At 58.6% G+C, this 65,617-nt stretch overlaps 1 protein-coding gene across 1 annotated transcript; it reads right to left on the reverse strand.

Annotated features, from left to right (window-relative positions):
- Positions 1 to 18,794: 18,794 nt before the first annotated feature.
- KCNJ12 (potassium voltage-gated channel subfamily J member 12) lies at positions 18,795 to 52,516 on the reverse strand. Its single transcript, XM_029212825.1, has 3 exons — positions 52,388 to 52,516; positions 27,073 to 27,194; positions 18,795 to 20,565 (listed from the first exon to the last, which is right to left on the reverse strand). Exon 3 carries the CDS (start codon positions 20,501 to 20,503, stop codon positions 19,220 to 19,222), a length of 1,284 nt encoding a protein of 427 aa, XP_029068658.1. The 5' UTR covers positions 20,504 to 20,565; positions 27,073 to 27,194; positions 52,388 to 52,516; the 3' UTR covers positions 18,795 to 19,219.
- Between the last annotated feature and the right edge of the window lie 13,101 nt (positions 52,517 to 65,617).

Consider the following 65,617-nt stretch of genomic DNA (forward strand, 5'->3'; position numbering starts at 1 on the left):
TGATCTTCGGGTTTTAACACACAATACGAAAAGGAAATCCACGAAAAAAGAGCAAGTAATATCATGGACTTTATAAACTTAAAGATTTCTACTCTGTGAAAGACCTTATTCAGAAAATCAAAAGACAAGCCAGAAGCTGGGAGAAAAATATTTGAAAACACATATCTAATAAAGGATTTGTCTCAAATATACAAAGACCTCTAACACAAGCAACCCCACTAAAAACAGGTAAAGATATGAACAGACGCCTGGACAAAGAAGATATACAGACAGTATTTAAAAATGCTCAGTATCATACACCATTAGGGAATTACGAATTAATACAAAACCTAGATATCACCGTACATCTATTAGAACTGCTGAACCCCAAGAAAATGACAATGCCAGTTACTGCAAGGTGAGGAACAACAGGAACTCTCCCCGCTGACCGGTGGAATGCACGTTCAGCTAATTTGTAAGACAGTTTGGCAGGTTTTTCCCTCCCCTTTGCCTTGTAGCTGGTCTTTCCTTTCTCAGACATGACTTGGAGTCTTGGAAAGAAATGCTGATTCTGTGAGGTTGGCTTTTTCAAGTGGTTTCCTTCCCTCTGGTCCTGAAGCAGAAGGTTGGGGCCAAAGATGACTTGATGTTGCCAGGGATGGGCCAGAGTGGGGAGAAGTCGGACCTGGGACAGTTTGCTGCCGTCCACCTCCCGGGCTTAATACCCCCTCACTCACCTAGAACTGGAATTCCTAGTCATCCGTTTATGACAGGAGGAGATGGGGTAGCGGGAGGCCAAGGGGGTCATTTCAGCACCACGGATGTCTCCTTGTGTCAGAGCCACACACCCAGGTAGCTCTGCTCTGCGGGCTGGAACCCCTTAGAAATTACATCTAGGCTCAGAGATTGTTAGTTCTCCATTCCAGCTTCCATGCCAGCAACCCATCTGGTTGTGCTCACGCCGTGTACGTGCCATGGACGGAGGCCAGCCCTAGGAGTTGATCGCCACCCGGCAGCAGCAGCAGGAAGTGTGACCCGAGCCATGGAGGGGAGTTTATAGGAGGTTCTCAGCTACAAGCCAAGTCACTGGGCTGTGAGTTGCTGCTCCATAAGTCGTGGCTTTATTTTCTGGAAAACTTACTTGTGGGGGCAGCCTTCTCTGTCAACTCAGATTTTCAAAAATATCTACTTTGATTTGCTGCCAACTAATGTAATATGATAGAACCCAATTTGATCTTATTAACGTTGATGAGGTTGAATTAGCTAACGTCAGGCCCATTTCCAAAGTGCACACAGGTTGCCGAGGAGGGGACCCCGTGAAAGCGCTGCACTGGGGGCCTCGTCTCTCTTGCAGCCCCCAGAGGCCTGGAGGCCTGGGGTGCAGTTTGCAGAGATCACTGATACTCTTGTCCCTCGGGCAGTGACAAGGGCACCAGCTGAGTCACGGCTGCCAGGTACCTGGCACAGGGCCTGGGAAATCCCTTGCCCACCGGGGGCCATGGCACGCATGTCTGCAAGATCAGGCCACAGCTCACTGAACAATAGTGCAAGGACGGCTCTTGGACCCAAGGAAGCAGCCCTGACACCACCTGCCCTGTGTGCTGGGCTTTTTGATTTCTCAGATCCCCTGCTCAGTCTCCCGGTCTCTTCCTCTGGTCACCGCTGCCAGCATGCCTCTCCTACAACAGCAAATGCCTCCTGCCTTCCACCCTCTGTGCTCCAGCCGTGCTGCAGCTGAACTTTTTATAACAGAGCACAGAGAACAAGTGCCTTGCGAGCACACCGTGAGCGAAGCGGTGGCCTTACTGTGACCGTTGAGATGTGGTGTGGCTCCTTAGGGCTTCCTGGATGTCTGGGTCAGCTGCACATGGGTGTCACCTGGTCACGTGCACGTACCCGAGTGCCTGCTGTTCCTTGCCCTTGTTTGTCTCATTAGACAAAACGTCCGATCTCAGGGAGGCTGCACACCTGTACGCCAGGTGACCATCTCCTGAGGTCCACAACCGTGAGGGACAGATGCCACTGGGGCCTTGTGTCTGAGTCAGAGAGGGAGCCCAGGGCTTCCCTGGTGGCGCAGTGGTTGAGAGTCCGCCTGCCGATACAGGGGACACGGGTTCGTGCCCCGGTCAGGGAAGATCCCACATGCCGCGGAGTGGCTGGGCCCGTGAGCCATGACCGCTGAGCCTGCGCGTCCGGAGCCTGTGCTCCGCAACGGGAGAGGCCACAACAGTGAGAGGTCCGCGTACCGCAAAAAAAAAAAAAAAAAAGAGAGAGGAGGGCAGGGCATCCCGCCTCCCTGCCTGGACTGGGCGTGTGCTCTTCTACAAGAAGATTGTATTTGGAAAAGATAAGCAAAATCAGGTGAAGCAACTGGATACCTATTGAGATGATATCTTCATCCCGAATACTACTCGAATGTATTTTTTAGAAGGTTAATGTTATTTATTATAGCTTTAAAAATGGAATATCCCGCAGCATGGCACTAATAAAGGTACGCTCTGGAACCTTTGCACACCAAGGGAAGATGCTCACGTAACAGTGCTACTGAGAGGAGAGCACAAAGACTGTAGAATAGATGTGAACAGGTGCCTGGTTCTGCACGTGCAAGACAAGTTATGTGACAATTGTGGACCAAGCCTGGGGAAAGGCCAGGGGTTCTGATGTCAGGCAACAGTGACCTAAGGTAGGGGCCAGGTTTCCATGAGGAACGCCCATCTCCCCCCAAACCTAGATGTGCTTCCTGAAAGCAGTGAACACAGCAAGGTAGTGTAGGAGACGAAAGAACTCATTCATGGGCTCAACAGCCCCAAGACCACTTGGCCTTTGTCCTCCAGCCGCAGATCTAAGCGTCTATTAAACAGGAGCTAACCAGGGCCACAGACAAACACAGAAGCTGCCACACAGTAGGTGCTCAATAAAGAACCGTTGAATTAATGGAGCTGCTCCTAAGTGGGGTCCGAGTAAGGGATCTGACACATCTCACCACTCTTTTTTTTTTTTTTTTTTTTTTTTTTGCGGTACGCGGGCCTCTCGCTGTTGCGGCCTCTCCCGCTGCGGAACACAGGCTCCGGACGCGCAGGCTCAGCGGCCATGGCTCACGGGCCCAGCCACTCCGCGGCATGTGGGATCTTCCCGGACCGGGGCACGAACCCGTGTCCCCTGCATCGGCAGGCAGACTCTCAACCACTGTGCCACCAGGGAAGACCTTACTGCTCTTTATTGACTGAAAATGTCAGCCCGCTAACGGGGTCTAGGTAAATTAATTATAGAATTTAACACATTTATTTTAAAAGGCATTGCAAAGTGCCTTGATAAAGAACATATAACACCTGTCACGTTCATTATCCTAAAGATCGACTTACGTGCATTGTAGCCACTTAATAAAAAGCTAGCATTTACAAGATGTCAATTATTAGCAGGTGACAGCCGGAAGCAATGTTCTACGCATGCGTATCTACTCACGTGCTAGAGCATGGATACAACCATCTCTCTGGATGCAGCAAAAGACACACAACATGAGTTGTCAACTTATTTCCAGAAGTTCATGATCACATGGTGGGGGCACGGAAAGAAGAGGAAAAAACTTTCAGCTATGGTCCTTTATTCTTAGAGACCTCAGTCCCCCAGCCACAAGGGACATGCTTCGTTGAAATAATGGCTAACGTAGGTAAAAATGAAAGAGGAACTTTGACTTACCCAGGAAAGTCCAAATCAGATGTTTTCCAGTCTGAAAGCATGTGAAGCAGGTGTTTTCAGGGTAGGTGTGCATCTGGGACCAGGGTGGGTGTCCACCAGCATGGAGGAGACAGGCCCAGGGCAGGGGGGACATGGGGCTGCTCTCCCAGCGGCCTGCGAAGGACGCCAGTGCCCCCAAGACTTCACTGAGACCCCAGCCACCCGCATGGAGTAAAGCCCTCAAGGCAGACTCTTCAGATGTGGCCCTCAAGACAGCACCAGGCCGTGTCTGCACCCTCCAGGGCCCTTCGAGGAGCAGCAGCTGAGGGCGGTGGTGATGCCTCCCTGCCCCTCCCCACACGGGTCCTGCATCTCATCCCCACAGCCTTTGCTTCTCTCTGCAGAACAAGCTCCCTCTGGACCACAGGTCTCTTCCAAGGCAGCGGTGCTGGGAAGTCTGGTGCTCAGACCCAGAAGGAACCAGCAGGGAGGTTCTGTGGAGGTATCACTGATGATCTCCCCAGATTGAAAACGCTCACTTGGGAGAATAGGGAACTCCTGTGCACTGCTGGTGGAAGTGTAAATTGGTGAAGCCACTGTGGAAAACAGTAGGAAGGTACCTTAAAAAATTAGAAATAGACCTACCATATGACCCAGCAATCCCACTTCCGGGTATATATCCAAAGGAAATGAAATCAGTATCTCAAAGAGATATCTGTGCCCCATGTTCACGGCCGCGTTACTCGCAAAAGCCAAGATATGGAAACAACCCGTGTCCATCGATGGATGAGTGGATAAAGAAAACGTGAGACATGTATATATACATCTATATATATAAATATAATGAAATAGCTGTCCAGGAGGAAGATTTTCTTTTACGCTTCTAGATTCTTCTGGTTGGTATAAGAATTAAGTTGACATGAGGCAGATTAACAAGAGAAAATCAAACGAAGTTTAATAACATGTATATATGGGAGAGACCCAGGGAAACTGAGTAACTCGCCAATGGCCAAACCTTCACCTTAAATACCATCTTCAGCTAAAGACCATAGAGGATGTCGGGTAGGGATTTGGGGCTTCAAAGGGAATGCAGACAGTTCACCTGGTGACAGAAAAGCAGATGTTCGGTAAATCACCGTTTCCTGGGCCCTGCTGAGACAGTGGGACGCAGACTGGACTCTGGTATCCAGGCTCTGCTGAGCTGCCCCACCACACATAACCCACGTTCTTTGCAGATTTCTCTGGTGACAGCTCTGTTCCAGGAACAGACCCTTTATCTAAATTCTACAGGCAGCTAAGAGGGAGGTAAAAAAAAAAAAAAAAAAAAACACTTCCTGAGTCTTCTGTTTCTTAAAATAATCAGCCTAAATGAATCCTCATGCCAGAGAGATACATTTTGGGATGACAGACTTTGCTCCCCTACGCAGTCAAGGACTCAGGCCCCCTGGCTGGCACTGCTCTTCACAGATGTACATTTCTAGCCCCAGCACTTCCATTCCCAGGTCCCTTTATCTGAAGCCTTGGACAGGGGTCTTCTCCAGGCGCCTCTATGAGGCCTCCTTCGGGGAGGAGGGGAAACCTTGAAGGCACTTTCCCCACTCTGGCTTGGCACCCAGAACGTTTCCACTCCAAGCCCACCCCCTCACACCCACCCTCATCCTTGGGTCCATAGAACCGACAGAGCCTTTTGCTGGGCCTCCCCCTGCAGTAAGACGACCCCTACGAGGCTCTGCTCTGCATAGCCCTCAACAGGCGCACCATTTCCTGGGGGAAAATGGAACAGCTGTAGATGCTTGCATCGTTCATCACAGTAAGTGATTAAAGCTTTAGCGCTTCCATTTGTGGCTTGTGGCTTTAATTGCTTACACCTAACAGCTCAGCTCCCTCTCAGCTGAGCTCCTGGCGCTCCAGACTTGCCCTTGTGCCTGTAGCCAGAGACAGCAGTCAGTTTGCAAGGGCTCGTGTGATTAGATTAGGCCCACCAGGGTCTTATCCCTCCAAAGGTCATTGATTAGGAACTTTAGTTACATCCGCAAAATCCCTTTGCTCTGTGAAATGACATAATCACAGGAGCAGCAGCAGGGGCAGCCACCCTGGGAGGCAAACTTCTCCGTGTCGCCAGCTGTCCACGGACGCCGCTGTGCATTGCCTGCTGGGCCTTCAGCAGGCTCCTTATATCCTGTGTCCCAGCCCTCAGACTACCCGGGGACATACTTGCTCACGGCATGATCAGGGTGACCAGAACAACCAAGTAAAGATTTTGAGCAGTGTTGAATTTATGGGCTTGGCCAGCGGCCGTGCTGCAGGGGCCACACAGCTGGGTGGTCCCCTGGCCCAGCAGCATCCCCACGAGAGCCCCGGTCCCCTCCAAACATCAGATGACCTAGGGCACCACTCATCTACTGAGCTGAGTGGTTAGTGCCTGGAACTCTCAGCAGGACAAGATAATGCGTGGGCCATCATTTTATACAATTATACCAGATGCTTCTCTGTACAGATCAACACCTTCATACCCTATCTGTCCTGTTCGGTCTGTACAGATTCACCTCATGTTGTACATCGGAGGTGCCAGTTTGACAACTGTCCCGTTATGATGATTTACATCCAAACCACGTGTAGGTGATCATGCCAGTAAGAGTCTTCCTACTCAGGTGAGCGTCTTTCTCTAGAGGCAGGGGTGGCATGAAGGAAAATTTACCGGTCAAATCCATACACATTGTAATATGACCATGTACCGCCGAATGGCTCCTCAAAAACTAGCGCTCATATGTACTGAAAATAGTGTAGAAGTATATATATTTACCCATGGTTTGACCACCCCTAGATATTGCTGATCTTCTCAGTTGTTACCCATCAGACAGGTAACAAGAACTGCAAGTAGCTTCTGTTTACATTTTCCAGGTTAGTAATGGTTTCTTCATTGTCCAGTGCACGTAGGGAGCTGGAGGAGCTCGCAGGGGGGACCCGAGACAAGAAACACCCCACTCGGGGAGCTGGCGCCACCCGTGAGGTCGCAGGAACAAAGGACAGGGCTCGGGCTCCAGAGCCCATGCCCTTGGGGAAGGGCCGTCACCTGGCTGCGCTGAGACCTCTGTGGCTGGGCAGGCAGAGGGCTACTCAGAGCCGGGAGGCAGACCTTGGAGAAGGTCCTGCCCAGGGGAAAGGTGGGATTACAGAGGTTCTCGAAGAAAACACAGAGTGCGTCTTCTTTCTGTTACAGCATCTGTGAATTTGGTGTCAGAAAAGCGTTCTCAAATGGGACCCAAAGAATGCAATAACCATAAAGTGAAAGATTGCTAAATTGGACTTTGTTAAGATTAAGAACTTTAGGTAAAAACCATAGACACAAACGGGAACGATGTATTTGCGATGCATTTATCCCATAGAGGATTCATACCCAGAACGTCTAAAGAACTGCTACAAATCAATTTTCTTTTTAAAGAGAGACCAATTAAAAAAAATCAAAAGTTTGAACAAGCCCTTCAGAAAAGATGATATCCAAATGGCTAAGAAGCCTCGGACAGCCAATTCTACAGCATTACTGTTCAGGAAATTCAAATGAATATGTCATATACAGCACACACATCAGAATGACTAAAATTAAACAGACTAAATAAAATATTTTAAAACTGGCAAGATAAGCATTGCTGATGGGAGTGTAAATTAGTACAACAACTTTGGAAAACTGCTTGGCAGTATCTATACAGCTGAGCATACATACATACCCCCTCTGACACAGCCTAACAGAGATTATGGCTTATGTCCACAAAAAGACGTTCAAGTATGCAAAAGCTAGAAAAATTAGACAATTAAAAATTTTACGCCAGTAATCGAACAGATACATATATTTTGATATATTCAAACAATAGTGCATAGCAATGATGAAATGAATGATTGCTGCATGAAATAATACGGATGAGTTTCACAGCCGTAACCTTGAGTGGAAAAGCTAGATATAAAAAAGTACCCGGGGGGCTTCCCTGGTGGCGCAGTGGTTGAGAGTCCGCCTGCCGATGCAGGGGACACGGGTTCGTGCCCCGGTCCGGGAAGATCCCACATGCCGCGGAGCAGCTGGGCCCGTGAGCCATGGCCGCTGAGCCTGCGCGTCCGGAGCCTGTGCTCCGTAATGGGAGAGGCCACAATAGTGAGAGGCCCGCGTACCGCAAAAAAAAAAAGTACCTAACGTGTGTTTGCATTGCTTGGAGGTCCAGAAACTGGCAAAGCCCAGTAGAGAATACAAAGCGTGTCTAGCTTTGGGACAGGGTGAGGTTCATTAAGACGGCACAGAGGGCCTTCCTTTACCTGAAGCACCGTATGGTCTGCTCGGTGTTCTAGCCTGAGTCCTCCTGTTTGTTTCTTAACTCTTCACATTCATCAGTATTCCAGCAGACTTTATTGACTCTAAGCTAATTCTAATGGGAATACTTCTGTTTCGTGATTTCCGTGTTCAAAGAGAAACATGCTTGATCTTATTCGTATAAGATCAGCCTATCCCTACTTATTCCAAAGTCGTAAAAACTTAAGGATGCATTTATAATTGCAAATTACATTAGAGATGACGGGGGTGGGGGGGCGGTGGAGGTGCGAGGGGTCACAGAGATGACGGGGGTGGGGGGCGGTGGAGGGGTGAGGGGTCACAGAGATGAGGGGGGGGGGGGGGGGGTGGAGGTGTGAGGGGTCACCTGTAAATACTGACGAGCACATGTCTAATTGTTGCCAGCAATTGGATGAAGAGACCACATTGCTGGGGGTCGTCGATTGTAACGAGCTCAGATACACTTTGATTCCTTACCTTCCAAAAGTCGTTCTTTCTGAACAGCCAGCTTATTTCTGTGAATGCAGAAATTAGTAAATGATGCAATATAAAGGAAAAAGAATAAGCTTAAAGTTGGTAATCTCAGTAGGATATTCATTCTGGGTTGTTATTTATTCTATCCAATATAACCCCATTGGACCATCCATTAAGTTAATACTGAGTGGATATTCGTTGATTTTCCACCCTGCTTTGAAGAACAGCTGTGTCCTCTGACATCTCATTGCTAAGAAAGAGCACAAACTCTGAGTGCTATAAATACTAACGACTCGGCACGTTCATTAAGGGTGGATGGGTGTGCGCAGGTCCTGGAGTTAATTAACCAAATGCTCAAGAAGCAAAGACACAAGAAAACCTTGAGTTTACTGTCCACAGGCCAAGCAACACCATCTAGTGACTAATGATTTCCTGCCCTCTGCTGGTTCCAGTAGATATATTCCAGGAAAAAGGCTGCAGGGTAGAATTTTTCTGGATGTTTCCTCTTAAACACACAACAAGCACAAATAAAAATATGACAATCCTTGATGTATATCCTTAGTCAAATATTCAAAGAGCAGAAAGCGTTCTGATCCCACACGAGATGTCAGATCTACATCGTTTTGCCCTTCACATCATTCGAAGTCATCAAAACGTTTCACCCAGAATCCAAGGCTCCCAGTCAACAGCGAGCTCATAATGGCGCCGCCTCTTGTGGGCGTGGCTTTCTCGGGCCCCGTGCCCCACACAGCGCCTCGTCCCCGGAGGCCTCAGTAGAGGAACTCTATTCAAAGGCAGGAAAAAAAAAAAGAGAGAAAAAAATGCCGTCTGCCCCTCCGTTCCACTGGCTGTGCATCTCTCTCTGTATCTACGTCTGTGTGTGTATGACTCTATGTACAGATGTGTGTGTACATGTCTACCTGTCCTGCCTGTCTTTCTCTATGTGCTGTCCATCTGTCTTTCTGTCTGTCTTTTTGTTAATATATCTGTTTATGTGTCCGTCCTTCTGATTCTATCTCTTTGTCCATCTATCAGGCTGTATGTTTTTTGTTCTGTCACTATATCTATCTGTCTCTGTGTCTGCTTTTTCTGTCTGTCTATCTATCTATATACATATATATCTATCTTTTTTCCGCACTGAGTTGTCCCGTGTGTGTGTGTGCGATGCATATATTGATAAAAACCTGCTCTTTGCTGGGCAGGACACATGGACCCAAAACCTCTCCTTGTCGGGCCGTCCCTCCAGATCCAGGTGCTGCCTGTTCTCTGAGCCCAAATCCACCAAGTTCTACCCCCAGCACTCAGTTACTGGCCCACCTGCTCCCACAGGCAACCCTAGCCTGACTTCTATCCCCACAGACTCATGTCTATCCTAGAACTCGAACAAGTCTCCATTTGTGACTGTGAGGCCCCTTCACGTTGGTGCACGCATGAGGGGCTGCTCCTTTGCACTACTGTGTAATACGACGTACACTGTTGTGTGTGTTTAGTGCGTGTATGTGTTTGTGTACATTTTAGGTGTGTGTGCATGTGTATGTGTGGGTCTGTATGTGGTTATGTGTGTGTGTTGGAATGAGGCCGCACCACCCTTTCAAACACTTTCCAGCTAGCCAGTAGGTTCACAAAGAAACATAGTCGGTGTCTGCAGTGGCAGCTCCCATCTGGGCCCCGGGCATCCCAAACCACACTTTTCACACATGCTGTGGATCCCTCCCCACGGAGCCCGCAGGCAGCAAGGAGAGGCAAGAGGCCTCAGCGGTTGCCATTGCTGTGCACAGTTGAGTAGGTTGTGAACGGCACCCTGGGGTTGTACAGTACACAACCTCGGGCCCTGCCCTGGCCCAGGGCTGCGGTCTCCAAGCTCCAGCTCACTTTCTGCACTGGGCCTCCCTAGGGAATAAGGACAGTCCCAGGCCTCAGCACTGAAAGAGCATTGATCCAGGAAGGGGAAGGAAGAGCCCTTCAGCATGCGAGCCTGACTCAGGGCCTCAGAGAGCATCATTCCTCATGTGTCAGAAACTGAGGTTTCAAGGAGGGTCTGGGGCTGGCAGGTCACTCAGAGAGGATGGTGCCAGGATCCAGGCAACTCGTGTGCTCCTTTTGGCCCAGCCAAGCTCTCTGCCTGCTGGAGGAGCCTTCGTGCAGTACCCCAGTGGACCCATCAGGGTCAGGGAGCCCAGGTCACCCAGAACCAAAACCCAGGGGACTCTAAGAGTTTTGTGCAGGTAGAGAAGGGTGAGGGGGCCCAGGGGACCAGAGAGGAGATAACTGCAATCATCCAAGTCAGTGATGACAGTGGCCTGGACCGGGTGGTGGCAGCGGGATGGAGAAACGTATTGGGGCTGAAAGCAAATTTTAAAAATTTAAAAGGTCAGGGTATTGCACTAGAGTGGGAGGTGAGGGAGAGAAAGGGTGCATCAAAAACGAGGTGCAGAGATCTGGCTTGAGCACTGAGAGGCCGGCCCACTCCTTCTTTTCCTTGAACCTCAGTTTCCTCGTCTGCAAAGCACTGTTGAGATTCTAAGTTCTAACCATCCTTGTCCGCCACTCATCACTGAGTTCTCCCATGTGTATGTGTTGTGGCTATGTTGATAACTCCTGCTTGTTCTTCCCTTGTTCATCTGTCTTTTGTCAGTCCACTTTGCAGGGTACCAGCTGAAGGACCCAGGAGGATAGAGGGGAAAACAATCTTTTTCCTCTCCTCCATCAGAGAGGGGCTACCTCAGCTCGACACCTCTGTAGGGAACACCGGCCACCTAAACTCACAACCCGGAATGGGTTATAACCGTGTGAGGGAGCCAGGGCAGGGGGTCAACACACAAACCTCCGGGGCTCCATCCCCCAGGCAGAATTAACAGCAGTTCTCAAGGTGAGGGAACTTGTTAGAAATGCACATCTGGGGACTGCCACCGGCCAGAGTTTAAAGAAGCCCTCGGGGAGGTTCTGGTGTAGCCCACAGCCTGTTTCTGTATGGCCCTTTAGCTAAGAATGGTTTTTGCATTTTTTTAATGATTGTGGGGTGGGGGCAGAATCAAAGGAAGAGTCATAGTTTGCGCCATGTGAAAAATATATGAAATTCGGATGTCATCGTCCATAAATGAGGTTTTATTTGAACACAGTAACTAACGGGTTTGCTTTCATGCCACCACAGAGCCACGCCGCTTCCAGAGGCCTCACGGCCACAAAGCCTACGGTATTTATTCTCGGGCCTCTGCCGGCAAAGTTCCCCTGTCCTGCCTGACAGCAGCAAGCCTGTCTCCAAACCACTGGGCCTGCAGGGCCTGAACCCGGGCCCGCACGCCCACCGGGGCTCAGGGGAAAACCCGGGGGCATGTGTACCAGGATGAGAAACATGCCCGTCTCCGTGCTGCTCACCTCAAATGGAAATTAGCCATCCTCTTCGTTTATGGATGGAGGCGATTCTGCTGCCTGCAGAAGGAGGCGGGGGGGGGGGGCGTTCTTCGTCAGTGACTTTCTGGGACCCCCGACAGTGAGGCTGTGCTCACCACCAGGAAGCTGGCATCAGCGGTTAGTGAGGAAATGTGGTTATTAATATCCCACAAATTTTTTCGTTTGTCTTTTGGTAACTGCTTTGCACAAGGATGGGTTTCCTCTGCAACCATAGGTATTTCATTTTGTGCATTTCAAAATGTTATTCTGAGAAGAAGACCACAGCATAGGAAAATTTTAAAGTCTGCAGGCAGTGGCTCCCCGGCACCTCACAGCCTGGGCTGACATGGATGGACGAGGCCTCCTGGACCCTCCCACCCCGGCCAGCCCTGCGGCAAGGCCCCAGGCCCCTCGCAGGACAGGCCAAGAACAGCTACTGACATCTTACCTCCCGCACTTCTTTCACATCTTGCGGGAGTAGCCAAAGCTGAGCCCCTATAGGGTGCCGGGCACCGGTGTTCTGGGTGCTGGGGCTCCGTCGTGAACAAGATGGAACCGAAGTTCCCGCTCCGGAGAGGCTGACTCTGCAGGAGGAGGAGGGCGATGCAGCAAGGCTGCCAGGGAGGCCTGAGGGAAGCTGAGTGCTGGGGAAGGAGGCCAGGCCCTGCATGGGGTCCACGGGCCCTGGGCGGTCTTCCCTGCCCCAGCCAAGCTGCTCCTTTTGCTTCTCCCTGTGCTCTCCTACCCCAGGGCCTTTGCTGGTGCCGGTCTCTCTCTCTCTGTCTCTGGGAAGCTCCTCCCCACATACCTGGCAAACCTCTACCCACCCTTCAGATCTCAGAGGAAATGTCACTTCCTTGGAGGACCCCCCGCCTTGGTCCCTGCCACAAGGCCTCCCCTTGCCTTACCCATGGCACCCTCTCGTGTCCCTCACTCAGGAACCGCGCTGCATCGCTACCGCTGCAGCAGGCGTGGCTTGTGCACCACCTGGACCCCTTTACCGGGATGAGCCCGGCGCCCAGGTGCTGTGTCATTTGCTAATGGCTCTCAGCTGCCCCTCCCTGGAGAACCATGCTGGGCCAACAGGAGCCACCCTGGCCCGAAATGCCTGAGAGGCTGGACCTCCCCGCTCGGCAGGGTGGCAGTAGCCACAGGCTGGCTGCTGAGGGTACAAAAGCCCAGCCCCCGCTGGCAGGTGGGACAGCTCGCATTCCCGAGCCCAGGGTCAGGCCAGCTGGCCGTCGGCTGGACCCACCTCGGCCCTTCAGCTCCTCCCCTGCTTCTGCTGCTTCCCTGCCCCCAACCCCCCAGTGAACCAGGCGCACACGAATCCCTGTTGCAGGCTCTACTTCTGGGGACCCACACTGTTGAACGCCTGTCCCCTGAGCCCCTAGACTGACGTCAGGGGCTGGGCCTGTCCTGCCTCCTCCCAGAGGGCCAATGCCTGCCTGGCACACAGTGGCAATTCGTAGACACTTGTTGAAGGAATGGGTGGAGCTCCCATTTCTCACGTAGGGAAACTGAGGCCCAGAGCTGGCCGGTCATAAGCATTTAGGAGGCAGAAGGCCTTCGAGACCCCAGTCCAGGCTTGGGTAAGGATGGCCCGCTTCTGTGCTGTCTCGGCAGCACTGAGAGGGAAGAAAGTAGGGCCCGGAGCCCTCGGTGGGCTCAAATCCCCTGTAGCACCAAGCTCTCCACCCTTCCTGCCCCAGGCCGAGCTGCTCTCTCCTCAGCGTGGCTGGTGGCCGGGCTCTGGCCCAGCTGGGTCAGTGGGAAGGTGAAGGGGGGGCTGCAGGTTGGTGAGGCCTGAAGACACTTCTCTGGGTGGTGAAGCCCACAGGGCCTGCCCTCCATCCACCCACCATCCGTCAGATGAATACACAGGGAGCACAGCCTAGCCCTGCTCTTGGCACTGGGCACCCAGGAGTGGACGAGAGACACGGCCATCCCTGCCCTTGGGGAGCCTCTGCAAGGGGGCCGGGAAGGGTGGGAGGCAGGTCTGGGGGAAGAGGGATCCAGGCAGAGGGACCAGCCCTTGCAAAGGTCCTGGGGTCGGGGCAAAAACGTGCTCTCAAGGAGCTAGAGCGAGGCAGGGTGTCTGGAGCAGAGGAGGGGCCAGGATGGACAGGATTCCAGGGCTGGAGAAACAGCGGGGACTTTAGTTCCTGGGTTCAAGGAAGACATGGGGGGTTTCAGGCAGCGGGGTCAAAAGGCCTGATTCTGGTTTTGAGACCCCTCTGGTCCTGGGTGGAGGGTGGGCCGTGGGGGGATGGGGGTGCCCTTTGAGGCCCCACCGCTCTGACCTTGGCCCCTTGACACTGAAGAGAAGCCCACTTCCGACTTCCTCCCAAGTCACAGGAGGTGGACCCAGGGAGGATAAACCGGGGCAGACCCTCTGGCCGGGCTATCCCTGTGGCCCGGGAGGGCAGAGGCATCTGGGTCAAAGGAGCGGATGTGAAGTCCGCAGCGGCGGCTGGGGGCTTGAGGCCTAGCTCTGACCCAGTTCAGATAACTACCCTCCCATTGCCCTTGGGCAAGTCCCTCGCTGACCCTGAACTGACTTCCTCGGGCCCTGGTCCTGATTCCCCGCCCACCCCATGTACCGGTTTTCATGCGGATTCTCTCATCCTCAGGGAGGCAGGAAAGTGCAGAGGGAGCCAGTGGTGACGGCCACGCACACAGGGGACCTGGCTGCGTCGCCCCTACCCGAAGACCTGTGTCCACACAGGAGGGCATGGGTCCAAAGCACTCGCTGCACAAAGGACTTCTCTCCTCCATTCTTTTCACCAAGTCCGCAGGCTGGCCGTCGTTGGGAACACGCTTTTCCACCGAAGGAGAGACTGGGGCCGGGGCGGGGGGGGGGGGGGGGGGGGGGGGGCGGGGAGCCACTTCTCAAGATCACTGAGCAAGTGCGCGGCCTGGCGTCTGACCCGGAGTCCCAGCCAGGACGGGCCCCAAGGGACTCCTGAGCTCCCGCCGGGGCCAGGTCTTCCTGCCCAGAGGCCGGACCTGTCAGTGCTGTGGAAATAGCTCTCCGGGGAGCGGGGGAGGCCACAACTGGCTTAGACTCTGGTATTGGGGTCGCGGGGAAACTTCAGGGCCAGGCAGGGAAAGCCCCGCCCACATAAGGCCGAGCATCTCCAGGCCCGACTCACGGGACATCCGCCCAGAAGTCTTCGCAAACACCCCCGCTCCTCCCGTCACCCGGCTTCTTATCCTGTGGTCTGGGATGTCACCTGGACCCCACGGCGTGAGGGCCCCGGTCCTTCACTGACACAGAGGAGGTCTCCACTCAGGGAACGTTTGGGCAAAGGGAAGGACTCTCTCCCTGGGGGCTACTTCCAGAAGCCACCGAAGCCCTCGGGGCGATGACGTTCTCCTTTGCCCGGAACGGGCTGTGCACGTGCACGCTGCTCTCCCCGACGGCGGCACCTGCCTGCCCTCCGGCGCCATCGCCCCAGCACCCACACGCCACCCGGCTTCCTGTCCGCCGGTGAGAAGCAGGGCTGCCTCGAGCTGGGGGCCCAGACCGCGCCTGCCCTGCCCTCATCAAACCCTTGCAGAAGAAAGGAAAGGGGAGGCACGGGCCCGGGGAGGGCAAGGCAGGGGCGCAAGTCCAGGCAAGGCGGGCGGTCTGGCACACCCGGGCCGTGTGGAGAGGACGGTGGTGGCGGAGGGCGGGAGGGTGAGGGCGTGTGCGATGGCCTGAAAAGCACGCGGGGGTCCTCGAGGAGGCCAGTTCTGTCCTCTCTCCCTTCCCCCGCCGTGCCAGGCGGGGCCTTTCAAACACACGTCTGCACGCAGTGGCACTCCGAGAGATCAAAATGGTTTAATGCGGTCTAGTCTTGTGGCCTACGTCTTTAGATACTGCTGTGTATTGAAAATAACATGAAAATTCTCCAGTTTCACCATTTAAAATAGATTTGACATTGATTTGACCTGTGCAGGGGCCTCCTTCCCACCAGGCCCCCTGCCCCCACCAGGACCCTAGGGCGGCAGGGAGTGGGTGGCACAGCACCCGCAGGTACGGGGCGGGGGGGGTGGGGTGGGGGGCAGGGGGCGCCGTGCTCTGAGGCACTCGCCCATCTGGACACACAACCTCCGGGACCCGGGCGGGTCCGCGAACGCACACACGTCACCCCCAGCAGGCAGGCAGCAGCCCTGCTGACGGAGCCCGGCACACACACGCACGTGCGTTCGTGGACAAGTGCACACAGGCCTCCTACGTGCAACTGCGTGCAAACGCTCGCCTTTGGAGGCCATGTCCTCACATACACGTGTACCTTGTGCCCAGGTACACAGAAGCGTCATCCTGCCACACGTGCTCCACGCCTGCCCACGTGGACAGAATCGGGGCAGAGGGCTGGTGGGACCACGGCCGGTGTCCGTCCTGAGTACTGTGTGCCCAGCCCCACAGCTTGGTAAACATAACCAACGCCTGCGTATACAACGAGCACACAAACAGACCTATGGGTAGATATACACATAACGGTGTGAGCCTGTGTGCATTTACACACATGTATACATCATGTATAGACACCATCAGCCCAGGTTCACACATGTACGGAGATCATCGTGGGCACACATCTGCACAGCACTCCCACGTACACTCGTGCACTTACAGGAAAAGCCACAATTGGACACGTTTCACTGGCACACAGATGAGATGATTCCACCCAGGAATTCACGCCTTGGTGCTCACACACGTATGTTATCCCCAGGCCCCTCCCCACGTAAGCAGCTCAGTGTCTCAGGGCAGAGGGCGCCTCAGCCAGCTCCAGCCTCTGCACCACTGGGTCCAGGCTGTCGAGAAACTTCCTGCAAATACCACTGCCGGGACTGGGTGGCACAGCACCAGTAGGTACGGGGGGGTGGGGGGGCCAGGGGGCGCCGGCGGGGTCAGAAGCAGGTTTGTACACCCACCCGCTCAGCACACAGGCCACACGTAACATACACACGTGCTCGGCGCACACACAACACACGGCACACCGCACACTCGCTGGGTTCACATGTTCCACGCCCCACACACAGGCACACGCGCCCCCGGGGCCACGTGATCCTGCCTCTGCACACACGGCTCCTCCCATCCGCCCTCCCGCTTCAAGGGCACTAAGGAGGGAGGCTATTTTGGTCTTTAGCACAAGCAATAAATAAATAAATAAATAAATAAATACACACAGAGGAGGCAAAAAGAGGGCGGCGGAGTTTGGAAACGCAGCATGTGCCTTTGGTGAGAGATAAAAGGCAGCTCGGGAAGGCCCTCCTGCAGGGTCTGCGGCCTGAGCCGTCCAGCGTGGGCCTGGGAGGGGGACAGGCCTGAGAGGAAGCGCCCCCGGCCACCTGAGACAGCTAGGGCCTTGGGGGACCCAGGGCCCCGGGGCTCTGCCCTGGTGGGGTGTGTGGAGGGCTGGCTCAACGGGACCATGTGCCAGCCCCGAGCGACCAGGGCCACCTGCCACCCCCCTGGCAACCACAGAGACTCCACATCACCGCCCAGGACTAACGCTGAGGCAGAAGGGGCTCAGGCCAGGAAGGAGCAGAGGCCTGCCCAGCGGATCCTGAGAGGAACGAGGCCTCTACCTGCCTCAGGCTGACCCTTCTGACTCCTCCTGACCAGAAGTTAGGGTGGCGTCTGAGGTCAGGGCAGGGCTTTCTGGGTGGGAATACACAGCCGGTGCCCGGACCCTGCACGGCCCCTGACTTTAGGGGCAGGCCTCCCGCTGTTGCAGGGGTTGGAGGAGGGGAGAGGCAGAAGCCCCCACTGCAGCCCCTGGCCTCTCCTTGCCCCTCGCCCATCTGCACTCGGCCTCTGTCTCCTAACTTGGGCCGGAGCCCTGGCGTCTCCCGGTGGTGAGCTGTCCCGCGGCAGCCTGGACAGGCAGGCTGGGGCTCTCTAATGCCTGACCGGCTTGGTCATTTGTGAGGAAAACACTCTCAGCAGCCCTGGGAAGGGCCCAGGCGCCGCCCTGACAGCTGTTCCCTTCGCCAGGAACGAGCCTGCGTTGGGCAGCTCTTGAGCTGGCGGAGGCAAGAGCCAGTGACAAATCAGGGGGCCCGAGCCGCCACCTGACCGAGGTGCCCAGACGTGTGTGCTGACCAGCCCACGGCTCTCCTAGGACGTTCCTGTGCGTTCGGCACCAGGGCACAGCCTGGCTGAGCCCCACCCAGGCTCACCTCTGCTGCCCACCTTGGGGGGATGGGGTGCCGGCCCGGCCTGGCCTCCGCAGACAGAGGGCCATGGTGGAGTCGGGGGCAGCAGGGAGGATGGGTGAGTCCCATAAAAACAGTGACAACTGGAGCCAGCCCCCCCCCCCAGGGTCTCTAAGGCACGACTCATGCTGGGGCCCCGTGGGGACTGGGCTGAAACACTTCCTTGGAGTCGGAGAAGCTGGCCCCCCTTCCCATGGAGCCATCCACCCCTACGTTCCCCAGCTGCCCCTCTCTGGGGAAGGGGATGGAGGCCACAGGGCAGAAAAGGAGGGAGAATCCGGCAGGCTGGGGTCGTGGAGGGTGGGTGGGGCTGGGGGGAGGGGGGGAGCAGACCTTCCACCTCAGGCAGGTCCCATCCCGGCCCTGAGATGCACCTCAAAGGAGGTACAGAGTCAAACTTAAAAAGCTCAGACTGGATTCTTCCCGGCCCTGACTCCCACCCCAGTGACACTGAAAAGCTCTTGTTATGATCATTAACAAGGTCTTGGTTTTGCCATCCCAAAGGAAATCCAGTTCACCCTGTGCGCGTAAAGCACAGCGGGGTGGGGAGGTGGGGTTGACCTCCATGCCTGCCCTCAGGCCGTGGCGTCGGGCACGTGCCCGGCCTTCATGGAAGAGAGGCCAGCCCAGCCTCGGGGACCTTCTGGAAACCCCCCCAGCTACTTGCATCCTGGGAGACTAATGCAATTCTAATTGTCCTTTCCCACCCCCCCCCCTCAAATTATAAAACTTTTTTTCAATCACATGTTAATTTTTTTTTTGTAAACAGTCTTAAACTAAGGTCGAGAAAGCCCAAACCCGGTGTTTCTCCCCAAGTTAAAAACCAGCGAGGTGCACTGCAGCCCGCCGGCCTTCGCCCACAGAGACCGGGCAGCTGGTGAGCCGTTTCCGGACAGGCTGTGGCTCCCCCCTGAGGCAGAAGCCCCCAGCTCCTGTGGCCCGGCCCCCCCCGGGAGGCCACCTCCCCGCCCCCAGGCCTGCTCTGGCCTCAGAGGCCACTCAGGCCACCCACTCTCCCACCAACATTCCCAGGCCGCTGTGAAGAAACGTAAAACATCTAAAACGCTACTGAGTCTGCAACCAGGGCCCAAGCCCATTCCGCTCTGGCCCGGGGCCCTCGCGGGACTCGGGGCCTTTCCCCGGCGGGGCGGATGCTGCACCTTGGCCGCTGGCGGCTCAGATCTCGGACTCCCGTCTGTAGGGCCGCTGATCGAGGGCGGTGCCGGCCTGGGGTCTGTCAAAGTCGCGCCTGGCCTGGGGGCCGTGGCCGTCCTGCTCTCTGTCTGCCTCGTCCTCGTCGTCGCGGCTCAGGAAGGCCAGCTCGTTCTCGTAGCAGAAGGAGTTGGCGCTGGGCAGCAGGAACTTGTTCTCCACCAGGTCCTTGGCGCTGCAGCGGGGCGTGGACGGCACCTCGTACGTCTTGTGGAAGTGCGAGTAGTCGATCTTGTACTGGTTCTTCTCCTCGAAGAGGACAGGCTCGAAGCGGTGGCCCCACAGGATCTCGTTGGCCAGGTAGGAGCTGCGGGCCTGTGTGGTCATGGCCGTAGCCTCCACCATGCCCTCCAGGATGACCACGATCTCAAAGTCGTCCGTCTCCAGGTCCTGCCGGCTGATGCCAAACAGCGGGCTGGCCTCATCGATCTCGTGTAGGATGGTGATGGGCGACACCAGGAAGATGCGGTCCAGGCCCTTGTCGAAGCCAACGTCGATGTCGATCTGGTCCAGCGGGATGTACTCGCCCTCCTCCGTGACCCGGGGCTTGATGAGCTGGGCCCGCACGTGGGCCTCCACGATGTGGCTCTTGCGCAGGTTGCCCACGCGCCACATGAGGCACAGCTTGCCATCGCGCAGCGCCACCACCGCGTTGTGGCTGAACAGCAGCGTCTGCGCGCGCTTCTTGGGCCGCGCCATCTTGGCCATGATGGCGCCGATCATGAAGGAGTCGATGATGCAGCCCACGATGGACTGCGCCACCACCATGAACACGGCCACCGGGCACTCCTCGGTCACGCAGCGCAGCCCGTAGCCAATGGTGGTCTGCGTCTCAATGGAGAAGAGGAAGGCCGCCATGAAGCCGTGCACCTGCAGCACGCAGGGCGTGCGGCCGCGGCCCTCGGCCGGCTCCAGGTCCCCGTGGGCCACGGCGATGACCCAGAAGATGACGCCGAACAGCAGCCAGGAGGCGAGGAAGGCCAGCGAGAAGATGAGCAGCATGTAGCGCCAGCGGATGTCCACGCAAGTGGTGAACATGTCGGCCAGGTAGCGCTGCGACTTCTCGTCCATGTTGGCGAACTCGATGTTGCACTGGCCGTTCTTCTTGACGAAGCGGTTCCGGCACCTGCGCCGAGTGTGCACCTTGCCGTTGCCGAAGCCATTGGCGCCCGACATGGTGACCAGGTGCAGCCCGTCCTCCTCGGACGACACGATGCTGTAGGGGTTGGCACGGCCAGATGCGGTCATCCCGGGGGCGGGGGCGGTGGGACCCCAGCTTGCCCCCGGGCCGGCTCCAGGCGGGGCAGCTCCTGCAACAGAGGGGACAGCAGGCTGGCAGTGAGGTCAGCAGAGCAGCCGCCCGACCTGCGCCTCCGCCCCGACCCGGCCTCACCCCAGCCAGCTCCTCGGCCACCTCCCCTCTCCCGGCTGCTCCGGATGGGAAGCCTGGCTTCTTCCTCAGTTTCCCTTTCCCCCACCAAGGGCTCTGCCTGCAAAGATATTCAGGGTCCAGCCCCTCCTCCCACCTCCCGGCCTGAGTCCCTGGCATCACCCGCCGAGAGCAGCATGACGGCCACCTCGCCAGCCTCCCCACTCCCACACCGGTGCCAGTGCCCACGGCAGCCGCCAGGAGTCAGTGCACCCTCTGCTGGGACCCCTCAGACCTCACCTCCAGTCTCGCCCTTGCTCGCCCCCAGGCCCACCCGAGCACCCTCCTCCCAGGCCCTGGCTTCTAGGCCACAAGAGTGTCTCAGGGCCCCCCTGCACCTGGGCAAACTGTGCACCCCACCCAGGACCCCACGGTAATCCCACTGCACCGGGCTCTGACCTCATAACGGTAGTAATAACGACAACAATGGCTCGCTGGGGCTGCACCCACCGTCCCACCACGAGACCGCGAGTCCCTGAGCGCGGGGGGGTTTGCTGTTTGCTCACTGCTGTCTCACCCCCAGGGCCTAGACCTGGGCATGACAGACGCCTCCAGCCTGGCCCCACCCGTCCTCCTGAGGCTCACACTCTCCCCGCAGGCGCCCACTCTCGCTGCCCATATGCTGTGCTCGTGGCCACCCCATCACCAGGGGGCTCGCTGACCCCGGACCTCAGCCCGGGGGCCTCCGCCACCCCGCCTTCCTCAGCGCTGAACAAGAGCAGGTGGGGAGCCTCAGCCCCCTCGGCGGAGCACCGGGCCGGCACACGTCCTCACACACGGGGCACACCCCACGGCACCGCTCCCCGTTCTCACGGCTGGGGGCAGGCACCCCAGCCCCAGACGCGCAGGCCGGAGGCCACCCCTCCCCCGGTGCCCCGCCAGCTCTGGGCTGGCCTGTCAGTGCCAGGCTGAGGCATCCGCAGTCCGGAGACCCTGACACCACTTGGCCCCGCGGGCACTGAGGCCGTCCGGACATCCCCGTCGGGTGCCCCGCTGGAATGGCGTGGCAGGGCGCTGAAGAGGTGGGCCTGCGCCCCCTACGGATGGACCCCACGCCCCCCAACCCCCACCAGTTGCCCGACGAGGTCAGAGCTAGCTGAGCCTCGGGGTGCTCACGTGTGATGAGACACTGAGGCCCCAGAGAAGGTCCAGGGCGGCCAGGCCAGGAGAGAGGAGGCGGCAGCACTGCGATCCAGCCCTGGTCTGTGGGACGGGGTGACCTCTGACCTCTGTTCCAAACCCACACGGCCAGCCAGGCTGCAGACCCCTCCCAGGGCCTGCCCAGTCGCTGGAGCCACTGGATCCCCAGGTCTGGCAGGTGCAGGGCGCTCCCTGCTGCCCGGACCAGCTCATCCATCCACAGGGACAGCAGGCCAGGCCTGTCAGCAAACGCTCGTGTGTCACCCGTTCGGAAGCCCAAGGAGGTAGCTACCGTGGCTACTTCTACGCTCTGGATGGCGGCTCAGAGAGGTCAAGGGACTTCCTCAAAGCCACACAACCACTAGGCAGGAGAGCTGGGCGCAGAACCACTTCTGTCTAACACAAGGCCTCCCACCGTGGGGACCCCAGGCTCTGCGGCGGCCTCTGCTCAGGCTGCCATCCTTCCCCCATGGCTGCTCCAGCTGACAGCCTCACCCTGGGTCTGAGGAGCTGAGGCCTCAGGCCATAGTGGTGGACACGGCTCCCGCCTGGTCCAGGAGCCGGTGGTGGTGGGAAGCCCATGGACTGTGCCAGGAAGACAGCTCATCCCTAGACTCCTGGGCCTTCCAGGGGGAGGTGGCCAGGTCTGGGGCACGCCGATGCCAGCAGCAGGCCGCCGGATCACCAGGGGCAGGTCTGTGTGGCCAGGAGGCCTTGAGGGACGTCCAGCGGGTCATGGCTGCTCTGAGCAGCTCGAGGCCTGCGAGGGACAGAATCGCAAGACTCGAAGGCCAGAGGAGCCCAGCCTGGCACACTGCTCCCAGCAGCTGGGCAGCCTCCCACCTGGCCAGCTCGCAGTGACCACTGGCATCTCTGCCTGGGCTGGGCGCCTGGGCCGCACCCAGACTGTGCTGCACAGTCCTGGGAACCCCTCTTCTACTGGTCTTCCTCCTAAAGCCACAGCGAAAATCAACAGGTCACATTCACAGCCACTCCCCCACTTCTCAGAGCTGGAAACTGGTACTCGGAGCAAAGTCACCTGTGCAAAGTCCCCCGAAGCCAAGGAGCAGAGACACAGCGGGCGGCTCTGTGTGCACGCGTGTGTGCATACGTATGCGTGCATGAGATGCCAAGGGTGGGGGGAGTACCTCGCGGGCGCTTGGTGAACACACCACCTCAGAGAAAGGCCGAGAAGAGGATCCACAGTAGCAGCCCCGGCACCACAAACTTGCCAAACGTCCAGCGACCCTCTGCACACCCAAGGCAAGAAGGTTACAGGGCTCTGTGGTCTTTAAGGACTCGGTTTAAGAAATGTGGGGGACTTCCCTGGTGGCGCAGTGGTTAGGGCTCTGCGCTTCCACTGCAGGGGGCCCGGGTGTGATCCCTGGTCGGGGAACTAAGATCCCGCAAGCCGTGTAGCATGACCAAAAAAAAAAGAAAGAAAGAAAAAGAAATGAGGGACAAGATTCTCAACCAGCCACGTGCGGCCCTGTGTGGCTCCTGTTCAACGGGTGCACACAGATCAGACAGAAAGGAAGTTAGATTTGCTTTGCTGGAAGAGGCTTTAGCAAGCAAGGAGGCCGGCTCCCCATTTTATAGATGAGAAAACTGAGGCTGAGACTTGTCCCAGGTCACAAAACACCTGTGGACCAGGATGAGATAGATGGTAAAGACAATAATTAAGACTACGTTGGTCGGACGCCCAGGTTGGCCAGTGGGGGTCCCAGGCGTCGCTGGGAGGGAAAGGGGAGAGAGGCACTAGGGTCCCCTACCTGAGCCAGCCTAGGCGACTTCAGCACTGGAGACTGGGAGTGAGGCAGGCCCAGCAGGCTGGACGCAGAGACCCCGAGGGGAGGGGGAACTGTCCCGAGCCCGGCGTCCCTGCCCCGCCGACCACAGCGCTTGTGCACACAGCCTCCTGGCACTCGGCAGGCTTGGCGCACCAGCGGGGCCTGGGCTAGGAGCTTTTAGGGAGGCAGCTAACACATGACCCGAGGGCCAAGAGTCATCGCGAAGTGCCCCCGGATGGAGCGGGACACCCCATGCCAGGTCCCCCGAGGCTCTGGGCCTCAGGTTTCAGCAACGTCCGGAGACCAGGCCAAGGCCAAGAAAGCGCGGACTAGTCGGATCAATGGAGGGGGCACCGAGGAGAAGCTCAGTGACCCCCTCCGTCGGGAGGCCTCCCAGGCGGCAGGACCCCTGCACAGGGATGAGCAGAGTAATCGAGTGCTTGCTACCTGCCAGGCGCTAAGAGCTCCAGTAGCTCACGTAATCCCTTAGCATGACTTTCTGGGTGAGGAAACTGAAGCCCAGAAAGCCTGAGGCACTTACCCAGGGTCACACAGCCTTTCCGGAGTGAGATCCTGGTCGGGGGGGGGGGGGTAGGAGAGAACTCAACCCCCGCATTCCCCTAGGCCGGACTGTGGACATGACACTGTGTTCCAAGCCTCGGTCCTCAGGGTCCCTGCAATGCCACATGGTGATAAGACACAAATAACCCCAATCTGAGCCCGTGAAAGCAGAGGTAAGACCCTCACCAGCGCTCCTGATCTGTGGCCATTCAGGCCCTACTTGGAACATCCCGGGACAGGGCACTCACTACCTCATGGTCAAGTCCTTCCAAGTCCACGGTCTCTCCTTAAAAATCACTTGCTTCAGGGAAAGCCAGCGTGCAGCCACATACACCTCCCCCCGCCCGTGCCCGAGGCAGACGTACTAACCCGTCACACAGCGTTTCCGCACTGCGCCCTGTGGTGGCCGCGACATCCTCACCCAGTTACTGCCCACCAGACCCCGCCCAGGAGCCTGCAAGAGCCAGCCCTTCACCCGCAGGCGGCGAGACGGGGGCTCCAGGAAGGGCGCCCTTGCCCAGCCACACAGGAAGTGAGAGGCGTGGGCCAGGCCCGGAGGGTGCACCGCGGTGAGACGGGGCAGCTCAGGGGCGGCAGGCTCCAAGGACGGGGGCGCAGAGGGGGGGCGGGGGGGCACGCCTGGTGGGGAGGGGAGAACAGGCTGGCACCTCAGGGTCCAGTGAAGAGGCTGAGGCTGGCTGAGGAGAGCCAAGAGCTGGCCTGGACAGGAGGTGGCGGGTTAGGGGGCCGACACTTCTGCTCTCACACTCTGGGGAGACACGGCCATCTCCTGTGCCCGCCCACCTTTCCCAGGCACATTCCCTCCCCTCCCCAAAACATTCAGCCGGCCTCGGTCACCCATGGCCTGCAAACGTTTGGGGTGAACACCGTGCAGGCCTCCTGGGCCAGGCCCCTGTGAGGCCGGAGGAGAGACGCGTCGCCTTGTGCTGGGCATGGGAATGGCCGGTGCTTGGCTGTCCCCGGGCCCTCACCACTTCGAGGCCCACCTGCCCAGCTTCCAACCACCAACACCAGTCTTTCCACCCGAAAGACCAACACCAGTCTTTCCACTCTGCCCGTGCACCGGCATGCCAGGGAGTTAATGCCCCAGGAGCAGCTGCCTACCACGACGGGCATACTCGGGGCACCTGCTCTACTAGGCCTCCCAAGGCCCCTCAGCTCCTGGGCCCCCCTCACAGGCCACGTGGCCAACATGCTCCCCCGCTCCTCCAAAGCTTCCTCCCCTCTTCCCTCCACTCGTCCCCCCTGTGGGGTCACTGGGCAGTCCAACCACTCCCCCAGTTAGCCCAGCCACAAGCCTGGCCTCCTCCCTCTCCTTTAGCCCCCCAGATCCACTGCCTTCCCAGGTCCTGTGTATTTCAGCTCCTGAATGACGGAAGCTGTCCGCCCACTCCTTGCCCACAGACACCTCCTGTCCAGGCCGTTCCTATCTACACAGCGACAGGCTCCTGAGGGTTTTCCTGTGGCGAGCCTTGCCCGCTGTGGTCCAACCCCCCAACCACAGCCAATGGGAATGGTCCAACCCCCCAATCACAGCCAACGGGAATGGTCCAACCCCCCAACCACAGCCAATGGGAATGCTGGAAATCCCCCTATCGGTCGGGAATCAGCAGAAGCCCTCCGCTTCCACGAAGCCCTTTTACATTCTCTGGCCCTGGGCTTCTCCTGTTAGGACCAGAAGCTACTTTCCACCTTGTGTGAGAGTTGGCCTTGCCTGGGCCCCATCTCGGGCCAACCTCAGAGGTCCAGAGAGGCTGGTGCAGGCCTGGCACAGCAGGGGCACCCAGGAAATGCTCAGTGTTCAGACAAAGACGAGGGAATGAGCTGCTGAACAGAGGGATGGATGAGGAGACAGTTACACGTAAGGTGGGGGGTCAAGCGTGTGGATGGATGAACAGGGCTGACGGACGGGGATGGATGGATGCGGGTGACCAGAGGCATGGTTCGTTTAGGTGCGTGAAAACTGCTTAGATGAGTTGGGCGAATGGATTAGTGAATGGATGAATAGATGGATGGACAAGTGGATGGATGGGTGGGTGGGTGGATAGACGGACGGACAGACGGGTGAGTGAATGGACGGATGAGTGGATGGATGGATGGGTGGATGGGTGGATGGATGGACGGACGGACGGACGGACGGACGGGTGAGTGAATGGATGGATGAGTGGATGGAAGGATGGATGGATGGATGGGTGGATGGATGGATGGACGGACGGGTGAGTGAATGGACGGATGAGTGGATGGATGGATGGATTGAGTGGATGGATGGATGGGTGGGTGGGTGGGTGGGTGGATGGATGGATGGATGGGTGGGTGGGTGGGTGGATGGATGGATGGATGGATGGGTGGATGGACGGAGAGACGGACGGGTGAGTGAATGGATGGATGAGTGTATGGAAGGATGGATGGATGGATGGATGGGTGGATGGATGGACGGACGGACGGGTGAGTGAATGGACGGATGAGTGGATGGATGGATGGGTGGGTGGGTGGGTGGATGGATGGATGGATGGGTGGGTGGATGGATGGACGGACGGACGGACGGGTGAGTGAATGGATGGACGAGTGGATGGATGGATGGATGGATGGATAGATTGGGTGGGTGGATGGACACATGAATAGATGGATGGGTAGGTGGGTGGCTGCATGGCTGGGGGGATGAATGCATGGAAAGATGGCTGGCTGGGTTGGGTGCGTGGGTGGACAGTTAGATGGATGGGGGATGTGTGGAACTAATGGATGGAAAATGGGTGAATGAGAGGTCGAACAGGCGGGAGGATGGGTGTGCGGGTAGGTGGACAGAGATGAGTGGGCGGGTGGAGGCACAGATGGGCGTGACTGCGTGGACAGGTGCATATCCATGACCTTAATCTTACCTCTGGAATCCTATCTTCTAAGTAACGGTGCTCACCAGGCAAGCGACTGTCTTCAAGGCTGCACTAGCAGAGGCTGCCATTTCCCAGGCGCCAGCTGGAGAGGACTCAGCGGCTGGAAGACCCTAAAGTTAACAGAGCACAGTTACCACTCTCCTTGGGGGAGCTCAACAGTCATAAACCTCCACACAAACCCCCATTTCTGCTTGCTTTGTCCCCCGGACCCTCCCAGGACCCCAGGGGAGGTAGAGGGGGCCTCCGGCCCATCCCAATGCCCCAAAGCTTCACAGCCCGTGAGCCTGTCCATAACAACCCTTCAGAACCAGAGAAGGGCAGAACAAGGTGGGCTCCCAGAGAAAATGACCGCTGGTAGCTACTGAGTGCCCACTGCATGCCAGACACTTGGTAGTTGCTTCACGGACACCAACTCAGGTAAGCCTCATGACAGCCCCAAGAAGTTGGACCCACTGCTGTTCCCGTTCCAGAGATGTGGGCACTGTGGGAACTCTCCTCAGGCCACAGAGGACCTCGGGGCACAGCCTGTGCGCCTGGCCACCTGCAGAGCCTTCCCCACGCCCCCCACGGGCCCCGCTGTGGGCGGACGGCCCCCGCCTTCCACGGCAGTGTGCTGTGAGGTCAGGGCAGAGAGCAGCGGGAAGGGGCTCGGGAGCCTCGGAGGTGAGCCAGCCCGAGATGCCCCGTCACCTCTGCCCTCCCGGCCACGGCGTCCATGCAGGTCACCCTCTTGCAGCCGACGCCGGCGGGAGTCCACAGTGGCACTGGATTTTCCAGCTGGGATTAAGGGAACTGCTGTGAGTCGGCCCACATCACAAGCCTCCTGGGGCAGCGCCAGCAGTGGGTTTAGAAGCACACGGACCTGGGTTCCAGTCGCAGCTCCGCCCCTCACGAGCTGTGTGACCTTGGGTGCGTCACTTCCCGGCTCAGGGCTTCTGCTCGCTCTGGTAGCAGTGGCCTGGCTGGTCCCTCTTCACTCCAGGCTCCCACCGCAAGACGCCCAGTCCTCAGGCCCTGCTTCCCCACCCTCGTTGCTCCTAGAGCAGCAGCCAGCGGCCCTGCCGTTGGCCGCTCTCAGCCGTTTCCTTCTAAAGCCAATGGAGGCTCCATCCCAGACCCCATCGCGCAGCTGGACTCCCCACGGCGAGGACCCGTTCCCGGGTCACTGACCTTGTCCTTGCCCTGGAGTGGACACCCACTGTGCCCGGCCCTGTGTGCTGGGCTCTCGGCTTCAGTCATTCCAACCTGCGCAGCCCACCCTGAGGGACAGACGGGGAAACTAAGGCTGAGGGAGGTGAGGTCACTCGTGCCGGGTCTCCGAGAGCAGAGGAGGTGTCACAGGGCCGTGGGGAGGGAAGGGGGCGGTAAGCAGGGGAGCACCTGCCCTCCCCGCTTCCCGTGGTCACTCAGCCCGCCCGCCCCAAGCCCTCTCAGCCTCTGACTCCCTGCTTCCTGGAAGGGGCTTTCTCCTAGGAGGGGAGCAAAACCAGCTCCATTCTACACAGCAGGAAATGGAGGCTCAGATCAGAGAAGGGCCTTGCCCAAGGTCACAAAGCCACGGAGTGAGTGGCAGCTTGGAGACAAGAGCCCAGGATCTGACACCCCGTCCAGCGCTCCCCCTGCCCCTGCAGCGGCCATGGCCCACGAGACGTGACCCCCAACCCTCTGAAGTTCACCAAACACTTTCCTGGGTGGCGGTCACAGTCCTGGACAGGGGGGGCCGGAGCAGGGGCAACGTCTGCAGGTGACAGGGGTGACTGGATGTGACAGTGAGACTGTCCCTCTGCCTCCCAGCAAGGGCCGTCCTGTCAGCCAGGGGCGAGGCACTTCCCTTTCCTGCCCGGCGTCCCCAAGGATGTGCCTGTGAAATTCAACCTGGGGGGAGGTGTGCGCTGAGCATGGGCCTGGCACCACGTGGCTCGGTCGCCACCATCACAGCCTCCCCCGGAGCGGCGGGGCCCAGGGTCCAGTGAGCTCCCAGCCCTGCATTCGAGGCCTGATCGCTCCCCAGCTCCCAGTGGGAACTTCCCTGGGTCTCAGGCTTCTCATCTGCAAAGTGGGTAGATCCCACCTGCCTGGGGAGGCTGTGAAGAAGGTAGACCGAGGCCCTGCCGCAGCGTCCGGTGCGCAGCAGACACGCGGTAAGCACCGGCCCTCCCAGCGTTGTCTGAGGGGTCTTCCTGCTCTGACAACCATTGGGGTGCCCGACACGATGGGAAGGTGGGGCACCCCGGACCCTCCCGTGCGGCCTGGTGTGATGCTCTCAGGACGCACCCAACAGGCAACAAAGCAAGAGAGCCTGAGCTCTGCGGGTGCAGGGGCCTGGCTGCCCCGCTCCTCTGTGCCAGGGGTGTCATCGCTGGCAGGGGCGCCCAGTAAACGCTCGCCACAGCAACCACAGTGACCACGGCCCCTCAGATTCCATGGCCTGGAGACAGGCTGCACGCACCGACACAAGGGTAGGCTGCGCCAAGGGGCCAGGAGGGACAGGTGTCCACTCTCCGAGCCCCGAGGTGAAGCCAGGGCAGGAAGTTCTGGCCCCCACGGCGGATGACAGGTCACGCCAGGCACCAGGGAATGTTTCCGAGGGTATTTTTATCTTGAGAACATCCTTCCCTGGGGTGTAGGGGCAGGAGAGAGACAGGGTGTCCTTGGCCCCAGGCCCTTGGAAGCAGCAGAGGACATAGACCCCTGGTGCCCTCTGCCAGAGTGGCCATTACATCACTGCCCCATCCCTGGGCTTCCTTGGGTCCCAGGAGCAAGTGGGACCTGGAGGGTCTTGGGGTTTTCTTGGGGCTCCCAGCTCTGCTCAAACTCACTCTGCGACCTAGGGTAGGCCCCTGTCCCTCTCTGGAACTCCCTCCGGCAGGCAAACTTTCCTGAGGGCACCAGGGACTTGGCGATAGACCAGGAGTGCCCGCCTGCCAGGGGCGTCCCCACCAGGCAGGAAGACAGCGAGTTAAGCAGGACACACAATGGGCAGGATCGGGGCCGCGGTCAGAGCCCTCGGAGCCCAGGGGAGGTGTCTGACCCAGTCGCGGGCAGGGCCTCCCTGGAGAGAGCCCGGCTGAGACCGACCACAGCACAGCGCAGGGCACTCAGGGTCGCCCAGGTCAGGGTGCACATCGGCTCTGCTCTTCACACACTGGGCCTCGGGCAAGTCCCGCCCACCTCGGAGCCTGCCTGTTCCTATCTGCAAACGAGGGGGCTGGCCCTTCCAGTCCCAACATTCAGGATCCTAAGGATTTGGGGCTGAGGCGTGTATAGAGAGACAGGCAGGGGCACCCCTTGTCACCCGAATAACAGTGAGGGCGGAGGTGTGCTGAGTGCCTGTGTGTACAGGCATTGCACTGATGCCTGCAGAAACGGAGGCTCGGAGAGGCCCTGTGAGTCATTTTAATGAGCTCAGACTTGACCCCAAGGGCACTGGGGCGCCAGAGAAAATATAAATTCTGAGGCAATACGGCTTGCGTTCAAATCTTGTCTCTGTCCCTTCCTGGGTGACCCTGGGCAAGTCATATAACCTCTCTGAGCCCAGTTTTCTCACCTGTGAGATGGGATTAATAATGTTATCTGTCGATGGGTTCATGATGGGGTTTCATCAAGTTAGTACAAGGAGCTGGAAATTTCCTGGTCCCCCACGCCCTGCCCTCATCACATCTCTGAGCCCCTGACTCACTCTGAAGAGGGGCCACAGGTCCCTGGAGGGCCTGGACTAGACCTTACCTCCAAGCAGGAAGGAGAGACCAGATGGACAGGATGGGAGGGACCCAGTGCACAAAGGCACCATGGTGTCTATTTTTCTTACGGCTGTAATTTTTCAAGCTTCAACTTAATTCAAGCCTCAGACATTTTCTAAGTGTGCAGAGGAGAGCATGGACCTGAGACAGTGACAAGAAACAGTCTGGGACAAGAAAGACCATGAAAGAAAAGGCTGGAAAATTTGCCAACATAAAAATATTTATGATATTGCTTATCAAAACCCACTATAAGCTAAATAAAAGGGAAATGATAACATGTTTGTTATGAAAAGGATTGATGTACTTAATACATAAAGGGTTCTTATAAATCAACAAGAGAAAAGGACACAGTAGGAATGATCGTGCAATCCTGCGATCCTCAGTGGGTGACGTCTCAGGAATGTCCACACCTCGAGCCTCAGCCTGAGCTGGCCCCTCACCATGGAAAGCCCCTCTCTGCCTTTCATCTTTCAAGCTCAAAGGATGCCTCCTCCAGGAAGCCTTCCGAGGTTTCCCTGGAGCTGCTGCTGCTCCTTGCCAGGTCCCCACAACATCTTTCTTGGACCCCTGGAACCAAATGCCTAGCTTCTGTGAGTGCCTGGCATTGCACCCGAGAATGTTCCAGGTGAGATGGCCCAAGCGTCTCTGACCAAGGAGGAAGCAAGTCACGGAAAAGAGCACTGTGTCCACAGTCACCAGGCTATGAGTCACGGCTCCAAGCCCAGCACCCAGGGGTCCGGCCTCTGTCCCTCTGCATCCAGCCGCCTCCTTCCTAAGGAGCCCTCCCAGCCAGGGGCTGCCTAGCTTCACAGCAGGCTGGGCCCAGCATGAGGCCTGACAGGCAAAGGCCGGCAGAACACGGCCTGACCCCCGGCCGCTTGCTGCGGGAGCACAGGGACAGTTGTTTTCTCAGCTTCCCTCCCCTTCCCCTCCTCACTGTGTAAATCTGGCTTTATTTGGGGAACAGAAGATTCACTGGGAGGGCCTGACAGACCTCTGAGGGCTGGGGTTCACCCTGGCACGGGCTGGAGGCTGTGCTCTGAGATCAGGAGTCTGGGAAAACAGGGTGGGCTTCCGGACGACCCACCACTCCACCCAGGGTCCCCTTGCCAGCTTGGCTCCGGCAGCACTACCAAGGCCTGGGGCCTCCACCCGCACTCGGCGTTCACTCACTCAGCGGACACCTACTGGGCCTCCACTATGTGCAGACACGGTGCTCAGGGCCGAGATCCAAGTGGGACAAGGCAGACAAAAAACATGCCGGGGAGAAAGGAACTCGCGTCATTCCAGAGGCAGGGTGGGCATAGGAAGACCTCTCCAAGGAGGTGACACTTGACTCGAGGCCTCAGGAGGAGAGAACGTGGGAACAGTGTTCCCAGAAGTGGGAACAGCACGGACAAAGGCCCTGAGGCTGGAATGTTGCTCCATGTGTTCAAGGGACTCAAGGGAGGGCAGTGGGGCTGCAGCCGCGTGTGCCAGAAGGGAGAGAAGGTGACGGGGGAGGGAGCGCTCAGAGGGAGAGCCGTCCTGCCTGGGACACACGGCCTGACGCCTGACGGCCGATGGGGGCACCCGAGCCTCCTCTTTCTCATCTGCCAGAGGCAATAACAATCCACATTGCAGAAATGGCTTTCAGAGGAAACGCTTCCACCTCCTGCCTTGCACGAGACCGAGACCAAGGCTCAGCGTGGGAAAGCACCAAGCTGGAGGGCGCCTGACCTTCTGACCCACCGCAGCCTCCCACGCTTGTGGCCTCAATGCCACACATGCTTTTCCAACCCCACAACTTGAACTGTACACGTGAACACTGTGACACGTGCTACCTCAGCTCACACTATGCTTTCTTCGGACAGTCGCAACAGACTGGGGCTCAGAGAGGGTGAGCGCCATGCCCAGGGCCACACAGCTGGTCCACCCAGAGCTGGGTGGGATTCATCTGAACCCAGATTCAGGGCCATGGGAACAGAGGCCCGGGAACTGACCACACATATCTGGCCCTGATGTCTCCAGGAGAAACCACAGTCTCTCCAAGGGGCTCAGGACCACCTCCTACAGGTAGCCTTCTGCCTGGCTGCCTCTCCCTCGTGGCTAACTGGTGCTGTGGGAAGGCAGGGGCTGCTGAGAGCCCAAGACTGGTGGGGCAGGGGCCTGGTGTCTGGATCCTATTAGGCCCTGCTGTGCTGTGTGACCTTGGCTTGAGCCACCAGCCCTCTCTGAGCCTGCGCCCAGGAAGAGAAGGTATATTTGCGGGGGCATGGTTCCTGGTGCAGGGGGTGTGAGCCGCAGGTCTCTGCCCCAAGCGCAGCAAGGGTGGCCACTAAGAGCCCCAGGAAAAGCTTTCTCACACCTGGAGCCTTTATTTAGCACCAACTGTGTGCGCCTCTCACCAATCCTGTGAGCCACTGCCCAAAGAGAAAGCAACAGGGTCAGAGAGAGAATGCAGTGTCCCGAGGCCACCGGCCAGTCAGTGCCTGGGGCTGCGCCACCCTCAGGCAGGGGGTCCTGGGGAGGCTGTGTGTGCTGGGGGCCCGTGGGACACCCCCACACCTGGTCCCGACCTCCGCCAGCTCCAGCTTGCCCTCCTCCACCTCTAAGGCACGTGTTTACATGACTAATGCCTGCCTCAGTTTCCACATCTGTAAAAGGGGCCCAATTCTACTGCCTGCCTAGTACAGCAGTTAGTCTACGCACAGGGTGCAGAGCCGGGACCAGCACACAAACGTGCTCATGGGTGCACGCATCCTGCATGGACACACGGCCGGGGTGTGGGTACGTGTTATTCCAGGAGCGTCGTGGTACGTACACACCTGGCCTCACTTTGTTTCCCCAGAAACAGGTTCTGAGTCAAGGATTTGGGGGCAGGTAGTTTACTTGGGAGGTGGACCCAGAGAGGTGACCAGGGAGGGGCAGCAGCGGAAAGGCGGTGCCATGGGAGGCGGGGCTGCAGTGGCCTGGAGTCTGGATATGCTGTGTTTCACTCCACAGCTGTGCAGCCGCAGGCGGCACTCACACAGAGACCAGGGCGCAAGGTACGAAGCCGGCAGCCCGCTGCTCACACCGGGCAGCGCATGTCTGTGCGTCCCTGCTCCCCCACGGGAACACACCAAAGGCACGTGGGCTGTGTCCTCACGAGAATGCATCTGTGCCTACGTCACGCCAAGGCTGGACACATGGGGTGAGTCTCCGTGCGCCTGCTCTTGCACATGTGTATGCGTATGTGCGAGCTGTGTGTGCGCACACGTGTGCACAAGGTATGGCACAGGCACGCACACATGTTCAGGCTACGTGCGTGTGCACGCACCGAAGCCCCTCACCCAACCCTGGCCGTGGCTGTGTGGTGGTGGAGATGGTCTGGTCACCTTGGTAACGCTGAGCTGGGGCAGCCTTGCTTCAAAAGAAAAAAAAAAAAAATCAAACCACTGAACACAAAGAAGAGAAGGAGCTGGAGGGTTGTGAGGGTGAGGCGCAGCCCCAGGCTCCGCTCACGGCTCCCACCGCAACCCGGCCCACCTGTCCCAACCCAGCGAGGGCTGCCACAGCCGGGACACAGGTCCCAAGACCCAGCGGGCGGACAGCCCCTGGTGTGGGGGGTCCCTTCAGAGTCCCGGGGAGCCCACCAGGGATGGCAGCAGTCAGGGACTGGGTGGGCCCCCCACTCTACAGACTCACCAAGCCCCGGAAGAGGGCACCCTAGACACCAGGCACTTTGCAGACCAGGGGACGCTGGGCCGAGCCGCACACAGTCACCCTCTCTGGACAGTTAACGCACTAACGGCGCGCGCTGCCTCGTGGCCAGTGCATTAGCCCAGATCGTGTGATGATTTATTCACGAGCTCCTGTCCCCTTCCCATCCCCGCGGCCAGCTCGCCAGCCTCGCTGCCTCTGCTGGGTGGGGAGGGAGGGCCCGGCCAGACGCTTCCCTATCTCGCTCGCAAACATTGCACGCTATTTATATCTCATCAGACAGCGTGCACGGGGATGAAACCGCCGGTGCTCTGCACCCCGCGAGCAGCCAGGAGCTGAGACCCCGACACGGGCTGCGTCAGGCAGAAGTGCGAGGTGCTCACACCGGCCTGCGCTCACATCTACAGGGGCTTTGCCCTACCTGCCTCCCTGTGCCCTGAGAAAGCCCTGTAAGGAAGAGTCTGCTGTTGTCCCCATCTGACAGATGAGGAAACTGAGGTTTGGAGAGCTGAAGTGACTCACCCAAGGCCACACAGCCTGTAGGATGCAGAGCTGGGGACTAAACGCAGCCAAGCCGCCCCAAAGCCTGGACCTTTACTGCACAGCATTTGACCTCCCTAACTGAGTCCCAGAGCAGCCCTATGAGGTGGGCATCATTATGATTCCCGTTTTACAGAAGAGGAAACTGAGGCTCAGAGAGGTGAAGTGACTTGCCCAGGGTCACACAGCCAGGAACGGAAGCCAGATGTGTGACCCTGACTGATAATGTGCCCCAATCCATGCCCTGCGCGAACCCCCGACGCGTGCAGGGAACAGCCCCAGGGGGATGAGAATGGCTCAGGGCAGTCAGTCCCCACTGCTACCTGAAGCAGAAGCCACGTGGGGCCCCTTCACGTTGTGAGGCGACCCTGCCTCAAAGCCCAGCCCACCTTCCAGACACCAGGGGAGGGCAGCTTGCCTGGTTCTGGTACCGCCAAGGGCCCAGCTACCAGCACAGTGTGAAGGGCCCTCGAATCCTAGCACTGACCTCCGGTCATCACCCTCACGGAGAAGGTGCCCCTCGCCTGGCCACATCGGCATTAGAGCAGGGAACTCTGGAAAGCCCCTGCCGACCTCCACCCCCTGGGCAACCCCTGACCTTGGCTTCTCCTGAGACCCTGGGAACGGAGCCAGCTAGAGCTCCGGAGGGCAGTGCGGCCGCCTCCCAGCTCCTGTGTCCTCATGCGTACGACAGGCACCAGCAGGCCCTCTGAGGGTGGGGTGGGCACGCAAGACGTGGCACCCAGCACAAGGCCTTCACACAAGAACCCCTCAGCAAGTGGCCATGGCGTTGGCTTTCACGTCGTCTGCAAAGCACGAAGCAGCCCGCCTGCTGAACCACAGAGCTGCACGGGCTTTGCGGGGTGCCAGCTCTGAGTTCCAATTCCAACTCTGACTCCTTGGTTGTGTGTCTCACGCACCTGGCAGCCCCCCTCTGAGCCCTGGTGTCCCTGCCTTGCCCACGGGCCTGTCCAGGTGTGCTCCGGCCTCAGCGAGCACTTGAGAGCCAGACAGCCCCTCACCCCACCCGACTCCAAGGCCAGGGCAGCTGGCACCTCTGAGCGACACCTCGGCCCGGGCCTGGCCGCGGGGGCCCAAAGAGCGACCACGCTACGTATCCCCTCACCCTCAGCCTGGAGTCCTGAGCCTCTAGATCTGACTGTCACCCAGCCCAGGGCCGGGCACGAGCAAGGGCAGATGGCGGTGAGGAGTGCCCGTGCTCTCTGGGCACCTACCACACGCCTACCTGGAACCCGGGGACTTTACCTGGACGCCCTCATTTAAGCCTCACGAGAGCCCTGCTTTGACATCGGAGGAAACTGAGGCACAGGAAGATGGCCTCTGAACATTGGAGACCATGTGGGCTGCAGCCCAGACCCCACCCCCTTCTCTGTTCCGCCTGTGGGGTGGCAGGAGAGGCCAGCACTAGTGACCGGCAATGCCCTGCAGTGGGGACGGCTCCCTTGACTCTTGGTGGGGATGGTCCCCTTGACCCTCGGTGGCACCCCCGGCCCCGAGCTTTGGGAAGCCACGTCCTGGCCCAAACGCAGGGCCCTCAGTGCTCGGCGTGGCAGCTGGAAGGTGGAGCAGTAGGTGCATGGGGGCTGCACTCCCGGCCTCTGAAGCCTCATCTGTATAATGGGTGGTAGGGACCAGCCCGGCACCTGGCCAAGTGGGCACTCAGCCATCCGCTATGGAAGGGAGGGCTGAAGGGGCCCTAACGGCCCAGGGTCCACCAGTCTCCCGCCGCTCAAGCCTCCACCTCCTACTGGCAGGTCAACCCAGACAGGGGTCTGGGGCCCCCAGAGGGGCACTCAAGGTCCCAGCACCAGATTGATGGCCATCGGACAGCGATGGCCCCATAAGCAAGGAAGAAAAGGCACCCCAGGCCTTGCACAAAGGCAGGGAGTCACAGAGACTCTGTGCCCACGAGGAAGGGCGGCACAGGGGCGGGGGTGAGCAGCGACGCGGGGGCAGACCGCGTGGGGCCCTGAAGCTGGCCTTCTGACGGCTTCCCCATCAGCCACAGCCACGCTCCCAGACAGGCTCTGAGGAGCACCTCAGGCCCCAGAAGATCCCTTAACCTTCCTGAGCCTCATGCTTTCCTCTGTAAACGGGGGTAAAGAGAGTACTGGCGCCTTCCGGGGTCACCACAGCAAAGCAATGTGTCGACATCCACCAAAGTCCGAAGCAGCACGAGCTTCCAGGAACGTCCTTTCCTGAGACCCCGGAGCCCACACTCTCCCTCCAGCCAGAGGTGTGGGGGGGATCCTGAGGCGGGGTGACAGGGGAGCCATAGAACCCACGATCCAGGGAGACGCTGGGAACAGAGTGATGGGACAGGAGACAACGAAAGACACGGGGACCTAAAAGTTACCGAGGGTCAAAACACAGAGCACAGGACGGCACGGCCCTTCCCCACCTGTGCCATCGGTCATACCCGCCTCACTGGTCACAGCGCACGCACTCCTCATGCCCGCTTACACACTCAGACACGCGCCCGCCACACAGTCAGGGTCCTGCACGGCCGCAGCACACACAGCCAAGCACCCCGCACTGTCTACACAGCCTGCCATTCAGATGGCCTGACCCCGCCTACACGGCTGGTCCCAGGCCCACCCTCTGAACCCACGTGCTTGGGCTCCACCCCCTGAGGATGCTGTGCTGTAAGGAGGGGCACAGAAAGGAGGGTGGGGGTCCATGAGACCCTCCACTCCTGCAGCACCAGCCCCCAGACCAAGGGGAACCAGGTGGCTGGGACTCCCTCCGAATCCAGCCACCAGCACAGCCCTGATGGGAGCTCCTGCAGGTTCCTCGGCACTGACAGGCTGATTAGGGGGTGGGGGATCAGCTGTGCCCCTGCCTCCCACCCGGAGCAGCTGCAGCCTTTATGGGGTGCAGAGGGAGGGGCTCCTGTCCCCGCCAGCCTTTCTGTCCTCCCAGCAGCAGGCAGACCCCCCCTTCCCTGGGGAGCCCATCAATGCCTGCTGGGCACACACACGTCCACATCTGTGCCCCTCAACTGAGCACACACTGAGCACCTACTGTGTGCCAGGCCTGCGGGACCCCGGGGTCCCACGGCTCCACTGGGACCCTGAGTGGGTGGCGTGACTCCCACGGCACACCCAGGGGCTCAGGGGGCTCAGCCCCTCGACACAGATCACCTTGGTTCACTGCGATCCACTTTTATGAGGAGACAGGTGAAAGAGACATGAGCCCAGCTGCAGCCTGCCAGACCCCGGCCAGCTCCTCCCCAATTCCATGAGGGTCTCTGCTCAGACGGCCCTACCCTCTCAGTGTCCCCTGATCACTAATTCAGCAGTCTATGCTCAGTTGCACATGGACATGTGAGGGCAGGGATTCTCTTTTTTTCTCAAGAGTGGTTTTTAGAGCAGTTTTAGGTTTACAACAAAACTGAGGGGAGGGCACAGAGATTTCCCACATACCCCGACCCCGCACACGCACAGCCTCCCCACTGGCAACACCCGTCCATACAGCGGGACCTTCGCTGCCATCAGTGAACCTGCGTTGACAGGTCAGCATCGCCCGAAGTCCACAGTTTACCTCGAGGCTCACCCTTGGTGCTGTACTTTCTGTGGGTTTGGACAAATGTACAAAGACTTGTATCCACCATGACAGTGTCACACAGAACAGCTCACTGCCCTAAATATCCCGTGCTCTGCCTGTCCGTCTCCCCTTCTCCACCCCGGCAACCACTGACCTGCCTGCTGTCTCCATCGTTCTGCCTTTGCCAGAATATCACATAGCTGGAATCACACAGCATGTAGCCCTTTAGGACCGGCTTCTTTCACTTAGTCATACGCATTTAGGGTTCTTCCATGTGTTTCCATGGCCTGACAGCTCATTTCTTTTTAGTGCTAAAAGATACTGCACTGTCAGGATGGACCACGGTTTATTTATCCATCACCTACTGAAGGACATCTTGGTTGCTTCCAAGTTTTGACAATAACTAATAAAGCTGCTGTAAACACCTGCCTGCAGCGTTTGGTGTGGATGTAAGTTTCAGCTTCCTTGGGTAAATACCAAGGGTTAGAGTTAGGGTTGCTGGGTCATACGGTAAAGTATGCTTAGTCTTGTAAGAAACTGCTGAACTCTTCCAAAGTGACTGGAGCATTTTGCATGCCCATCAGCAGTGACGAGGGTTCCACGTCTTCACCAGCCATTCTGAAGGTGTGTGGTGGTATCTTACTGTTGTTTTAACTTACATTTCCCTGCTGACAAATGATGTGGGGCATCTCTTCTTTTTTTTTTAATATTTATTTATTTGGCCACATGGGGTCTTAGTTGAGGCACAAGGAAGGGATCTTCGTTGAGGCACAAGGGATCTTCGTTGAGGCACGCGGGATCTCTCTTTGTGGCACGTGGGCTTCTCTCTAGTTGTGACGTGCAGGTTTTTGTCTCTCCAGTTGTGGCACGCGGGCTCCAGAGCGCGTAGGCTCTGTAGTTTGAGGTACGTGGGCTCTCTCGTTGATGTGCACGAGCTCAGTAGTTGTGGCATGTGGGATCTTAGTTCCCTGACCAGGGATCAAACCCACGTTCCCTGCACTGGAAGGCGGATTCTTTACCACTGGCCCACCAGGGAAGTCTCTAGAGCATCTTTTCATATGTTTACTTGCCATCTGTATATCTTCTTTGCTGAGGTGTCTGTTCACATCTTCGGCCCATTTTTTCCTATTGTCTGTTTGTCATTTGTTCTCTATTGTTGAGTGTCAAGAGTTCTTTATTTTGGATAACAGCCCTTCATCAGATGTGTCTTTTGCAAATATTTTCTCCCCGTCTGTAGCTTGTCTTCTAATTCTCTCAACGTTGTCTTTCCCAGAGCAGAAGTTTTTAATTTTAATGAAGTCCAGCTTGTCAATTATTTCTCTCATAGATCATGCCTTTGATATTGTATCTAAAAAGGCATATCCATACCCAAGGTCATCGAGGTTTTCTCTTACTCTATCTTCTAGGAATTTCATAGCTTTGTGCTTTACATACATTTATGATCCATTTTGAGTTAATTCGTGTGAAGGGTGTGTGGTCTGTGTTTAGATTAACTTCTTTGCGTGTGGACATCCAGTTCTTCCAGCACCATTTGTTGAAAGACTATCCTTGCTCTACTGTGTTGCCTTTGCTTCTTTATCAGCGATCTGTTGACTGTATTTGTGTGTGTCTATTTCTGGGCTCTCTACTTTGCTCCATTGATCTGTCTGTCCTGTTGCCAACCCCACACGTCTTGATTACTGTAGCTTTACAGTAAGTCTTTTTTTTTAAGTAAATTTATTTATTATTTTAAAAATTTATTTATTTTTGGCTGTGTTGGGTCTTTGTTGCAGTACGCGGGCTTCTCATTGTGGTGGCTTCTCTTGTAGCGGAGCACGGGCTCTAGGCGCACGGGCTTCAGTAGTTGTGGCTCACAGGCTCAGTAGTTGTGGCGCATGGGCTTATTTGCTCCGCGGCATGTGGGATCCTCCCGGACCAGGGCTCGAACCCGTGTCCCCTGTATTGGCAGGCGGATTCTGAAACACTGCACCACCAGGGAAGTCCCTATAGTAAGTCTTTAAGTCAGTTAGTGTCAGCTCTACAATTTTGTTCTTCTCCTTCAGTACTGTGTTGGCTGTTTTGGGTCCTTTGCCTCTCCATATAAACTTTAGAATTAGTTTGTCGATATCCATAAAATAACTTTCTGGGATTTTGATTGGGAATGCATTGAATCTATAGATCAAGTTGGGAAAAACTGATGTCTAACAATATTGAGTCTTCCTATCCATGTACATGGAATATCTCTCCATTTATTTAGTTTTTCTTTGATTTCATTCATCAGGGTTTTGTTGGATTTATACCTCGGTGGTTTATTTGGGGGGGGGGTGCTAATAGAAATGGTATTGTGATTTTAATTTTAGATTTCACTTTTCACTTGTTTACTGCTGGTATATAGGAAACTGATTGACTTTTGTACATTAACCTTGTATCCTGCAACCTTGCTATAACTGCTTATTAGTTCCTGGAGTTTTCTTGTCGATTTTTTCATATTTTCTACATAGATGATCATGTCATTCGTGAATAGAGACAGTTTTGTGTCTTCCTCCCCAATGTGTATACCTTTTATTTCCTTTTCTTGTCTTATCTCATCAGCCAGGATTTCCAGTACAGTGTTGAAAAGCACTGGTGAGAGAGGACTTCCTTGCCTTGTTCCTGATCCTAGTGGGAAAGCCACGTTTCTCATCATTAAGTATGATGTCAGCTCCAGGATTTTTGTAGGTGCCTTTATCAAGTTGAGAACGTTTCCCTCTGTTCCTAGTTTACTGAGAGTTTTTACTGCAAATGGATGCCGGCAGGGCTTTGTTTTGTCCCCTGGTGTGTCCTGGTGCTTGGAGGAAGTGCCAGCCCATGGCAGGCCCTCCGTGATCTCCTTTGGAAGGAACAGGTGCAGGGTGTAGGGAAGGGGCTAGCAGGGAGAGGGAGACACCACAGCAATGGCCTTGGGTAGGTGAAGGCAGAGGGGCCAAGTGGCCGTGGGGGACAACAATCCATCCACAGGAAGGGGATGGAGGCATGGTGAGGGGATGCAGGTGGCGGGAGGTGGGAGCTGCAAGGTTCTCCTTTGACTTTCTCAGTAATGAGGAGGCCACACTGTCGGCTGAGACTCCAGGACCCTGGAGAGTCTCAGGAGGCAGGGCCCCAGGACCAAGAGGCCAGGTTCTGGGTGGAAAGGGGGGAGGTCTGGGGCCAGAGCCCCAAGCTTGGAAGCAAGAGAGGGGTCCATGAGGCCCCAGGGCAGTGCGGGCTGCAACTGGACTCAGGGGCTCACGTCCTTTAAGTCTGGTTTCCTGCATGTCCAGGAGGGATAAGGTGGGCTCAGGAGGCAGATGGCAGGGGACCAGGGCACCAGGGGTGGTTCTGAAGGGCTCTCTAAGGTCCACTGGCTGGACACTCACCCTGGGAGGCCTCCTGCTGGGCCAGGCCAGAGCCCCTCCCCTGGGGCACCTTCTCTGCTCCACAAGCCCCAGCATCCCCACTTCTGCAGAGACTTCGCTCAGGCCACGCGGATGCATTTCCCCCGGGTCCAAAGTCGAGCGGTGAGTGAATCGGCCGCCCTGCTGTCTCCCCAAGCAGCAAAGGTTCACGTGCAGGTCTGTGGAAAGCCCAGCATGCCCACGACGCAGCCACGGGAGTGGGGGGGTCTCCCGGGACATGGGGCTCTCGGACAGATGTGAGCCCCACCGCTGCCTAAGAAATGGACAGAGGGGGCACGACCCGCACGCCGAGAACTTAAATCTTTCCCTTGCATGAGCCTCCCAGTACAGAGTAGGCACTCAAATAATGCTCTGTCTTTCTATCCTAGTCCGGTGGGGGTAAAAACGAGGGAGACTGGACCAGCCCCATGTCCTGTGGCTGAGGTCACAGGGGATGGAGGGCGGCAGGTCATTCAGTCCCTCCCCCCTTGGGGCCTCAGTCTCTCCACCTGTAAAGTGGACAGGACTCTGAGAACCCTCCTCCATCATCTAGACTTCTGAAACAGTTCTAACACCGGGCACACACAATCACAGTTTGAACGGGGCAGACTCGGCCCCATTTCTCAGAGTAGGGAAGTGAGGCTCAGAGAGGTGAAGCTGCTTGCCTGGAGTCACACAGCAGGGGGGCACGGGGGGCTGCCGCATTTAAATCCAGGCTAACCTGGCTCATGCCCAACACTGCACCTCCCAGATCCTCAGCCCAGGTCTCGGCCTGCCCTCAAGGGAGAGCCCTTCTTAAAGGCAGGCCCCTGTGCCTTTGGAGGCGCCGGGGGCCCAGCCGTGGGGCTCCCCGGTCTGGCCACCTGCCTCCCTCAGGACCCCATCTCTCAATCCCTGCTCCACTCCCGGCCAGTACATTTTGAGAATTAAATGAGATGATGTTCGGGAAAGCACTGAGCGCAGCGCCTGGCACCAGAAGACACCAAGTAAACAGTCATTTTCATTGTTTTGGGTGCCAAGTCTCAGTGAAACCTCGTGGCACTTCCTGAGAAATGAAGGCACCCAGTGACACCACAGGCTGCGGGATCCACCACCAAGGCGGGTACTTTGCTGACGCCCCCAAAATATCCTGACGGTTGCCAGGAGCCAAGAGAGGGGGCTGAGGACATCCAGGCCCCCGGGGCACATGGCCTCAGTCCAGGGTATCACAGTGGTTTGTCAGCACACCAGCCATCTCCAGAGGGACTCTGCCTGGTGGCCCAGGGATGGGGCCAGGGCAGGGGGACCAGCAGGGGTGAAACCCAGCCCTCTCCCTCCAGTGAGGAGAGTGCCGGGGGTTTTTTAATAAATTTATTTATTTATTTTTGGCTGCACTGGGTCTTCGTTCCTGTGTGCAGGCTTTCTCTAGTTGCGGTGAGCAGGGGCTACTCTTCGTTGCGGTGCGTGGGCTTCTCACTGCGGTGGCTTCTCTTGTTGCAGAGCACCAGCTCTAGGCGCACGGGCTTCAGCAGTTGTGGCACGTGGGCTCAGTAGCTGTGGCTCGCAGGCTCTAGAGCGCAGGCTCAGTAGTTGTGGCGCATGGGCTTAGTTGCTCCGCGGCATGTGGGATCTTCCCGGACCAGGGGTTGAACCAGTGTCCCCTGCCTTGACAGGCAGATTCTTAACCACTGTGCCACCAGGGAAGCTTGCAGGGAAACCAAGACACCTGAGGGGGCCCCTCGGGCTCCAGGCGCAGACGGACTGCTAGAGATGGGCTGGGCTGCTATGCGATCTCTCTGAGGCTCAGTGTTGGCATCTGGAAATAGGGCAGCTGCTTCCCACCCCTGGGGCTAGCCATGAGGACCCAACGGGATGAGAAAGGGCCTCGCATATGGCAGGGGCACCCACCCAACTCCCAAACACCTCAACCTGGGGGAGGGCAAAGGTCAGGGAAATGACCACTCTGCCAGGAAGGGAACGACAGAAAGGGGTTTCAACAGGAAGAAACGCTCCACTGGCTCTAAAACAGAGGCGGTGGAGGCCACGGTGGGACCCAGGCACGCTCAACTCTCCAAGGGGCGGGGACCACCCCCGGAGGGCGCAGCGGTGGTAGCTCTAAAAGCTACAAAGGCACAAGCCCTCCGACCCAGCAGGGCCGCTTCTGGACTTCTTGCTTGGACAGCGCTGGCACGAGGACCTCAGTACCCAGGTGATCATGGCAGCGTTACATGTGATAAGAGCCGAGGGCTGGAGGGGCCCCGGAACGAAGCAGGCTCACGAAACAGAAATCCAGCCCAGTGCAGGGAATACTGGGCAGACCTTAAAACCGTTCTGCTGGCTGATGTACTAATCAAAGGGGTCATCTACTACACCTCTCCTGTACATATCCTTTCATCGCCCCCAGCAGCCTGACGGGGGGAAGAACCGGTAATGCCTCCATTTTGCAGATGAGCAAACTGAGACACAGAACAGTCAAGCAATCTGCCCAAGGACACACAGCTGGTAAGCGGCACAGACCAAGCATACCGTATCTGCTTGTGTCTCCAAGATATGTTGCTAAAAAATATGTTTTTCTTAAAAAAGAAAAAGTCAAGACACAGGGCAGCACATCCAGGTTGACCACGTGTAATGGGTTGAGTGACGGCTTCCCCAAAATATATGTCCACCCAGTACCTCTGAATGTGAGTTTATTTAGATAAAGGGTCTTTGCAGGTACAACTAAGGATGTGGAGATAAGACCATCCTGGATAAGGATGCCCTGAATCCAATGACAAGTGTCCTCATGAGAGGAGAGAAGACACAGGGAGCAGAAGGCCACGTGAAGACAGAGGTGCAGACTGGAGGGATGCCAAGGAACCCCGAGGGTCACAGCAGCCCCGGGAGCCGGGAGAGGGGCCCGGGGTGGATTCTCGGAGGAAGCAACCCTGCCGACATCTTGATTTCGGACTCTGGCCCCCAGAACTGAGAGACGATAATCTGTTTTGTTTTAAGCCCCCCAGTTTGTGGTGACTTGGTATAAAAGTAGTACAGACCCCACCCGCTCCCGCCGTCATCCCACTTCTGTCTTCTCTTCTGGACCTGGCTGACGGACCACCCCATAGGACGGCTGCCCCTCACAGGGCAGGGCAGACACGTCGGGTGTGTGGGTTTGTTCAACCACCTCCCCTCGTGTCCCCAGTTCCCAGAGGAGGAGACTGAGACCAAGGGCTCGGGTCACAGCCCCCAGGGGCGCTGCTCCCCCTTCACTCCCCATCCACCAGTGCTCGATCTGTGGCAGGGTGACTGGGGGACCCCTGAGGCCCACCAGGAGGGCAGCTGGGTCAGGACAGGACCCAGAGCCTGCTCACCTGGCTCTGGAGCCTCAGGGCTGGGGCATCTGCTGTAGGATTGGGGCCAGAGCCCACAGGTGCCGCAAGGCTCTAGCTGGCAGGGCCGGCAGAGGAAAGGAAGAGGGTGGCTCGGGTCTCCTCTGCTGTGAAGCCCCGAGGGAGGGGCTGGGCCGTTCCGGGGCTGTCCGGGGACTCTTGGAGGCACCGCCTCCAGTGGTTCTGAAGGCTCCTGGGGCCTGGGGTGGGGGTGGGGGCAACTTGGCTGCCCCAGCCGGGCAGGTGCTTCCGACAGCTTGAGGCACAGCAGGCCGAGGCGATGGGCACGGGTGAGCCTCCGGCCTGTGTGGCAGAGGGGCCGGGGACAGGGAGAGCGGAGGCTGCCCTGGCTGCCCTGACCGCAGAGCTGAAGTGGCAAAGGGATGAGAAAGCAGATGCCCAGACGGGGCATGATGCCCACGTCCACTTCACACGCGGGGTCACTGAGGCCCGGGGCCAGCACAGGGGTGACCAACACCCCCTCAAACTTAGCCTCTCAGACCCTTTCCACAGGGGCCCTCAGTGGAGCCAGGCGGGGCGGCCCTTCCGATTCCTCTCAAGCCAGGTGACAGGAATGACGGTGCTGGCACCCGACAGGAAGCTCAGAGGTGGGGGGGCGGGGGGGAGACCGAGTCCCCAGCAGAGGCCTGCCCCAGCCGAGGACCTCGGACGAGCAGCCTGGCCCGCGCCTTCCCTGCGGGGCTCAAGCCCAGCGCTGGCCTCAGCCTCAAATTTGTCCACGCTGGGCCGGGTGGGCCCTGAGGCCAGAGGGGACGGGGCCAGCCCAGGGTCAAGGACTGGCTGCAGCAGGGCGACCTCCCCGTGGTGGCTGCACTGCTGCGGAGACCGAAACGTGCAGGTTCCCAGGCTCCACCCCAGGCTCCACCCCAGGCCCTCGGAACCAGAATTTCTGGGGACGGAGCCAGGAGATCTGCATTCTCCAACCGCTTCCCGAGGGGTCTGAGGAAGGAGGGACCCCAGCAAAGATCCAGCACCTCTCCCGGGAGTAAGACACGCCAATTCTGCAATTCCAGGTTCTCTGTCCCAAAGAGGCCACGACTCCACGACTCAGAGCCCATCGCCCAGGAACTCGGGTGGCTGAGTGCTTTCCTAGACTCCACAGCTAAGATTCTGTGGTCCCAAGACTCTGACTCAGCCCTCAGGTCAATCAAAGGAGAGAGGATGAAGCCCCTGAGTATGGGGCCTGGGGCAGCAGCAGGGACAGCAGGGACGGGAAGACGAGAAAACACGGAAACAGGGAGGGGGAGACAGACAGAGAGAGGGCGCTGCAGCCGCCAGCAGGTGTGCACAACTACATCCACATGTTTGTTGAACACTCAGACAATCTAAAAGGTTCTCTAATGAGTCCCCTCAAAAGCATAAAGCTTTGGGGTGGGGGTGAGGGGGAGACAAGGTTTGAGAAAAAGAAATTCATTTTCTGTCCTTACAATTGTGTGATGCTTTACCGTGAGCACGTTAACACTCTTGTCATCAAAAACTGTGATAATGAGCAAGAGAATATGACAAACTCTGTGCTTCCTTAAGTGTCTGTTCACTGGTTTCTTCACCCTCCCCCAATCCAGACATCAGTTCCCAGCCCCCAGCCCCAGGCACAGGGTAAAAGCGAAGATACCAGCTCCAGGCTCGATAGTCAAAAGCATGAATGCCACTGAATTCAGACCTCCTCAGGGCCTGTCACTAAGATTCACCAGGCAGAGACCTCTAGGGCTCTCTGAGAAGGGAAGGGAGAGGCCAGCAGGGAAAGACATGTCCAGGGGCTGGTCCCCAGGGCGTTGTGTGAGGGGGTCCAGGGCCCTGCCCACACCCTGCTTCCACAAGGCCACGGGCCAGGCCCCTGCGAAGCCCCACCTTTGAGCCCCCTCACCTGCCCCGGATCCCGGTCCCCTCGGGCGTCGCCGGCTTCCATCCACCTCTGCTCGTCGCGCGACCCAGCCAGGCCCCGCGCTCTCTGGGCCTTGCCAACCTCTCATCCTGGGAAGGGGCTGGATGGAGCCAGCTCCCCGCGGGGCCCCCAGTCCTCCTAGGCCCCCCCGGCCCGGCTTGGCCTGGAACCAAGAGCCCACAGGCACAGGGTCGGGGCGGGGGGCGGCGCGGCTGCTACCTCCCAGAACGCCAGCTGCTAGCCCCGATTTATTTTTGCCTTAAGTGCTGGAGAATTGCAGGGCTGGAGCCGCCAGCTCAGGGGGCTTGGGCTGCAGCTGGAAGGAGAGGGAGGTGGGCAGGGTGGGGGGCACACAGCCCCTCCGTGACCTCGGCCGTTCATGCACACGCACACACATGCGTGCGTGCACACACACACAGAGCTCGGTACCTCGCTATCTCCACATGCCCCCCCGCCCCCCCCGCACCAGCCCAGCTCTGCTGGGGAAGCCACCAAGCAGCTGTGAGGAGGCTTCGGGGGCAGAGGGTCCCAACCGCTGTCCCCCACCTTGCTGCCACCTCTGGCTGGGGCTGTCCCTCTTGGGCCGCAGGCTGCCCACTCCCACCCCGGGGACGTCCGTCACAACGTGGGGGCCACAGCCCCAGGCGAGCTGCAGGGGGCCCGGCTCCACCCCAGAGGGGAGCTCAGGAGACAGAGCCTGCCCTGCACCCAAGGGAGACCGACAACAAACAAGAGAAAACATAACGTGGCAGACTGCATTAAGTTCTGTGGAGAAAAAAGCCGAGAAGGCAGCGGGGAAAGGGAGGCTGCTGTGTTGCCCAGGGAGCCAGGAGAGGCGCGGGGAGTAGGCGGCGTTTGGGCAAGAGCTGAGAGCAATGAGGGAGGGCCCCGTGGAGCTCTGGAGAGGGCAGCTGGGGGCACGGGGCAAAGGCCCAGGCCGAGGAGGCCTGGCGCATCGGAGGCACCACGGGAGGGAGGCCGGCGGCCTGGGCGGAAGAGGGGAGTGGAGGCGGCAACAGGGCCAAACCGCGGGCCCGGCGGACCAGGGTGAGGAGGGTCCAGACCCCAAGACCCTAGAGGCCACGCCAAGGGAAACGTGGCTGGCGCTGCAGGGCTGAAGGCTAGTCAGGGGCTGGACCAGGGTCCCCAGGGCACCCACAGCCTCACGCGGCCTTTGCAGCTGCTACTTCAGCAGCTGGGCAGGAAGCCTCGAGATGCAGAACATCGGTGGGGTGAGAGGAGGAAGTGGGTTGGGGAGGGGGTAGAGCTGACACACTAGGAGGGGGAGGCCCTCTTCTCCCATAGAACCCTCGCCTACCCTCTCTGGGCCTCAGTTTCCCCCCTGTCCAAGGGAAGGCTGGACTGGATGGCGGATACCAAGGCTCTGGCATCGCAGAGGCTCACATGCCCTCCTCCATGGAGCCCCGCCTTTCCGCACCCCATTTCTGTTGAGACTCCCCCAAAGGCACACACAGAGGTTCACATTTCCACTCTCCCATCCTGGGCGCTCTCAGAAGCCTCCCCACCTGGCGCTCTGATCCCACTTCACAGATGATAAACTGAGACCCAAGAGAAGTGACTGGGCCACAGTCAGACCCCCGGCCTCGCTCACCCTAGCTGTCTGCCCTAAAGTCTCCCCCGAAGGAATGAGAGAAGGGGCCAGGTCAAGGGCCAGGTCTCCATTTACTCAACACCCAGTTATTAGGCACCTTCTGTATGCCAGACACTGCACCGGGGCCACAGCTGAGCAGCGGGCCACAGGGCCTCCACCCCAGGAGCTCACAGCCCCACCACAGCCCCCAGTGAGGCCTCAGCGGCAGAGAAAACAGCCCAGACACAGACCCGCCAATTATTTACTGAGCACCTACTACATGCCAGGCCTTAACCAGGTCCCGAGGACACAGCAACCTGGGATCTGGGATGGCAGGCAGGCACCAGGGCCCGTAGGGGACCAGCCCTGGGGGGTAGGGGGGCAGCCCCCACAGACAGCCTGGCACACGGATGCATTCTGCGCAGGCTGTCTGTGGGACGCAGGAGGGTGGGCTCTGGGTCCGAGCCGCGTTCCAGTCTCTCCCAGAGCCTCCCTGGGCCTCACGGAGCTACTGCCGTCCCCTGCACTAGTAGACCATTAGGAAATTAAATCAGCCGGCAGAGTGCTGGGCCCTCGGCCAGTGCCCAGCGAGGGCTCCAGCTCTGCCCTCGGCCCCAGATCCTCTGGAAAACCCTCCTGCCTGGCCAGCCCCACCCCCAGCCCCAGCCCCACGGCTCCTCTGAAGCCTCCGGGCCTCCTGCCCTGCCTGCGGCCCAGTTTCAGGCTGGCTTTCTTTCATCTCTGGCCTTCCCCTGGCTGCCTCCCTGCCACACTGCCAACTCCCCTGGAGCAGCCATCCCGTGGACCGAGCCCACACCTCGCACACCTTCCGAGTGGCCAGCCAGCCTCTACCCCCTTGCTGCCCACGAGCTGCCTCTCTCCCAGCCCCTCCTCCATGCCGGCCCGAGACCGGGCTCCAGCTGCAGCCCCAGGGCAGGAGCAGGTGTGCCCAGGCGTCGCTCACAGCAAGAGCCCCGGCAGGGACCCAGCAACAGGCACAAGTTGCACCTGTCGGAGGGACGGCCCAGCCTGAGCTGGGAGCAGTGAGCCCGAGCGTGGACACCAGTGGGCCCCGAGGGGGCTCCAGCAGCCTCCGGCCTGGAGCCAGACGAGGGCCACAGAGGTTGCTGGGAGTGACAATGCAGTTGCTTCCACCCTAGACGCTGTGCCAAGGCCTCCTGGTGCCGGGCCTGGTGCTGCCAGCCGTGGCCCAGGGCACCGGAGGCCTCGCCAGGCCAGAGGACTGCCCACAGGCAGAGCTGGTCCCAGTGCTGCATAACTGCAGGGCGCTGCTGTCACTGTTAGTGTTGTTACTGTTACCACTGCTGTCACTATTATTTCACTGCCTCAGGGCCGCCAGTGCTACCTTGTCCTGCTCTGGGCAGACTTGAGAGGAGGGACACCGTGGCCCTGGGGCAGGAAACCTGGCAGGGCGGCCCTCTGGCCTGGAGAGAGCTAGGTGGAGGTTTCCGCGCAAAGCCCTGGCTTGCTGTGTGGCTTTGGGCAAGGTCCTGCCCTTCCCTGGGCACCTTTTCCTCACAGCACAGCACAGTCCGCTGAACATCCTTCCACCAGGCACACACCTCGAGGAGGGGCCTCCTCCTCAGCAACCTGAAGCCTGACGGGGGTCTGACATGGCAACCGGGCATGGGAGGGGCGTCCAGGGATAGGCCGACAAACTTAGGCTCTGCCCCTTTGCCCAACGGAAGGTCCATCCCCTTCAGGGCTGGGAGGGGGCTCTGCTGTGCCCTCATCTGGAGAGGGGGGCACAAGGAGGGAGTCCGGGATTGGAAATTCAGGTCTGCCGGGTGAGTGCCAACACCCAGCATCTACAGAGTGCCCGATACATGCGCTCAGCGGTACACCCGTAGAGAGGAGGGCCCTCCCCTGTTGTCCAGCACGCTGGAGGCCCCTTCTTGTCCCCAGGGGTGCCCAAGCACCCTGCTCTCCCTCAGGGGTCTGGGGCCCACATGATTGGAGCCCTTCCGAGGCCCCCTCCTGGAGCTGCCGACACCCGGCCCCCTACCTGGAGGGGAGGGGCCGCCAGAAGGCTGAGGGGTGGATCATGCTGAGGAGTTTCTCTGGGGGTCCCAGCGCGCGGTGAGGGCGCTCTTCTCACAACGGGGGGAGGAGCTGGCCGCAAAAAGACCACACGCCCCCACTGCTCCTCGGGCTCTCCCCTCCCCGGCGCTCTCCAGCCACGCGGTGGCGGTCCAGGGCGGAGACCTGCGATGAGGGGCTGCAGAGGAGCCCAGGCAGAGGCTGAGGTCCGGATGGGGCGGCAGCCGGGGCCTGGCCGTCCTCGGCACCTAGGGAGCCGGCGAGGGGTAGGCTGGAGGCTACGCCTTCTGGGTTCGCGCCTTCGAGGGGGCGGCTGCTGATTTCAGCGGCGTGTGGGCGCCTCTGCGCTCCCCGGAGACGGAGCCTGCGAACCCGGGCTCCGCGACGCGGATATGGGGGGCTGGAGGTCCCCAGCACTTTATTCCAGGGTCCGTCCTGGGCACGGGGAGCAGAGAAGGACGGAGCAAAGGTCCCAGGCAGTGCAGGGCTCCCGGATGAAGAGCTGCTGGGGAAACGGGGAGCAGGGTGGACCCGGTCTCAGCAGATCCAGGCCGCGGGGAGGCAGGAGAACCTCCCAGAACCAAAGACCACCTCCAAAGAGACACTTTCCTGTGACCTCCAGTCCTGAACACAGGTTTTAAAATGTTCACATGACATGTGCACACTCCATCGGAACAGGCAGCACAGACACCCACTGGGGCCTCAAATCCCATGTGAAGCCCCGCAGGAACTCCCCACCCAGTTGCCGCTGGTTCCCCCGCCCCGCGCCCCTCCCCGCGCCCCAGGACATCCAGAGCAGTCGTCAGCACTGTGAGGGGACCCCGGCCCTGAAACCCGCGGGGCCTCTCAGCCAAGCGACCACCCCTGAGCGATCAAGGCCGACTTGTACAAGCGAAAAAAGGTGCGGCTGGACTCCTCGTCTGGCTCACTCGAGTGCCAGAGGACCACACCGTTTCCAGAATATCTTTACTCCAACAGAGCGCAGGAGGTGGGAAAGACCGACGGCTCCAAGGACCCGCAGCCCTTGGGCCTGGGGGCATTTGCCGGGCCGCCCGTAGTCCGCGCCCCTCTCGGCACCCCCGCCCCGGTCGGGGGGTCTCCGGGGAAGGTCACTCGTAAGACTGACACCGCCTGCGGAAGAGCCTCCCCACGCTCCCTCCCGAGCCCCCTCGTGCGAGGCGTTCAGAGGGGGGCCGAGGGCGCCTCAAAGTTTCCCGGAGCGCCCCCAAGACGAAGGTTAGCAAAGAGCAAAGTTCCCTGGCGGCGGTGGCTGGAGACATGGCAGAGGAGAAAAGCTCGCAGTCAGCATTTCCTGCTAACGCTCACCAGGGAGGGGGAAGAAAAAAAAAAAAAAAAAAAACAGAAAACGAGAGGTCGAACAGACCCCGCCGCCCCACCTTCCCAATTGCTGCACCTCCTCGTGCTCGCTCGGCCGGGAAGGGGGCCCGCGAGGAGCTGGAGCCGGGTCCCCCGGCGCTTACCTCGGTCAGTGCCCCGGGCGCGGCGCGCTCCGCGTCCTCCGAGCTCCGGGCGGCCGTTCCTGGCCCCGGCAGCCGCCGCGCTGCCTGCATCGCCGCCGCCGCCTCAGGGCAGCCCCCGGGGGCGCTCCATGCTGAGGGGAGCGTCTGTGCGGGGCGCCAATCGCCCCGGTCCGGTCGCGGGGCGGGGGCGCGCGCCTGGACGGCGCCCCCGGTCGCGGGGCGCACGCTCCGGTCGGCGCGGCTGGCGTCCGTCCCTCCGTCCCGCGGCGCGTGCGGCCGACCCACCCCCTCCCCCGCCGGCTGTTATCTGATCCCGGGCTGGGCCGGGCGCGCTCCCCCACGCCCAGGCGCCCCGCGTCTCCACGCCCGCTCCGGCCCCTCCGGCTACTCGCCCTCGCCCTCGGCTGCCGTTCCCGGGAAGGCGGTGGCAGCGGCAAGGCCCGGGGAAGGCGGGGAGAGCGCGATGGAGGGCGAGGAGGCGGCGGGAAGCTGAGGCTCGGCGCGCACCCAGCTCCGCGCCCGGCTGTCACCAGAACCCAGCTCGGCAACAACTCTTAACTCTCCGCGGAGAGAACGCCCGCCCCGCGCCGCGCCGCCGCTGCCCCCGCCCACCCAGCCCAGGCCTGGCCCGGCGTCCCCGGCCCCGGCCCCCCGCCACACACAGACACACGGCCAGCCACTTGCGCACTGGAGCGCGCGCGCGCGTGCACACACACACACACACACACACACACACACACACACACACGGAGGCATGTCCGCCCAGAGACCCACACAGGTGCATGGCGAGCGCGCACACAGGAAAGGAAATCTTGCACGCACACGTGTGCACACAGCCGAGTACACAAGCTCAGGCGTCTGGATCCACACATGCAAAATGCATGCCGTGACATGCATGATGGTTGCAGGTGCAATACACACTCATACATGCACGTGCAAGAGTGACAGCTGCAGGAGGGCACATGTGCACACAGGTCCCAGCTTGTACATTCCCATGGACTCCTTTCCCGTTGCACCCCAGGCATGCACGCTCGGACACAAGCGTTTTCCCCTCTTTAATAGCATCTCTCTCCTCGTCTGGCGCTCTGCTTGGCTTTTTCCTCTCCTGCTTTCTCTGTGCTCCTCCCCCTGCCCGCTTTCTCTGCAGACCTGACCCCCATGTGACCCTCTTCTCTTGCCACCCCTGCCTCTGCCTCTTCCCAGCCTGTCCCCACAAGCCCTGCCCTCCAAGCCTCCTGGGGCCTATTGTCTGGGCCTCAGATCTCTCAGCCTTGGGCAGGGCCCAGGCCTTTCATCCCGGCAGACAGACCTGCCCAGCTAGGCCTTGGCCTAGGGAGACCCCATTTTATCACCAGTCTGACCCCTTGCTCAGCTCTGGGACCACAGATTTCGGCCAAGGAGGCAGGTTTGTGCTCAGCGCACAAGCCTCAAAGGGCTCTCTGGCCCCCTCAGCCTCCAGCTTCCCCTTTAATGTGAAATATAATTATGTGTCTGCACAGCAGGGAGACTGGCTGCAGGATTCTAACCAAGGAGGATGGCTTTCTGGCCGCCGCCCAGATCGCTGACGGCTCAGACAGAGTGGTCTGCAGTCCCCACCAGCCCCAGGCTCCGGGCCCCAGGCAGCTGGTGGGTTTGGCCTGGCCGAGGCGACCCGGAAAACTCACCCCAGGCTGTCCAGGATTGGAGCCACACCATGTCCTCTGTCCAGTGCAGAGGCAGATCCCCTCGCCTCTCCGTGCCTCACTTTCCTCGCCTTCGTCCTGCAGCTGCAGTGAGAACTGAGGACAGAGCACACCTGACGGCCTTGGCAGGCTCACGGCTGGGTAGATGCCGAACGCTGACCAAACGCTCGCTCTCGAAGACACTTCATCGTCACCACGACAGTGGCCCTATTTCACAAGTTCAGGAGCATATCTGTCCCCAGTATGAGAGCCCCTGCCCCTTACCTTGACGGCTGCGAGGGGCTACGGCAGAGAGATGGGGCATCCCAGTAGATTCCAGCCCCATGCCCCCAACCTGTCCTGCCCGACTGGTATGCGGTGTCCTGGTTTTCTCCTCCTCAGAGGCCAGCTCCCAGGGGACCAAAAGCTCTCAGGAAACTTTTCCTCCCTCTCCCTCTCACAGTGACCGCGGAGGGAAGCGGCTCAGCTCCCCACCCTCCCCTGCCCAGTTTCCCAGAAGACAGAGGACACGGTTCCACCGTAGGAGGAAGGGGCCCCAAGTCACCCATCCTGTGAGACCCCACCCAGGGTCCCCAGAGGAGCCGGGATGCCCCTCAGCTGGGAGACGGTTCCAGCAAATGGTCTCAGCTGGGGAATGGACAGGAGTACCTTGGGGCAACACTGGGTCTAGGATTCTGGCAGCTCTTGGGACGAGGGGGGTGTACCCAGGGCATCCTCAGCCCCAGAACACCCCACAACAGAGCCCTCACCCAGCTGCTCACCAAGAAGGCCAGCGTGAGGCAAGCTGGTCATCCTCCTGGGCCCCAAGCCTCCCCCAGAGCCATCATCAGACCCATTTCACAGAGACAGCGAGTATCTTCCCCAAGGTCACCCAGCAAAGAAGGTGCCGCAGACGTGTGAGCCTAACTCCTTAGGCTGCTGGCCTCCAGGCTCTGCACCCCTCCCTCCCGACCTACCAGCTGGGTGGGAACTCAATTCCTAACCCTAAACGCACCCCACCAGCAGTCGCTGTTCCCTGGACACACAGTCCTTGACTGCACAACAAGGGGAACCAGCTTCCCAGGGGGAGGGCGGGGTGGGGGGCAGGACTCGCCCTCGTCCCAGTGCAGGAACTGGAGCACAGAGGGGCCCAGGGCTTCCGGTCTGTGGGCAGAGGGCTCTCGGCCCTCCCAGGGCACTGCCCAGAGCAGTGGGGGGGCATCACACCTCCCTGTGGTGTGGAGGAAGGCCAAGCAGGGCCTGTAGAGGGACCTTGGACATGTTCCCTGTGAGGTCCCACTTCCTTCTCCGTAAAATACCCGCCCTCCCAGGACTGCGTGAGAAGCCAGTGAGACAGAGGAGGTAGGTGTCCTGCACACAGCAGGAGTTCTGGCTACAGACGGCCCTTCCCAGCACCCTCTGAATGTGCCCAGCTTTCCCGAACCCTGAAATTCTCCCCTCCTCTCCAGGGTGGGGCCCAGGCCCTCCCAGCCCTGGGCGGAGCACACAGTAGCTGTTCAAGAAAACATTTGCTGAGCTGGGCATTCTCAGAGCCACAGGCCAGGAGGCAAAGAGCCCCTGGTCCATCTGGAACCACTCCTTCATTTGAGGAATGTGAGGCCCAGAGACGGGAGACTGCTCCCGAGGCCACAAAGCCATGAGGAGCAGGGGTGGGGTGGGTAGGGGGCCCCCCGCAGGCTGGGGTTTACTGGTCTGAGTGGCCACACACTCAGAGGTGCCGGCTCCTGTAATACTTGTATCTTAATATGATGACGCCAGCATAAATTAACCACTGACTGAGATGTGAAAACTGGGCACCCCACCCATCAGGCTGCTGCCTCGATGCCCCCAAGACCCCTCCGAGCTCCACAGCCCCGAGGGCTGCCTCCTCCCAGGAGCCTGCCCGGGTTTCTCCTTCCTCAGCAGGAGACCCTCGCAACATAAAATGGGCTCATGGCCTCCCACGGCACGACTGAGAACCAAAGCTCCAGTGCACCCCCTCCTCAGCCCCCCTGTTCCCAACACACCGGCCAGCCAGCTTGGTTCTGCTGCTGGGCTCTCTCCCCAGACTGTTCTTCCTTCGGGGGCAGCTCAGGCCCCCTCTTGGAGAGGCCCGCACACAGTCTCCCATCCCCCGTTTTACTTTCTTCCCAGCTGGCCACTTTCTGTGGCGTCTCGTTTACTGTCTGTCTCCTCCAAGGTCTGTCAGCTGTATGAGGGCAGGGGCAACGTCCGCCCAGCATGCTCACAGCCCAGGGCCCCCAAAACAGTGGGAAGGGATTGCCTGGGGAAGACATGACAGGTGTGCAGGCCGAGGCCCTTTGTCAGGGGTGCCGCAGAGACATGATGGCAGGGAGAGGTCAAGAAAGTGACAGCCTGCGAGCTCCCGGCCCTGCGCTCCCCGGTCCCCAGGCACCTGCAGGCCCCGGGCTGACCCTACGGCATCGATCTGAGGAGAGCAGAACTTCAGGAATGGAGTGCAGCCCTGGAAACAGGACACTGAGTCCCGCCCACCCCGCCAGGAAGCAGGCATCGATCTCAGCCTGGAGCTGGCCGGCTGACGCTTCCCTCCTGCACAGGCTCAGCACGCGGCCTCCTCCCCGCGCCCCTGGAGCTGCAGCTCTCTGGAGGCCAGGGGGCAGCACCGGGGTGAAGGCCGCTGGATCCAACACCTTCTGTGCTTTGGGCGGGTGCTGTCCTGGCTGGGCCACTTTGGAGGCATCAGTGGTCCACATTCTCCCACTGTTTAAGCCCCTCTCCTGAGAACCTTACCCACACCTACCCATGCCCTCTACCATCTGCTTGCTGGAGGGATGGCTGGGACCGCAGCTGGCCCAGGATGCAGGTGACCCAGGCCTGGCTGTGAGCTTTACTGTGATTGGTTGGGGGTGTGGACATGTGATCAAAGCCAGCCAAGGAGAACTGGCCCTAAGACTTTGGCTGGATCAGCTGGGAAAGGAACTCTATGCCCAGGGGACATAGAGTCCCCTGCTGGGGACACATTTGCCCCAACGTGGGCTGAGCCCACCTGAGAGGACCCCCACCCAGAGGAAAGCAGAGGTGAGGGTGCAAGAAACAGACTCCAGACACGGCCTATGGGGCCCTTATATCCATCCCTGAACTTCGAGTTTTGCAACGGCAATAATCCCTTTGGTAACTTGAGAGATTTTTGAGGTGGGTTCTAAGACTCCTCTCCATGCCCTCGAGGGGTTGCTGGTGGATGTAAGAAGACCAGCAAGGCCTCCACAAAGCCCCGCACACTTCCCGGACCTCTTTCCTCTTCCTTGGCAGAACAGTGAGGGTAAAGGACTTGGTGCAGGTGAGGCCACCTGCTGCCCTTCCCGTTCACCTTCTCCCTTCCTCCAGAGGGGCCGGGATGGCCTGCAGGCCCCAGGATGACAGGAATAAAGGGCAACAGAGGGAGAGAGGGAAGTGGCTTCAGCTCTCAGAGTTAAAAATAGCTTTCCCCAGGGAGGCCTCCCCGCTGGGATAACCCAGCCAATTGCCAGCCCCTCCACTCCAGGCAGGCACTGCCCGCCTCTTCCCTGTGCCTGCCCATCGAGATCCCCACGGATGGGGCCTCTGTCCCCAGGACCAGCCCCTCACTCCTCCATCCTACAAGGGGGCAGGTCTGGAGCCCGCTGCCTCGGTCTCTTCTCTGAATTGGGCCTGACTCCGAAATAGAAGTAGGTCTGTAAGGCCTGACAACGGAGAGTGAATTGGCCAAGACACCCCGACTCCCCTTCCTCGCGGCCCCTCGCAAAGAATCAAGGGCAGCGTAGGGCCTATTACATGATCCTATTTATGTTAAGAAAAACTACAGATACATTTGCATCAGCAAAGCAAAAAACCTGGAGGTTTGGAGACTTTTCCCCTCATTCACTTCCGTGTGGAAGCAAACGTCTACACCTGCTTCCTGAGTGTTCTGGGTTCAGGCCCACCTGGTGGGTCCCCGCTGGGCACCTCAGCAGAGCTCAACCTCCACTCCGAGTAACGAGAGTAGTTTGCACACTTAGGACAGGTGGGCTTCAGGGCTGCTTTATTTGGTTCTTTAACTCTGTGCAGAAAGCATTTATCACTTCAGCATTTTTTAACTCAAGTTATCTTGTAAATGTAATAAAGCGACGGGGTGGACGAAGCTCCCTGGTGTCCTGAGGTCCAGTTCCAGGGATCAGTCTGGGTGGAAGCTCCTATATAAGGAGCGCCCGCAGCCTGGGCTCTTCTCAGGGACGGGGGGCAGAGTGGGGGCAAGGAGGAGACTGGGTTCCTGGGGCCTCAGCTCCTGCCTTCCCCGTCCAAGCCTCCGTTTCCTCTGCTGTAGAATGGGTACAGTGCTGCCCGAGTACGGTGCCTGGCGCTTGGGAGGCCCTCGGGGGATTCACTGGACGAGTGGACAGAGGACGCAGCTCTCCCGGCGACAGTGCTCGGACGCGCCCAGCACAGTGGGGGCTCCTGCGGCCTCCCTGGTGCCCCGCCCTCCCCGGCTGGGTCCCACACCTGCTCTGGGCACCCACAGCCTCCCAGGCTTCCCACATCACATCACTGTCCCTCTCCAAGCCTGCCTACCCCTCAAACTGGGGGCTCCCTGAGGCCAGAGGGGGCTTCTCCCCTCCCCCAACACGTCCCACTACCAGCTTCCGTATCTTGCGCTCCACCAGAATCGCCATCACCTCCATCCTGGGTCACCTCCCTGCCTCAGCCCAGGCCCTGACATTTCAACCACGATCTGGCCACAGCTGGCCAAGTGAAGAGGACACCTCCCTTGATGCTGGGAATTCATCCCACCGACGTGCTTGCACACCGGTACCAAGACGTACCTCAGAAGTTCCCGCTCTGTAGTAGCACCACTCTGCACTGCTCCCTGGAGAGGGGAGGACACCATGGCACCGGTGCGGGGGGCACACAGCTGTGGGGAGCGAGGACTGGGCTCCATGAGGACAGAGGTCTGGTCTGTTGGCCACAAGACAGCACTTAGTAGCTGCTCAATAAACATTTGTTGAATGGATCTAATGAGGCAAATTCTTTAAGATAGAGTGAAAAAGCACAATGCAGAAGAGAGGGGATTGAATGCCATCATTGGGATTTTATTTAAGCAGGATATGTACACACACACACACACACACACACACACACACACACACACACACACACCCTAGGGTGTTGGATAGAATCTTCTGGGAAGACACCAGAAACTGGCTCCCAAGAAGAGAATTGGGAGGTTAGGGGACAGGAGGGAGGTGAGCTGCTCTCTGTGAGTTCGTTGTGCCTCTACAGCACCTTCAAGGGTTCTGTGCGTCCCCCCCCCGCCGCCACATTAATTCATTTAAAAAGTAGCCCAGAGCTGAGGGGAGAGGGAGACTCCCCACTCTGGGGCTCTCAGCTGCCCAGGAGGCTGGTCCAGAAAGCCGTCCTGAACCTGCCCCCTCACTCCTTCCCATGACCAGCTTCTTCAGCTCCAGATTCCCTGAGGAGCTGCCCGACCCCATCCTGTCTGTGGGATTAATAAACATTCTGTGATGACCTGAATCTCACAGAAGCTCCTCGGGGACAGCCTCGCCTAGTGCCAGGGGCCAGGAGGACCCGCTTGTCTGAGGGAGGTCCACGGTCCCCCGGTGGTCTATAGGGTCCTGACACAACTTTGCCCCCCTGTTCCCTTGGCCCCAGGGCGCCACCCCGACTGGCATCGTGGCAGTAGATTCAGTGCAGGTCTCTGTTCAGAGCTGGAGGAATCCCTCTCACCAGGCTGGCCCATCCACAGCACGGGGACAATCGTATCGCCTCCGTCTGGAATCCATTAGCCTGCCTAGGGATGGGGATGATAAACACAGAATCAGCTGCATATCCATGGAGCCCAGCCCAGCCCCAGGGAATGTTCCTCTGAACACAGAGGATTCAGTAACGACCACAGGTCCTGGAGTCAGACAGGCTTGGGTTAAAATCCTGACACCGTCACTTACAAGCTGTGTGACCTTGGGCGAGTCATTTAACTTCTCTGTGCCTCCGTTTCTTCCTCTGCACAATGGGGACTGTACTACTGCCTACCCTGCAGGGCTGTGGTGAGGATAAGACGCAGGAGGAGCAGACACAGCTGCAGTGAGGCGCAGTGCAAAGCCCCCATACAGACCAGTGATGGTGCCACTTGTCACCGTCCATCACTGACTGTGGCATTATTGGTGCCGCCGCTCTTCCTGGCAGGGCGGGCGGGAGCAGGCGGGATGTCAGGGATGGAACTCAGGGCCGTGTGTTTGATGGGAAGAGTATCACTATTTTTACCAGGCACCGCTGAAATGTACCGTTTCCTTCCACTGTAAATTGAGGCAGCAAACGCTGGCGTCAGCGGCAACGCCTAGGACCCCATCGCCCAGAAAAGTCACAGATGTATTCATACCCCACTCTTGGTGTTACAGGCCTCTGCAAGCGTCATTTATATCCATCTCTGGCCCCAAATTATGGTGGGGATTAAATCTGCCACTCAACATTATCATCGATGCGTTCACAAAAAAGCACACATCTTAGCATATCACAAATGTGCTTTTTAGCCACTGTGATAACTGGCTCCTTCGGAATCCTGGGCGTTATTTGATGCTATTAAGGACCAAGATTCTGAGGAGGGGCCTAAGGCACAGGAGTGGCCCGCAGCCCCCAGAGGGACGGCACCACGATGGTGCCGGACCCACCGGCCACACTCCTGCCGAGACTCCACAACTCCAGTCCTAGGCCTGTGGCCACGTGCCTCAGAGCCCCAAGCTCACCCTTCCTTGATCTGGGCCTTGCATATCTATCTGCACAAGCTCCAGTGTCCCTACGCCCCTTCAGGGGGTCAGACCAAGAAGGGGATGTCTGAGCCCTGGGGTTGGGGGCCGGGCGGGGTGTTGTCATTGGGGGTGCCCTGAGAGGCCTCACACATTCACTCCTGGCCTCGCCATTTCCGAGTCTGCCGAGTCTCCTACCCAGCTGCAGGTCTCAGTCCCTCCCCGGCATCTGGGCCAAGGCTCCTGATGCCTCTGGCTATTCCAGAAGCCCCTGGAAAGCCAGCATCTCCAGCACCTGAAACTGGCACTCAGAAGACGAGTCAGGGAGAGTGACCAGAGGGTCTGGGCGGGGGAGCCCCTCCCAATCAGGAGGCCGGAAAGATGCAGGAGTTGTCCACAGTAAGGGGCTCTGGAATGGAGCAGGTGGACTGCGTGGAGAAAGCAGCCCCCTCCTCGAATTCCCAAAGCAGGCAGCTCAGCTAAACATGGAGACCCAAAACCCCTGCCTCCTGGGGAGGCCCCAAGACCTCAGGGTGATTCAGCTCATCCCTGGGTCCCATACACTGAATTCTCCAGGCAGCCTCTCCACCCACATCTCCATTCTCCCAGTTAGAGCATCTTGGCCATCTTACGTTGAGGGAAACCGAGGCGCAGAGATGTGAAGTCCAATGTCACGCAGCCACGAAGCAGCTGACTCCAGACTTGATGCTCGTAACAGCTGCACTGCTCCCTTCCCCGAGGAACGAAGTTTCAGGGTCCAAGTTCCCCGCAGTCCTCGGGTGCCTAAAGGTCCAGCATTACTGTATGAATGGGAGCGGGGAGGGCATTTGGGGCAGAGAGAAGAGTTAGGACAAAGGGCTGGCGGTGGGACCAGGCAGTGTGTGTGGAATCAAGGTCTCTCGGAGGCCAAAGCTCAGCCTCTTTCTCTTCAGTTCTTTCTGCAGAAGAAAGAGCAAAGCGTTCCTGTGACCCTAGCAGCTCAAAGCCAGACACAGCTGCCATGAGGGGTAGTGAGTACCATTATTACAAGAGGTGTGCAAGTAGCCAGGACCCTTCTGTCCTTACTCAGCAGGCTTCAGATGTCTGGGCGGGGACTCTGGTCAATTTGTCTCGTGTGTGTGTGTGTGTGTGTGTGTGTGTGTGTGTGTCTGTGTGTGTGTGTGTGTGTGTGTCTGTGTGTGTGTGTGTGTGTAGCGGGATGTGGCGTGTGCAGAGATTGAGCCTGTCCATGCATGGCCACGAGGTCAGTGCCCAGAGCTGGGGCACCATTGTCCTGGGATCCCTCCTGGGCCTTCAGTCGAGCCAGGGCTTAGGCACAAAATGGGTGCACTGAGGGAAGCAAGATGCGGAATTCAGGGCTTTGTGTCAGCACATAGCTCACGCTGGGTGAAGCAGGCACTGCCCCCCACCCGGGCCCCCCATCCTGGTTGGGGGCCCTTTCAGCCTCGCCAGTCTCAGGGGCTCTGAAGCTTGGGCACACCCCTCCCCCCAGCATCATTTGAGGAGCGCAGAGGGAGACTGAGAAAGGATTTCTGTCGTTTCGCTTTAGAAACCGTTTCGGTTTATGCCTGGCTGTGTCATGCACATCCTTAGGGGTTTCTGTCTCGGGAAAAACCTGGACTACAAACAATTTCCAAATGGAAACGATAAAGTTCCTGAACTTTACAGGAACTGGGTTATGTGGGTTAGGCGTCGAGTTGGGTAGCCGCTTCCAGGCACCTGCCCTCCTGCCCATCCGCAGTCTCCTTCTTGCAGGTTGGGGGTCTCAGGTGAGGGGCTGATGTAGGAGCTGTCTCCACCTGGCTCCTGGGGCTCGTGGGCTCCTGATGCCAGCCTTGCCTGAGCCCTGGTCAGGGGCAGCCGTCAGCTTCCTGCAGCCTCCACAGGGGTCACCAGGGGTGAGAGGATGGGGTGAGAGCCGGGAGGGCAGGGCTGAGCCTCTGAAAGGCCCAGGAGAGGGGCTTTTCTGCTGGGGAGAAATGGCCCTTTCCTCACACATCACAGACTTGGCAGCCTGTGAAACCCTCTGTTCAAAACCCTCCCACGTCTCCCAACTCAGCCGCAGCCTCAAGACCTCCACTACCTCTGGATCTTATTTCCTATCCCCTCCTCTCACACCTCCTTGCTATTCCTAGAACACACCAGGTCCTGCCTACCCCAGGCCTTCGCACTTGCTGCTTCCTTTCCCAGAAGTCTCTTCCCCCACATCTCCGCATGGCTCCCTTTTTCACCAGCCTCAGGTCTCTATTCACATGTCTCTTCATAGGGATATGCCTTTCCAGATGTTTACTTAAAACTGTACCCCTCCCCGCTCCATCACCCCTTTCCCAGCTTTACTTTTCTCTATACCACTAAACCCCACATAATATGGTGTGTAATTTACTTATTTGTTATGTTATCTCGCCCCAAAGGCAAGAACGTTTGTCTGTTCTATTCTCTGCCACATTCCCAGCACCTAGAGTTACCTGGGAAAATAAAGCTTTGTTCAACGAACAGAATCTTCTTAATAAAGCTGCAGAGGAGGCATCCACATCCCTGTTTTAAAGAGAAGGAGAGAGGCTCAGGGAGAAGTGACTTGGCCAGAGTTCCCAGCAGAACACGGCAGAACTTGTTGGAATCACCGTCATAGAAGCTGAGCACCGGCTGCGTGCCACACGCTTCACATTCGTCATCTCACAGTACGTTCCCAGTATCCCAGGGAGCGAGCTGGGCAGCAGGATGCCTGTTGTACCCACTGGGCACTGAGGCTCGGGGCTCTGAGGCTACGGGGCTGGCTGAAGCACCGGCCCTGGGATGGCGGGGCCAGATGAAACAGGCTCCCTTTGTCTGCCGCGAATCACGCCTGTCGCCCTCCCACCCACACCCCCTTTCCTGGAGGCAGGGCGCTGGGTGACAACCTGGCTGTGGGTGAGCTGCTCTCACTACCTCACTCGTGTGGGGCCAAACGATGCTGTAAACATCAGACTGGAGCCTACAGGTCCTCACAGAGACTTCCTCCCCCAGAGGCCGGCTGGAGGGAGCTTCAGAGATGCCCAGAGGGGTTGCCCGTCCGCAGAGGGTGCCCGCTTGCGTGGTGATGACCCCATCAAGAGCAAGGCGGCCCTTAAGGCTAAGCTGACCTGGGTACCAATCTGGCCTCAATTTCTCCTCAGCTGTGAGGCCTTAGTAAGTCATTTCACATCCCTGAGACTCGGTTATTTTCGTCTGTAAAATGGGGAGATAGATGCCTCCCTCACAGGGTTGTGATGGGAATTAAATGCGATTGATTGTGTGAAATGCAGGCAGGGCACAAAGGAATCGCTCAGGACGTAATAGCTGCTTCTTCTCAGCCTCCTCCGAGCCAGCTGTTCGCCCGCCCGCCGCTCATCGACTGACCCATCCATCATTCGTTTGTCCGTCCGTCCATCCGTCTATCCAGCCACCTGTTGACCCATTCATCTATCCATTTACCCATCCATCTGTCCATCCATCTGCCCCCTCATTCACCTACATTTCCATCGGTTTCCTTTCTTCGTCATTTAGAGCATCAGTGTTTTCATTCATCTCTCACCCCCATCTGACCTCAACTTTCCTAGTACAAACCCTTTCTCTGCCACTCACTGCTGACATGGTCAGACCCACACTTCAAACTAACCTGAATCTCCGCAGTGGAGGCCTTGGGGCTGACGTGGTGGAAGAGGGCAGAGGAGGAGGGAGGGCCACTGCCCACCCTCAGCCCTTCACACTCTTCTCCAGCTAAGCCCAGACTGGCAGCTAGAGCAGGCAGGGTGCCCTGGAGGCAATCCATCAATCAATCAATCAACCATCCATTCATTCAAGTCACAGTCGTTGGGCACCCACTGTGTGTCGGGCACTGTGCCACCTGCTGGGGACAGGGCAATAACAAAACAAACAGAATCCCTGTCCTTGAGCAGCTGAGGCTCTAGTGCAGGAGACAGGGAATAAACAAGCTGAGAGAGGACTTAGAATGTCAAGTGTTATGGAGAAAAATAGAGCAGGGGCCGGGGGGGTGCAATTTTAGGTTGGGCCACAAAAGTTTCACTGCGAAGGAGGTGAGGGAGGGGCCGTGAGGATAACTGGAGAAAGAGCAGCCTGCAGAGCCAGCAGCATGTTCAAAGGCCCTGAGGTGGCACTCGCCAGGCGAGCTCCAGAAGCCCACAGGGCTGAGCAGAGGGGGCAAGAGGGGTGGGGGCTTGGGAGGGGCTCCTCGGAGCCTTGAGAAATCTTTGCCTTTGTCTCCGAGGGAGGCGGAGCTATGGGAAGGTTTTGAGCTGAGGGGTGACCTGAGCTGACTTAGGTTCCAAAAGGGAGGCAGGAGAAGCCTCTGGAGCAAACAAGTGAGCCTGACAGGCAAGGCCCCTTGGCTCCTCCCCCAGGACACTCGAGGGGGCTGGTGGCTGTAATTGTGGATTGTCATCCACAGTTCCTGGAAGGTGCTTGAGAATCTGCCTCTCCCCATTCCCCCCCACCAGCTGCAGGGGCCTAAGGGCAGAGCCTGTGTCTGTCCAGTTGTCCCCAACGCTCCGCAAGCTGTCTGGTGCACAGTAGGAGCTGGGGAACGTTTACTGAAATAAAGAAGGGAGGGAAGAAGGGGTGATGTGAACAAGCCAAGAAAGGAAGGAAGGACGGACAGAGGGAGGGAGGGAGGGAGGGAGGGAGGGAGGGAAGGAAGGAAGGAGGGAGGGAGGGAGGAAGGAAAGAAGGAGGGAGGGAGAGAGGGAAGGAAGGAAGGAAGGAAGGAAGAAGGGAGGGAGGGAGGGAGGGAGGGAAGGAGGGAGGGAGGGAAGGAAGGAAGGAAGGAGGGAGGGAGGGAGGGA

Source organism: Monodon monoceros, unplaced genomic scaffold (assembly GCF_005190385.1).
Source record: "Monodon monoceros isolate NGI ecotype Baffin Bay Population unplaced genomic scaffold, NGI_Narwhal_1 Super_Scaffold_9, whole genome shotgun sequence".
Lineage (NCBI taxonomy): Eukaryota > Metazoa > Chordata > Mammalia > Artiodactyla > Monodontidae > Monodon > Monodon monoceros.

Bases quoted from the DNA above. Each gene is read 5' to 3' on its own strand.
- KCNJ12 (XM_029212825.1), bottom strand. From the start codon at position 20,503: ATGACCGCATCTGGCCGTGCCAACCCCTACAGCATCGTGTCGTCCGAG.